Source organism: Anabrus simplex, chromosome 4 (assembly GCF_040414725.1).
Source record: "Anabrus simplex isolate iqAnaSimp1 chromosome 4, ASM4041472v1, whole genome shotgun sequence".
NCBI lineage: Eukaryota > Metazoa > Arthropoda > Insecta > Orthoptera > Tettigoniidae > Anabrus > Anabrus simplex.
The window spans coordinates 382,230,661-382,302,749 of NC_090268.1; the positions used below are offsets into that span (position 1 = coordinate 382,230,661).

The 72,089-nt window shown below is 40.0% G+C and overlaps 1 protein-coding gene across 1 annotated transcript; it reads right to left on the reverse strand.

Annotated features, from left to right (window-relative positions):
• Positions 1-30,652: 30,652 nt before the first annotated feature.
• LOC137500588 (uncharacterized) lies at positions 30,653-31,437 on the reverse strand. The gene is made up of 2 exons (XM_068227517.1): positions 31,302-31,437; positions 30,653-31,050 (listed from the first exon to the last, which is right to left on the reverse strand). The coding sequence occupies exons 1-2, from the start codon at positions 31,435-31,437 to the stop codon at positions 30,653-30,655; spliced, it is 534 nt and encodes a 177-aa protein (XP_068083618.1).
• Positions 31,438-72,089: the final 40,652 nt, after the last annotated feature.

The window sequence follows — 72,089 nt, forward strand, 5'->3', positions numbered from 1 at the left end:
TCCAGTACAAATTAAAGGAGCATATGAGAACTTTCCAACCTGTGAAAGAAAGGCGCCATTCTTCTAAAAGTTTTTACTCACTTCGAATTACCTCGGTGTGAATATGTCTTCGTGCGACATAATGCAACAAGAAAACCAATTTAACCTATGATGGTCCCTACAAAGTCAGTGCTCATGTTGTGAGACACTTCGTTGTAGAAATTCCATCAGGACAACAAACGAAATCAATCGACAGACTAAATCCATAATTTATTTTGAAAGACATCTCAACACCATCATCAATTAACATTAATCCCCAGACATCAAAAGCCACAAAATTTGGTAGACGAGTCAACTTCCCTCGCCGTTTTCTTAACTTTGTGCATAGGGAGGGAGTGTTTGAGGCCTTGACACAAAAGACTCCAGTGAGGATAAATCTTATAAAACAGTGACTCATCTTACATATTTTAATCTCTTTGTCTTTATTATTGTTCTTTGTTTTCTCTCGGTTGCCGTTAAATTAGATAATGATATAAAAAGTAGGCGTAAGTGTTCCTTATCTCATAATAAAATAATTACAATTGACGTCTAAAATAACAGTCAAGAGGCTCAGAAATATATCATGATGTAAAATGCTATGTAAATAATTGCGAGTATGGTTACTGAACATAGTATTGCGGCGATAGCGATGTCGTCAAGTCATGTTCCCACAGCCGTGTAATAAATCAGAGATTGTGTCTCCAGCATCGATCATAAGTCCATGGACGGAGATGTTAGACATTTCGATTTGTAATAGTTTAGGCTGGCAGGCAAATCGACTTATTTTCGGCGTGAACCTCTTCAGTACGAACTAACTTAATTTCATATATTGTTGTTCGATTTCTTCCACAAATAACTCCTTCTCCTATTTTTCTGCCACAGCAGGTTCGTTCCGCGCGAATTCTCCTCCTCGCTAGCCATCCTGCAGGCAAGGTTACAAATGAAAGCTCCATTATTATTTATTATTATTATTATTATTATTATTATTATTATTATTATTATTATTAACGAATACTTCGCAAATGGGAAATATCCCGGTGGCAATTGTCACGTACAGTAGTGTAATAATAATGTAAAATTAACATATTTAGCCCAACAACAAACAAACAAACAAACAAACAAACAAATTAACAAGATTACAACAAGCAAATCCATGGAAAGGGAAAATTACAAGAAATATCTCTAGTTTAACAGTATAAATCTGACATCATTCACACACAACTTAAGTGTTTCCAGTGCTTAACACTACGGCTTAGACTACTATAGGTTGAGCATACAACATTATACAGTCGGTGTTAAAAGTTGTGATTTCTACCTGTGTACAGAGAAAACTGGTGGATTCGAATCCCACGTCTGTCATCCTCGAAATGGTTTCTGCGTGGTTAACCTGTTCAACTGCAGAAAATGATTTGGGAGTGTAGCTTCACAATTTCACGAGGGGTGATTATTTCTGGATCATAAAAAAGAAAAAACTGATGGGAAATAATGAGGGTTAGTGTTAGCACTACTGAAATGAAACGAGTTGGCCGCAAATATTCTGGCCTTTAAATCATGTCTTTGTGTTTTATCTTTCATTCCTAGGACGGAAATCAACAGAGAAGCCTTTTCGATATTGCCACTGTACTGTACTTTACTCATGTTAGTGAAAATATACTCCTGTTCTCTCCCTACAAGTGTTGTAAGAATCTTTAGCACTGCTGTGAGACAAGGCGACTATGCCGTGTGGGCGAGTGCAGCTTACCGGATTGAGAAGAAGAATAATAGGACAAGAGATTCCCACACGGCGTGAGAAATACAGAGGGTCATTCTCACGTCTCTCGTCACCATCGAGCACGAGCCAGGCGATATTCGTCCTAAACAACAGAGCACTCCGTTGACTATCCGCAGGCAAACAGAGAGGTGTCAATACATAGTGTCTACAGCTTGGTTACATATGTCACGTCTAAAATGTGACAATTCAACTTAGTGAACAATAGATGTTTTACTGTCTCTATTCCTTCAGAAAGATGCTTGCGACATCGCGTTAAACAGCTCTACGTACTTAGTGTCTGTCATGACTCTCCTGCAGAAGAATAGGATGGGATTCACAGATTAAAAGTGATTTACATAGAACTGAATGATTTAATGTTATGCGTTTTTGGTTTACGTCCCACTAACTAATTTTTTGGCGGTTTTGTCCCACAGGAGTTCTTTTACGTGCCAGTAAATCTACCAACAAGAGGCTGACGTGTTTGAGCACCTTCAAATACCACCGGTCAGAGCAAGGATCGAACCTGCCAATTTGGGGTCAGAAGGCCAATGCCTCAACCATCTGAGCCACTCCGTCCGGCATCTAGAACTGGGCTGCGGGGTGTTCAGTCATGTGTATCCTATTTTACTGAATCTCAGAGAAGGACTTTAACTGAGTGATTTTGACACAGCGCTTTCTTCAGTACAACGCAGAAGGTTTTAAAATCAGTTCTCAGAGTATGGAATCGAAAGCAGTTCATAAACTACTCTGCTAATCTCCACATTCGTGGTAGTGAGAGGGCTTTGTTAAGGACGAATATTTTACGTGACTAAAATAATACTAGCAAAGTTGAATTCGTTGCATTATTTTCACCTCAATATTTCATTTAAAAGAGTAAGGTTTCATAATTCCCTGTTAATAAGGACTAGCTGTAGTACCCGGCGTTGCCCGGATAGTTTTTGAATGTTTACTTTTAATATTTGTATTACCAGTTAGTTGAGTGTGAAGTGAATGCTTATAGAATTCTTTTTGAGATGTTGATTTTACGACTTATCATGTTATCATGTTACATTATTTTCGATTATTTTATATCTAACTCCCTTCCTAACCACTCACTACAAAAGGGGCCTTAATTTGGACTTTAAAAGTCCAGAGTGCCACTATTCACCTCAGCGACCCTAAAAACTGTGGATTCGACACTAATTACGATTATTTTTATATATCACCCCCCTTGCCCCCCACCCTAAAGGGGGCTGAACTTGAAATTAAGAATTTCCCGGGATGTCACTGTTCATCTAAGCGACCCTGAAAAGTATGGATTCGACTCTATTTTCGTTTATTTTTATATATGACCCCCCTTGCCCCCCGCCCCTAATGGTTCCTGGGGTGTCTTATCCCCACGTGGTTTGTCTCCTGATACTAAAAATCCGGAGTGTCGCTATTCACTTTGGCGACCCCGAAAACTACGTATTCGACACAATTTTCGATTACATGTATATATCACTTCCCCTCGCCCCAACGCCAAAGGGTCTGAACTTGGACTTTAAAAAATTGGAGTGTCACTATTCATCTCAGCAACCCCAAAAAGTATGTATTCCACACTACTTTGATGATTTTCATATCTCAAGCCTGGGGTGTCTTATTCCCACGTGGTTTGTCTCCCGATATTAAAATTCCGGAGTGTTACTATTCACCTCGACGACCCCGAAAACTGTATATTTGACACTAAATACTATTATTTTTATATCTCACCCCCCTTGCTCCCGCCCCAAAGGGGGATGAACTTGGACTTTAAAAAATCCCGGGGTGTCACTATTCATCTAACCGACCCCAAAAGGATGCATTCGACACTACTTTAGATGATTTTTATATCGCACCCCTTCGCCTCCCGCCCCTATGGGTTCCAGGGGTGCCCTACCCCCACGTGGTTTGTCTCCTGATAGTAAAAATCCGGAGTGTCAGTATTCATCTCAGCGACCCCGAAGAGTACTTGACATTCTTTTCGATTATTTTTATACATCACTCCCCCCTTGTCCCCCACCCTAAAGGGGGCTGAACTTGGAATTTAAAAATTCCCGGGTTGTCACTATTCACCTAAGCGACCACGAAAAGTATGGACTCGACACTATTTTCGATTATGTGTATATATCACTCCCCCCCTCGCCCCCACCACAAAGGGGGCTGAACTTGGACTTTTAAAAATTCGGAGTAGAACTATTCATCTCAGCGACCCCGAAAAGTATGGATTCGACACTATTTTCGTATTTTTATATATGACCCCCCTCACCCACCGCCCCTAAGGGTTCCTGGGGTGTCTTAACCCCACGTGGTTTGTCTCCTGATACCAAAAATTCGGAGCGTCGCTATTCACTTCGGCGACCCCGAAAACTATGTATTTGACACTATTTTCGATTATTTGTATATATCACTCCCCCCTCGCCCCCACCCTAAAAGGGGGCTGAACTTGGACTTTTAAAAAATTGGAATGTCACTATTCATCTCAGCGACCCCGAAAAGTGTGGATTCGACACTATTTTCGTTTATTTTTATTTATGACCCCCTCGCCCCCCGCCCATAAGGGTTCCTGGCGTGTCTTACCCCCACGTGGTTTGTCTCCTGATACTGAAAATCCAGATTGTCGCTATTCACTTTGGCGACCCGGAAAACTATGTATTCGACACTATTTCCGATTATTTATATATATTGCTCCCCCCCTCGCCCCACCCCAAAGGGGCTGAATTTGGACTTTAAAAAATTGGAGTGTCACTATTCATCTCAGCGACCCCGAAAAGTATGGATTCGACACTATTTTCATTTATTTTTTTGTATGACCCCCCTCGCCCCCCGCCGCTAAGGGTTCCTGGTGTGTCTTACCCCCACGTGGTTTGTCTCCTGATACTGAAAATCCTGAGTGCCGCTATTCACTTTGGCGGCCCCGAAAACTATGTATTCGACATTATTTTCGATTATTTATATATATCACTCCCCCCTCGCCCCCACCCCAAAGGGGCTGAACTTGGACTTTAAAAAAATTGGAGTGTCACTATTCATCTCAGCGACCCCGAAAAGTATGGTTTCGACACTACTTTCATTTATTTTTATATAGACCCCCTCGCCCCCCCCCCGCCGCTAAGGTTTCCTGGGGTGTCTTACCCCCACGTGGTTTGTCTCCTGATACCAAAAATCCGGAGTGTCGCTATTCACTTTGGCGACCCCGAAAACTATGTATTTGACACTATTTTCGATTATTTGAATATATCACTCCCCCCTCGCCCCCACCCCAAAGGGGGCTGAACTTGGAACTTTTAAAAATATCGGAGTGTAACTATTCATCTCAGCGACCCCGAAAAGTATGGATTCGGCACTATTTTCGTTTATTTTTATTCATGACCCCCCTCGCCCCCCGCCCCTAAGGGTTCCTGGCGTGTCTTACCCCCACGTGGTTTGTCTCCTGATACTGAAAATCCGGAGTATCGCTATTCACTTTGGCGACCCCGAAAACTATGTATTCGACATTATTTTCGATTATTTGTATATATCACTCCCTCCTCGCCCCCACCACAAAGGGGGGCTGAACTTGGACTTTAAAAAAATTGGAGTGTCACTATTCATCTCAGCGACCCCGAAAAGTATGGATTCGATACTATTTTCATTTATTTTTATATATGACCCCCCTCGCCCCCCCCGCCCCCAGGGGTGTTTGGGATGTCTTACCCCTACGCGGTTTGTCTCCTGATACCAAGTCATAAGTGTATCAAATTTGGTTGAAATCGCTCCAATGGTTTGGGAGGAGATGTGGTACAAATCCACCCACCCAACCACCCATATACATACAATGACTTTTATATATATATAGATTATTCAGTTTTCATTCGAGAAAAGTTAAGCATGACTTCCACAAAAATATAACGGACCGAGCGATTGGCCATTCGGTTAGGGTCGCGTAGCTGTGAGTTTGCATTCGGCAGATAATGGACTGTCTCTAGCCCTGCAGATGGTTTTTGTGGTTTCCCAATTTTGACAACAGGCATATTCTGGAGCTGTACCTTAATTAAAGCTACGAACGCTTCCTTCCTACAACTAGCCCTTTCCTATCCCGTCGTCGCCATAAGACCTATCTATGTCGGTGCGACGTAAGGCAACATTAAATATTTTTAAGGGGCAACAGAATGAAAACGGATGACCTACCAAAAGTTATTGTAGAAAGTTCCGTACCTACAAAGTAATCAATAACCAGAATTGTTAAGACACTCATCCCACTAGGTGATGAAAATATCAATTCTATTCTTAAGAAAACTGACGGACTGTAAACGGAACCACTCTTTAACTAGCCACACACAACGTCGCCCGCTGAAAACCTATGTCCAGGAATGTCTTTCTTCAGCTGAAATTAGAGTTGCTCAAGGGCATTATTTTCACCTACAAATCTAAGTTTTTGTCTTATGTTCCACCCACCCAGATAGGTCTTAAGGAGACGATGGAATATAACAGGGCTAGGAGTTTGAAGGAAGCGACAGTGGCCTTAATTAAGGTACAGCCCCAGCATTTGTCTCGTGTGAAAATCCCAAATCATGGTACACCCTCTTCAATTTTAAGAATGAAAGTGAGCTAAACCGCACAGCCAACTTGTTCGGGAATCTACAAATATACGATGGATGCCGTAAAAACACCAGAAAAAGCTTTGCTTAGCTCCTTTTTAAACCTATCGTGTAGTTAGTAGCAGTGCACGGACCCAATGGGTACTGCTTTAAACGAAACAATGACCATTAGTCGGTAATTGAATGAGGTGTAGGCCATACTAGAATTTTACAAATCACCCTGTTAAGAACTTGATACGGGAATAAAGAGAGTTAGTAATATTTTGTTTCTTACAGTGCCAGGTCAGTGCGACGAATCCTCTCGTCCATTATTCTTTGTTTTCTACACCGAGGTCACCATCTCACCGTCAGATATTTCCTCAATTGTAATCACGTAGGCAGAGTAGACTTCAAACAACCCCCAACTCGACGTAAAAATCCCTGACGTCACCGAGGATCAAACCTGCGACCTGGGGATGAGAGGCAAGCACACTACTGCTAGACTGCGGGAATGAACTCATGTCTTCGTCCCGAGATGGTGTAGCTCTTTTCCGAGAAAACCCCAGTGGAGGTGAACTGCATATACAAACCATTTTAGTCACGTAACGGCTCACCTACCACCCGTAAATCTCTGGTAGTACAGTGAATCGAACCCAGGACCGTTACGCTACGGAGGCCAGCAGTAAAGAGCTGCCTCATTGGATCAGTAGTCTAGTATCCGAGTCATGGTCTTAAGTGTATCTTTGGGAAGCGGTAAAAAATATTGGCTCACTATGTAATTATTGTCGTAGGCGTGTCAAGATCTCTGGTGGCGTACTCTGTGTCACCCAAAAAAGTTAAAGTAACTCAGCCATAATTAACCGTTCAGCAGACATTTCTGTAGCTAGATAGCATCACATTCGTAATGTGGAAAATGACCAGGTAGAATCACTTCAGTAGGTCAGCATATGGGTAGATGATATAATGGGAATAATAATAATAATAATAATAATAATAATAATAATAATAATAATAATAATAATAATCCCTTTCTCAATATAGAAACACAGAGAACCTTCAGAGAGCAAGTCATTTCAAGTCAGTACTAAAATATAACGAATTCACTTTGAGCGTAGTCTTCAAAGAGATTTATATGAAAATGTCTCTTTAAGAACGCAACTTCCAATGGGGTTCATGTATTATTAAGTGACACGGACGATAGGCTTTTAAATCTTGTACTGATCATGGTAGATATTCTGAGCTGTTACAGCGACATCTGAAGATCATTTTGACGTGATATTAACATTCGAATTTAATTTAATGACACATATTTGAAGTACAGTAATATACATTCGCCTGTGGGTGGGGGTGGTAGAATAACATCCACGTATTCTCTACCGAACGCATGAAGCGGCTCAAAGGGACTCTTAATTTGGGAGCATATGTTGGCGAACTCGGGGTACATAGCTTGAGTCCTGGCATTCCTTCCACCTGCTTGTGCCAGGCTCCTCACTTTCATCTATCATATTAGATCTACCTTGGTCAACTCTTGTTGTTTCCGATCCCTATGGTATAAGTTTGCAAGGTGTAGAGGGAGTCTATAATTTTCACGCCCTTCGTGGCCCTTGTCTTCAGTTTTTGGCCGGTATCTTCCTATCTTCGAAGTGTCAGACCCTTTCCATTTCTCCCTCTGATTGGTGTTAATGGACAATGATTCCCCGTTTGTACATTCTCCTAAAAGAATAATCATTACCACCACCACTCCACAACTATACGGTAACATACAGAAGGCCGCTAATTTATATTCTCACCTAGCACTGCTGTAAGTTTCAACGTTTGGTCTAGGTTCATTCTCTGGTTTTAATTGTCATTTTGTGGCTTTGTTGATATTGCATGATCAGAGAGTAATGTGACACAGTATTATCAGCCATCAGCTGCTGTGTGCTGTCCAGCGTTGCCAACTGTGATTTTCAGATTTCGGCTAATTATCTACAAAAATCTGCTATTTTGCGGATAAATCGGATAGAGAGAGAGCTTTATACAGAATCTAAATTACTTCACAGCCCTAAATAAATTAACGCATTCATCAATTATCACTAGTCAACAGCATTTTGCATCTGGGATGTGATACATCAAATAGTATGTATGTTGGTGTGTAGAATCCGAATATACCTTTCAAAATGTTCTAGCACGTACCATTTTTGAGTTTTTAAAGGTTTTTTATTTTTCGTATTCAGTATTTCCCTTTTTGCTGTTCTTCTGTTTTGATGTTTAATTGTTTGTTTTTCATTTGCAGAGGAGAGCTAGAAGATCTAAAAATCGTCAGTAAATGGTTGGTGTGGTAATCAAGTGGTGTGAAAGAGATTCTCAGTGAGTGTTTCCAGTGAAAGATAGTGCACAACTTTTGTGCTTAAAACTTACACTAAGAAAAAAATAGCAACTAGTAAATCTCGTTGCTGTCTAAACTACCCTGACAATTTGGTTATGTGTGTGGGAAATTCGCTGCAAAAGCTCAAAGGAAACCAATCACTGATTTGGTAAAGAAGGCATATAAATTGTATTGTGATTGTCCTGTTGGTGATCAAGATTAAAATTTTGCACCTCATATTGCCTGCATAACCTGTACAACAACCTTAACCGAGTGGTTGAAAGGAAAATGCGAGCCATGCCATTCGCTGTTCCGATGGTGTGGTGTGAGCCTAAAGACCATTATTCAGACTGTTACTTCTGTCCTGCAAATATTTCGGGACATTCAAGCAAAACTAGACATAAAATAAAGTATCCAAATATATTGAACCCTTTAGGTCCTTATTGAGGGATACCTACCTTCCTTACCTATCAGCAAAGTTCATGAGATCTGTCTCTTGGGTCGTTTCGGGTTCTTCGTCACTTGCTGAGGTAAAGGTAGGGTTCATTAATTCTAATCTATCTACTGGAATGAAAGGTCTATTGAAAAGATTCCTATTTATTCAGGGAAATGAAGTAATTTACTATGTCAACGATGTCATAGTCAATTGTGTCCACTGGACACCACAATCATTTTTACATAAATGTCAGAACACTGGTGTGAGACTTTAACGTAACTGCCTGATGGGCAATCTTACTAGAAACCATTATCTCAATTATTAATCATTTAAGAAAGGAAAGTCTGGAAATCCTTAAATTCGGCTTCCATGTGAGACCACATGTACCATCATAGTGATTCGTTATGGTCCAGCCCTCGTAACACGAACTCTGGACTCTGAGTATAATTAAGGCCGTCCAATCGGTGTGTGCCACACAGTGGTTCTACGGCATGGACCCTTAATTGAATCGATGTGACCTGCGTCTATGTCATGGACCGACATCTAATCTTCTAAGTTACTTTAAAGTCATTGTGGATGATGACCGCAAGGAAATGATGCTACAATGGCATATGGCCCTAATCTAAGTCACTGAGGTTGATGACCCCCTGACCATCCAAGTTTCTAGGCTGAAGGCTAAACACAATTAAGTTACATCGGTTGATGACCAAAGTTCCACTTTACTATCCCCAGCACATTCACTGCTCAATCAATCAAAGTTCAATAATTACAACAACAACAATGCTCACAAACTTTGTGGCAGAAAAATCCATTTCCTTCGGATATGTCCCCTTTATCTTTACTTTATTTTTTAATATTCCCCAGACAACAAATTAAAATTTCCAGAATGCACCTCCAAGTTATTCGCTTGATTAAAGTTATTTCAAAATGCGGTTTCACTGAATTTAATAATTTAATAAATTTAAATGATTTATCGAAATGTTAAAGAACAGTAAATTTTATCTCCGCGGACTCTGGTTTCTTCACAACTTTCTAGGCAGCTGTGATGTGAATTCAATATTGCGATGTTTATCTGGCTGGAAAAGAATTTGTTACATCATTCATGTCCAGCTATGTATATCTCGTATCGTGATATCACACTTTAAAATCTAATCTAATCCTAACCGTTATTAACACTTGGATATCCTAATAATCTACGTACAAACCAAACAACTCGCCATATAATTACGATGTCATATCTCGTCATCACCATTATGAAATTTTGCACACCCCTCACAGACAAATCGATCATCACGACCATCGCTCTATATTTTGGACAACCCTGAAATTGGGTCACTCTGTTCCTTATACTCAAAGTTCATGGTTTCAAATGTTCATTCCGTCCCCAATTACAGTATTTCACAATACTTAGATCATTACCGGCTATGAATTTTCAACTAAATCCAGCATTTTAACGTTTTCCTGGCCGAGAATACAGTCTCAATACCAAGCCTGTCCCGTTAGATAGCTGAGGTGTCTCACCCCCCTCGCTCGCTTGGCAGTTACAGGAACCACCTGGTTTATTCACAGATGACTGACTTCTCAAAATGCTCCCTTTAAACTCTGCCGACATAATTAAACAAATACGATATTCTAACCAACAAAATGCACAGATATGCTTCAAGATGCCCACACTAATTATACGCGTCGCCAATTATACCGCTATGGATTTCTATGAATTTTCTTTCCATTCCCAACATTATAAAATATTCCTCGGGCTATCATATCCCGGCTTCAATGACAGGACTCTAACCTGATTCGCACATCTCATCTCAACTCATATACAACACTCCTCGGGCTTCAGTGTCCCGGCTTCAATGACAGGTCCAACCTGATTCACAAACTAACCTCTGTTTCCCAGCTCCACAATTATCATCGACCAAGAACTGGAATAAAATCCCCACTAGAAATCCCAACATCTAATATCGCACAATGCATTACTCATGAATAACTTCGCATAAATGATATCGTATTTAATAACTTGATTTTTACGAGAAATGACTGAAACATTCTACTAGATCTTTTATTTGTCAGTCAGACACAGTTTAAAATGGGCATTAAATAAAAAACGTTTCTCTCCGTGACCAATTCATCCCCTAGGTTCTCACCCGACAGCGCGCTTCCTCTCGATTGAAAATGAGTAACCATGGATTATTATTATTAACGTCAAATTGCAGTCAGAAGAATTTTACGTCGAATGAACATCTTACTTTGACATCACAAAATATAGGCAGTACACTCACACGGATGACGATCTACATTGGACGTGATATCACTTCGGAACCCTATTCAATAACTTTTTACAACATTATATGGCACTCGCAAGACTTCAAAATTTTATCCAAGTGGAAAATAAAACAAATGACTCTTTTAGTCGTACTCTCACACTTACAAAACTTAGTAGGGCGACCACTGCGTCGTTTATCCCCATTCAAATACACTTTTAGAAATCACGATACGAGATATAAGAGGTAGTAAGATGGGAAGTCACCTACCTCATGTCGTCACGCCAGTATTCATCTTAGGGCTCACCTGTGACCCTGGCATTTTATTTAGCCATCTTTACATTCATGGCTGTACATCTCATTATGTTTCTTCAGGTTTCCTGGAATAAAGCAAAAAAAAAAAAAAGAAATACCCTTCACTTGTTTGCGGAGCGCACACGATGGATTGTAATTATTCCCGCACACGAATTACTTAATCACATTAGAATATTTCAGTACTTTGACCGTCCTATCTGGTACAGTTATTTCACTCAAGAAAACTATCTCCTCGTTGAGTCAAGACTTAGCCGCAATGGCTAAAATCTGCAGTCGAACTCAGTCTACTTTCGTTGGTTTGATTTCGCAGAGCAGCTCAACAATTTTTCGTCCGCTGTGTATCACAAATGCCGGAGAAGGAAGCTTCGTCATGGCGTCCCTTCATATTTATAGCAGTTACCCCCTCTCTTCAGGTCTCTCCCTTTGCCGCCAAGAAAAATTTCTATAAATTTTCTGACTTACCTAAACTGTAATTTCAAGAGTTTTGAAAGTGACTACATGCTTGCTACATTTCTGATGGTAGTGTTCATGGACATTTAAAAATTTTACGGGTTCGATTTGTGAGATGATTGACCCCCTTTGATAGGCACTATATTTTTTTGACTTGGCGTGGTCACGCCGTGTACACGCGCTTTGAAATAGTTCATAAAAATTACTTGAGATTCTTCCGCCGTCGACACGTGTGGTTGACGTCACGTACCCCAGAGCGTGGGACCGAAGGTAATCACCCCCTCGTCACGTGTCAACTCCATGCTATCAAGAATCCAACTTTAAGTTTAATTGTCATATTATGCATAATGTTCTTAGGGCACAAAGGTCATGGGTTCATATTTCCCCCAAGACACGAATTCCTTTCGCACAGTGACAAGGAATTTCCTTTAAATACTCCAGATGGCGAAATTTCTAATTTTGACGTCTGATGAAACATGACCTTTGAATGTAAAGTCCTTTCCTCTCTCTTATGCAGTTGGTCATCTTCTGGTGTACGGATACTGGTTGATGCCTTCAGCTTCCTGGTAGTTCTTGGTTGCTTGGAGAGTTCGGGGTTGCGGGGTAGATCTCCAGTGAATTGTAGTCGACTTATTGTATGTTAGGTGGTTTGTCCTTCCAACTTCTCGACGAACTTGCATTCACATCATAATGCGAAGTTTCTGGGTTCAAATCCCTGTCCTCATTACTATCGTTGTCACTGACTTTCTTCATTTTTGCAGGTGGTTTACCGTTCTTCTTCTTCATCATTCTCCTCATCTCCTTCTTCATTTTAGCAGCTGGCTGACCCTTCTTCTTCATCATCATCCTCATCTTCATTTTAGCAGCTGGCTTACTCTTCTTCTTCATCATTATCCCCGTCTTCTTCGTTTTAGCAGCTGGTTTACACATCTTCTTCATCATCATCCTCATCTTCATTTTAGCAGCCGGCTTACCCTTCTTCGCATTTGCTTGAGCCTTTCTTGACGGACTATAATCGTCATTACTGGCATCCCTGTCTGAACGTTCATCAATTCTACTTATCTTAGGCCTCTTCTTCTTATTGGCACCAAATCGTTTAGGTTTTGCTTTTTCCTCTTCAGACCCATGCCATAGATCAGAATGTCTGGATTTGTAATTATTCCATCTTCTATCGGCTTCATTTCCACGATGGCGTCTACGTCTTTGGTAAGAATTTTCCCGACATCGACCCTGGTTCCTCCTACACGGATCACGGCGCCTATTCCACTTTCCGTACAGGTAGCTAGGCTGTTCCACGTTCTTACTATCCTGGTTTAGTATGGTTTCAAACCGTTGCTCATTATTCTCTTGTATGACTGCCTGCGAGACATCCCTATCCGGTCTACTCTCTTCGATATGGTTTGCGCCATTCACTTGGTTTTCCACATGCTTAGTTACTTGTGGCGCTGATTTAGGAGACTCCATGTTAGTAAAATATTCAAGTAGACGGGCGAATATAACCTCCACTGTTTCTAACTTCTTGTTCGAGTCTTTCGCATCCGCCTTTATATTTTCACTTGGTTCCTTCAAGTCTGCCTGTACCTCCTCAATACTCCTAGGCGTTTCTTCCTGAGTCGTACCAACATTTCTTATATCCTCTTCTACCTCTGTCTTCAGATTGGCCCTAGGCTCAGCTTGATCTGACATCAACTGCTTATGTAGATCTCTACTTCCGTTGACGTGCCTATCGAGGTCTCCTCTACTTATGTCCCGATTTTCACTAAGAACACGATGTAGCTCGCGAGTTTCTATAAACTGCTGATTTATTTCGTGTTTAAAGTCACCAATGTCCTTCCTAATATCAACGCTGGCTTCCTTACAACTATCCTGAGTGTCCTGCACTTTAATGTCAACATTTTGAACAACTTCCTTCATACCTTTTAATTCTACATCTGCACTATCTAATTTATTGTCCATTGTTCCTACGACTTCCTTCATACCTTTCAATTCTGCCTCTGTACTATCCAACTTCATACTCATACATTTAATATTCTCACTTAAGTCCTTCCTATCGGCATCCATTCTCTCCATAAAGTCCTTCTTATTATTTTCCATCCTCTCCATTAAGTCCTTGATCATTTGGGCCACCTGCCCTTGGGCCAATTCTCCCTCCTGCATAAACATACTGTATTTAACAGAAAACGATAGGTCATCGGTGAGCCCGAGACTTCAACGGCGTATAACAAGACTACAACGATAAACATCACAACATCCTCCTATCTGCACATCACACTGTTAATGCAATATTCTCTAAAATTTTACTTAATGAAATGTGAAATTCAATGTTCACTCGATCAAAGTGATCAGCCAAAACACTCAAACCAGTATTAAAAAATTTGGGAAATTACACTAACACACTTAAATTATACCTTTCATTCAGGAGATAAATTATTCTCATAGTGGTATCTCCTAGCCTTACTCATCGGGCGTTTATCTATTTCTTCGAGTTCACTATCAACTCTGGAGCACGATTTTATCATCCATAATGTGGCATAGCCTCAACATTATTTCTCATTTCCTCTAGTACACGATTTTTCCAAAATATCCTTATCGTTATCGTGACTTAGGTTCCCTCATCGTTATCGTGACTTATGCCCCATCGTTGGTGCGACATTTTAATGGTCGACCAACGTATAACAATCCTACAATTGGTCATCGTTTCACTGATGTCACCCAATTTAACTTGTAGTTCTTCTCTCGATGTACTTAGGCCCTGTCTTAAGTGACTGAAGCCACCACGTTGGGCAACATTTTAATGAACCCTTTAGGTCCTTATTGAGGGATACCTACCTTCCTTACCTATCAGCAAAGTTCATGAGATCTGTCTCTTGGGTCGTTTCGGGTTCTTCGTCACTTGCTGAGGTAAAGGTAGGGTTCATTAATTCTAATCTATCTACTGGAATGAAAGGTCTATTGAAAAGATTCCTATTTATTCAGGGAAATGAAGTAATTTACTATGTCAACGATGTCATAGTCAATTGTGTCCACTGGACACCACAATCATTTTTACATAAATGTCAGAACACTGGTGTGAGACTTTAACGTAACTGCCTGATGGGCAATCTTACTAGAAACCATTATCTCAATTATTAATCATTTAAGAAAGGAAAGTCTGGAAATCCTTAAATTCGGCTTCCATGTGAGACCACATGTACCATCATAGTGATTCGTTATGGTCCAGCCCTCGTAACACGAACTCTGGACTCTGAGTATAATTAAGGCCGTCCAATCGGTGTGTGCCACACAGTGGTTCTACGGCATGGACCCTTAATTGAATCGATGTGACCTGCGTCTATGTCATGGACCGACATCTAATCTTCTAAGTTACTTTAAAGTCATTGTGGATGATGACCGCAAGGAAATGATGCTACAATGGCATATGGCCCTAATCTAAGTCACTGAGGTTGATGACCCCCTGACCATCCAAGTTTCTAGGCTGAAGGCTAAACACAATTAAGTTACATCGGTTGATGACCAAAGTTCCACTTTACTATCCCCAGCACATTCACTGCTCAATCAATCAAAGTTCAATAATTACAACAACAACAATGCTCACAAACTTTGTGGCAGAAAAATCCATTTCCTTCGGATATGTCCCCTTTATCTTTACTTTATTTTTTAATATTCCCCAGACAACAAATTAAAATTTCCAGAATGCACCTCCAAGTTATTCGCTTGATTAAAGTTATTTCAAAATGCGGTTTCACTGAATTTAATAATTTAATAAATTTAAATGATTTATCGAAATGTTAAAGAACAGTAAATTTTATCTCCGCGGACTCTGGTTTCTTCACAACTTTCTAGGCAGCTGTGATGTGAATTCAATATTGCGATGTTTATCTGGCTGGAAAAGAATTTGTTACATCATTCATGTCCAGCTATGTATATCTCGTATCGTGATATCACACTTTAAAATCTAATCTAATCCTAACCGTTATTAACACTTGGATATCCTAATAATCTACGTACAAACCAAACAACTCGCCATATAATTACGATGTCATATCTCGTCATCACCATTATGAAATTTTGCACACCCCTCACAGACAAATCGATCATCACGACCATCGCTCTATATTTTGGACAACCCTGAAATTGGGTTACTCTGTTCCTTATACTCAAAGTTCATGGTTTCAAATGTTCATTCCGTTCCCAATTACAGTATTTCACAATACTTAGATCATTACCGGCTATGAATTTTCAACTAAATCCAGCATTTTAACGTTTTCCTGGCCGAGAATACAGTCTCAATACCAAGCCTGTCCCGTTAGATAGCTGAGGTGTCTCACCCCCCTCGCTCGCTTGGCAGTTACAGGAACCACCTGGTTTATTCACAGATGACTGACTTCTCAAAATGCTCCCTTTAAACTCTGCCGACATAATTAAACAAATACGATATTCTAACCAACAAAATGCACAGATATGCTTCAAGATGTCCACACTAATTATACGCGTCGCCAATTATACCGCTATGGATTTCTATGAATTTTCTTTCCATTCCCAACATTATAAAATATTCCTCGGGCTATCATATCCCGGCTTCAATGACAGGACTCTAACCTGATTCGCACATCTCATCTCAACTCATATACAACACTCCTCGGGCTTCAGTGTCCCGGCTTCAATGACAGGTCCAACCTGATTCACAAACTAACCTCTGTTTCCCAGCTCCACAATTATCATCGACCAAGAACTGGAATAAAATCCCCACTAGAAATCCCAACATCTAATATCGCACAATGCATTACTCATGAATAACTTCGCATAAATGATATCGTATTTAATAACTTGATTTTTACGAGAAATGACTGAAACATTCTACTAGATCTTTTATTTGTCAGTCAGACACAGTTTAAAATGGGCATTAAATAAAAAACGTTTCTCTCCGTGACCAATTCATCCCCTAGGTTCTCACCCGACAGCGCGCTTCCTCTCGATTGAAAATGAGTAACCATGGATTATTATTATTAACGTCAAATTGCAGTCAGAAGAATTTTACGTCGAATGAACATCTTACTTTGACATCACAAAATATAGGCAGTACACTCACACGGATGACGATCTACATTGGACATGATATCACTTCGGAACCCTATTCAATAACTTTTTACAACATTATATGGCACTCGCAAGACTTCAAAATTTTATCCAAGTGGAAAATAAAACAAATGACTCTTTTAGTCGTACTCTCACACTTACAAAACTTAGTAGGGCGACCACTGCGTCGTATATCCCCATTCAAATACACTTTTAGAAATCACGATACGAGATATAAGAGGTAGTAAGATGGGAAGTCACCTACCTCATGTCGTCACGCCAGTATTCATCTTAGGGCTCACCTGTGACCCTGGCATTTTATTTAGCCATCTTTACATTCATGGCTGTACATCTCATTATGTTTCTTCAGGTTTCCTGGAATAAAGCAAAAAAAAAAAAAAAGAAATACCCTTCACTTGTTTGCGGAGCGCACACGATGGATTGTAATTATTCCCGCACACGAATTACTTAATCACATTAGAATATTTCAGTACTTTGACCGTCCTATCTGGTACAGTTATTTCACTCAAGAAAACTATCTCCTCGTTGAGTCAAGACTTAGCCGCAATGGCTAAAATCTGCAGTCGAACTCAGTCTACTTTCGTTGGTTTGATTTCGCAGAGCAGCTCAACAATTTTTCGTCCGCTGTGTATCACAAATGCCGGAGAAGGAAGCTTCGTCATGGCGTCCCTTCATATTTATAGCAGTTACCCCCTCTCTTCAGGTCTCTCCCTTTGCCGCCAAGAAAAATTTCTATAAATTTTCTGACTTACCTAAACTGTAATTTCAAGAGTTTTGAAAGTGACTACATGCTTGCTACATTTCTGATGGTAGTGTTCATGGACATTTAAAAATTTTACGGGTTCGATTTGTGAGATGATTGACCCCCTTTGATAGGCACTATATTTTTTTGACTTGGCGTGGTCACGCCGTGTACACGCGCTTTGAAATAGTTCATAAAAATTACTTGAGATTCTTCCGCCGTCGACACGTGTGGTTGACGTCACGTACCCCAGAGCGTGGGACCGAAGGTAATCACCCCCTCGTCACGTGTCAACTCCATGCTATCAAGAATCCAACTTTAAGTTTAATTGTCATATTATGCATAATGTTCTTAGGGCACAAAGGTCATGGGTTCAATATATTCAGTGCATTTGCCTGTGCCCCATGATGAGGGGTTGCCTGTTCCTCTCTGTAACTTGAGAGCTACGGAACCATGTCAAGTTAATCAGAAAGTATTGAACATATAGAACAATACTGCCCTCAATATCATGACATGATACTTCGCCTTAGATCTTTAATCAAGAGGAACTGAACGATTTGGGTCGCGATCTAAAACTTTAGAAACAGCAAGGTGAACTCTTTGGGTCGAGACTGCAACAACTGAACTTTTTAGCTCCAAGGACAAAAATTTCCTGTTTCAGATCAAGAGGTGCTTCCTTCGCTCAATATTTCGATATGCAAAATTCAATGTGTGTATGTAGAGATGTCAGTGGTCTGATGATGCAGCTAGGTGTACAACATAATTCACAAGACTATTAATTGACTCCAGTAAAACAAGCTTGAATGCAGTACTACTGCATAATGGCAATGCATTTCCATCGGTAATTTACGCTTACGCAGTAGACATGAAAGAAACTTATGAAACCATGGATTTGCTGCTAGAGACAATTTAAAAGTTATTGCACTCCCTACAGGTTTACAGGCTGGATTCACGAAATACTGCTGCTTTTTTGGTGCCCTTGGGACAGCCGCGACACCAAGAACCACTATACAGTCAAGGAATGGCCTATACGGAAGTCATAATTATGTTCCTGGGAACGTAAATATGAACAATACCCCATTGGTTGAGCCCGATGAAATCATTTTGCCTCCCCTTCATATCAAGTTGGACCTCATCAAGAACTTTGTAAACGCTCTGGATAAAGAAGGTGAGGCCTTCAATCACTTAAAAGAAAAGTTTCCCAAATTAAGTGAGGCAAGCTGAAAGAGGGTATATTTGTTGGACCACAAATAAGAAAAATGCTGATACCAAACTCACAGATATCCAATTAGCTACTTAGTCCTCTTTTAAAGCACTTGTGAAGGGCTTTTTGGGTAACAGAAAAGACAAAAACTCTGTTACCATTGTGAATATCTGTTGGACAACTATAAGAACATGGTGTGTAGAATGTCGCTTAAAATTAACTTTTAACATTCTCACCTTGATTTCTTCCCGGAAAATTTGGGAGCCGTAAGCGATGAGAATGGTGAACGGTTTGACCAAGACATTCTTAACATGGTACACCGTTACCAAGGCCATTGGAACCCTTCGATGATGGGTGACTAAGGCTGGTGTCTTGTTAGGGAGAGTGATGCAACGGCAGACAAAAGGAGAGCTCCATCGTAGCATTTTTTAAAAACCAAAAACTATTAAAGGTGAAAATAACTTTTGAACTAATTTGGACCTTTTATTGGCATCATGCCGAAATGCACATAAAAATAGTATTGATTTCAAACGTTCTGAATGTGGTTTTTTTTGTTTGACTTAATTCTGTCAATTTCCACTATTACCATTTTTTTCTGCTGTATATCTAGGAAATGTGACGTCATAGAGAAAACTGATTTTACCAGTGTCTTCAGCAGCCCATATTAGGTAAATCCACTCATTTGAAAACCAGATGCAAAAAAAAGTTTAAATTTGTTAACTAGTGTCATTAATGTACGAAATATTCAAACTGTATATGGAAATTTTGGATCTTTACTGCATTTCGATAGCTTTAAAAGTACTCCTGCTCGCAGGTATGCGACCCTAACCGCACGGCCAACTCACTTAGTGAATCAATTACAGCACTGGGCACTGAGGTGATGCCATACCCACCAAGTAAGTAGTTGCGCGGTTCGGGTCACGTAGCTATCGGCTCGCATTTGGGAAATTGTGGGTTCGAACCCCACTGTCGGTAGCCCCCAATATAGTTCCTATTTTCACACCAGGTAAATGCTGGAGCTAAACCTTAGTTAAGGCCACGGTCACTTCCTTCCCACTCCTAGCCCTTTCCTCTCCCATCATTGCCAAAGAACCTATCTGTGTCGGTACGACGCAAAACAAATTGTATAAACTGAGGTCAGCACCTATTTGCCGGAACTAGCACCGCGGAACTTCCATCTATTTCCTAGAATTAAAAACTTAAGGAGCTTCGTTATCGTCATTTCCACTGAGATCACGAATTAATACAATTTGCGGTATATCTTACTCAACATACTATCCACGGAGCTCTTCAGGGAATGTTGTCAACAGTGGCTAAACGCTTGCAACGTTGTATTGCGTCGAGGAAGAACACTTTGAAAATCTGTAAGCGAACATGAATAAAGGTTACCTGTATTTTGCAACAGTAAAGTAATTCCGATTGTATTTTTATACGGCCTCGTATGTTGAAAAATGCAGTTATTTGAATCACAAAGGTGTAGCTCTACCCTTATATTGGATGATAAAGTATGCGGCGAAACAAATAGCTGTGAAATTACACAAAAGTTTTGTACGTCAAACAGCGCTAGAGACCTGCCACTCTAACGACAATGATTACAGAAAAGATGGAGCTACAGCCCACACCACGAGAGGATCACGTACACTTTAGCAACAGCACTGTGGAGGTCGGTTTATTTCCCGTACCCTCCTCGTTTTCTAGATCTCACGACTGAGGGTAGCTACATTTGGGACCTACTGACACACTCAGTTTTCTGATCAGCTGACCATCCTAGGAATGTTCTTGAATTACGATAAAAGATACAGTCATTTTTTAACCAGTGCTCATCAACTTGATCGATAACTATAGGACTGTTATGAACAATGCATGACACATGACGGTGCACAATTTGAACACATGCTGTTCCGACACAGTTAGATACGTGTTTCCGTTGTTAAATTGCTTGAGACACTGGTGGAAATATAATTTCGAGCGCCTAGAATATATTTGTTTAGAGGAATACAATTTCGACTAAGCAACTTCGTAAGTAAGATATTTATTTGATTAAAGTTTCCAGGTCATAGGTTCCAGTATGCACGATAAGACATGTGACGTCGTAGTACATTAAAACAAATGTAGTTGCCACGATTTAAATGCAGTCATGCAAATGTACGGTAAATGACGCGGTAATACGGAACGTCATTCGAAATGTGAAACGTCGTATCCAATGGCGATTAGTAAATAGGCTTGTTGACCTGGAATTTGGTGAAGATTTGTGTCTTCTGTCTGAGGCACATAAGGACATGCAAGAAAAGCTCAAGGATTTGGTAGAGGCAGGGAAATGGTGGGACTGAAGATCAACTCGAAGAATACCAAGGCCCTAAGGATTAACACTAACAAATTAGACCCATTTGTCTTTAATGGCGAATCTATCGAGGATGTGGACAGCTTCACTTACTTGGGCAGTGTAGATGCCAAAGATGGGGCAGCTGCACAAGAAGTCTCGCAGCGCATTACAAAAAGCAAATGGTGACTTTGTTCGACTGTATCTGGTGTGGAAGAACAACAGAATATTTATGAGGACCAAAATACGCACTCCCGAAGTAATATCAAGTCTGTACTAACATATGGGTCCGAGACTTGGAAAGTGACTGGAGTAATTATATCTAAGTTGCAGACCTTTGTTAACCGCTGTTTGCGAAGGATTCGTAACATCTGCTGGCGGGAAGTAATCTCCAACCATGAACACTGGAATAGGACGGGAGAGAATGAGATTTATAGTTATGAATTTCATTGGTTCCGTATTGAAGTGGGATTACAACAAAATTAAATTCTTTTCAAGGTCCACCTATTCAATACAATGACGTTTTATTGTGATTTAATCACATGTCAAATAGTCAAATGGTACCAGTTTCGGCATCTATGTGCCATCATCAGCCTTGGGTACAAATTAAAACAAGATATACATTCCTAAAACATCTAAAACACATTTTAACACATTATAAAATAACATACAATTAATGTGGTGATACATGAAATACGATAAAATTATGATACAATTGGTATGATATAAAATTCTTAAAATTCCGGCTGTTCGTTACATAATTCAGTCTGTGTGCATCCGGGTGAATTTTTACAGTTGTATGCTGTCTATGTGAATGACATTTGTTCCTTTAGATATTAGGTGGTTCCAGGGAAGTTTACTTTGATCATGTAAGATCGCGATGTATTTAGAGATGACTTCCCACTTCAATTTGAACCTTGAGCAGCATGTGAACGTGTTGTTACACTTGTTACACTTCGTCCGGCTCCGTCTGTGTAACAACACGTTCACATGCTGCTCAAGGTTCAAATTGAAGTGGGAAGTCATCTCTAAATACATCGCGATCTTACATGATCAAAGTAAACTTCCCTGGAACCACCTAATATCTAAAGGAACAAATGTCATTCACATAGACAGCATACAACTGTAAAAATTCACCCGGATGCACACAGACTGAATTATGTAACGAACAGCCGGAATTTTAAGAATTTTATATCATACCAATTGTATCATAATTTTATCGTATTTCATGTATCACCACATTAATTGTATGTTATTTTATAATGTGTTAAAATGTGTTTTAGATGTTTTAGGAATGTATATCTTGTTTTAATTTGTACCCAAGGCTGATGATGGCACATAGATGCCGAAACTGGTACCATTTGACTATTTGACATGTGATTAAATCACAATAAAACGTCATTGTATTGAATAGGTGGACCTTGAAAAGAATTTAATTTTGTTGTAGAGAATGAGATGTCTACACAGATAAATGGAAATTGATCGGGCATACACCGAGGAAGGGGAACGAAGCAACTGAGAGATAGGCAGTGGACTGCAACCCGCAGGGTGAAAGGAAAAGAGGCAGACCCTAGCAAATGTGGCGAAGATCTGTTCACATGGAAGCTATGGCAGTAGGCAAGACCTGGAGTGAGGTGAAGAGGCTGGCTGTCGAAAGGACCAGGGCGAGTTGCTTTTGCCCTGTGTTACACGAGGAGCAACAGGAAATAATTCAAGTAAGTCATGCAAATGTGCACTAATTGCGTCGTGCAGGTTCTGTGTGTCATTTTATGACATGGAGTTCTACTCCTGTTGCATTTGGTCAGTCCAATCAACAACGGTTAATGCTGGTTCGATGACGGTTGATTTGCAGTCCCATAATATCCATTACTGTTCAATGGGCCAAACATTTCGCAGGCTAAGACAACTGTTCAACACACTGTAGAGCAGGTTGGGTGATAACAGTGGAGTGGGAATGGCAGCCCAGCGGGTCAGTCGCTAGTCTGACAAACAAATCTGCTGTCAACGTTCATGAGATAACGATAAAAGGGCTCCTGTTCTCAAAGGAAACCGCTGGACAGACCGAACTCCCGATGCAGGCCCAGAAAGTCGACTCCGCACACAGCTGGGTTCCAAATGCTCATTTGGTTACCAACTTAGCAATTTACGGCCATTATTGAAACCAATACAGAAACGGCTCTGATCTAAGAACACAACGGACATCCACTCTGCCCTCCAATGATCTCTAGCTTGAAATCACTGAAGTCGTAGATGGCATTGATTCGGAGTTAGTGGTATGAACGCCATAAGACGTCTGGCTCGCAGCTGACCCTCAATTAATCGATTTGTTACAGTTCTCTGCATCACTCTGGTGCCAACTGTGGCTCTGATGGTTGGTTCAGATGCACTACGATACATTACAGACATGCGACTAATACGGTTGTCTTCCCCCTCCTTAGTGGTCCGTCTGCCGCCGGACCTATGTCTTCTCGAGTCAGAGCCAATTTAAGGTATATAATTTCTTTTTACAAGAGAAACTGCCACTTAGGATTACGCTAAAACTTCATTTCTCTTCCTTTGTGTGGAATTTATTCTGTATCCAATGCTCCTTCATGCGTTCGCTGGTCTTTTCCTTGTTCTTCTGTCCAGACTCTTCCAGCCTTCATAGTCTTTCCCTCGGCTTAAAACGCTTGCGAATATTTCACTGTGTTTCAAAATTTATTTCTGTCCAACAACTAGACCTCTGAGGTATTTCACCTGTCCACATCTTTCAGCGTTACTTTAATCCCATAATGGTCTTTTCCCAAGAAGTAATCAAATATCTGTTTTGAAAGTCTATGTTTGTTCATTTTATACAAATGTACGAAAAACAACAGCCTCCTCCTATCCATGGTACCTATTTAAAACCGAAAACCCACAGTCTGTTTATAGTGATTCCACCAGCTCAGGAATGGAATGAATGAAGCCCCCATCTAGTGACGGGGATAGAAATTGCGCCGGCTGCCGAAGCCTCTCACACGCCTCTGGGGCAACAATTAATGACTGACAGCTGAAATGAAATGGTATGATATTGGAGACTGTTGCTGGAATGAAATTAACAGGGAAAACCGGAGTACTTGGAGAAAAACCTGTCCTGCCTGCACTTTGACCAGCACAAATATGTCATGGAGTAACAGGGCTTTGAACCACGGAACCCAGCGATGATAGGCCGGTGTGCTGCTGCCTGAGCCACGGAGGCTAACTCTTTATTTAAATATATCTTATTTTTTATTGCTTGATACCAAGCAATATGTTTTCCACATTCAGTGGATTGCCGTAAGACAAAGCTTTCTGAACACTATAATTTCATAATTAAAACTAATTTACATTGTATTTAGTTCAATATTGCATCCATGTTGAAACATCGGACCCCATGGTATCTCCGCAGTTAAATAATATAGGAAGTGGTCACCGCCTGGTTGGGTAGGTCACGTGCTGTTGTCTACAGTCGGAGCGGAAAGCAACTGCTGACTCTGCGAAAGTAAACTCTTACTCAAGATGCTTGATGAGTGGTTCCAGGTTAATTCGAGTGCAATGAATAGGTTGTCAACGCCCAGATTTGGATAAGGTACATGGTTATTTATACTGTATTCAATGTATACATAACATAAAGGGATCCGTTAAGACCAATGATAAATTTTAAGCAATAAATTCGCTTAATTAGCACTTATCTCAGGACTAACAATACAGATCAATTGCCTCAGAAGGCAGGCAGACAAAATGGATCTTCAAGTGTCGTTGGAGAAAACAGAGTTCTTCACCATCATCAGAGAAGCTAGCAGAGAGATACTACTAAACCTGGGAAAGTCAAGAGAACTGAGAAATATATCTCGGCGAATGGATTAAACCCAACTCATCAGAAAGAGCATCATTATCCACGAGTCAATAAGTCGTACCTGGCCTAACGACTGACAAAGAACAGTTATAACAAAAATGCCTGTCACGCAACTTGAAACTGAAGCACTACTCGTCAGTCATACGACCAGAACTCTGTATGCCATGGAGTGTCTTTCATTGAACCGAAGAGGTCTGATGGAGAAACTGGAAGTCACAGAGAGGAGAATTCTCAGGAGGAGGAAGATCTTAGGTCCGGTAAAGGAAGATGGATCCCCTTTGGGTGGGGAGGGCAGATGAAGAATTCAAATACGGTATCCCCTGCCTGTCGTAAAAGGCGACTAAATGAGGCCCCCGGGGCTCTCAGCTTTGGAGTGTGCTTTGGTGAGCACGGCGCCCTTAGCTGAATCCTGGTATTGCTTCCACTTACTTGTACCAGGCTCCTCACTTTCATCAATCCTCTCCGACATCCCTTTGTTCACTCTTGTTCTTTTCCTACCCCGATGGTATTAGAGCATTCGTAGCCTACACAGTCCATCTTCACGCCCTTCGTGGCCCTTGCCTTTCTTCGTACGTTACTTCACATTACGAAGAGACGGATCCCTCCTTTTTTCTTTTTTTTCTCTCTGTCTACCCTCTGTAGGTGGGGGACGCAGACGAAGAATACACCCACGGTATCCCCTGCCTGTCATAAGAGGCAACTAAAACTGGTGACCAAGGGATGATTGTATTAGAGCCATGAAACTACTTGTGATTAGTACCATCACGCGGGGAACACCATGGGCTGCCTTTACTTGCGAGGAGTACAACTATGTCAGGTACACAATAGATTTGTGATTAGTAATAACAGAAGGTGAGTCTGTATGGGTTTTCCAGTACCCGTGATTAGTACCATTGTGAGGAACACGACGGGTCTGGGCGTTGCCTGTGGTTAGTACCCACTATATAAGGAACACCACGGGAATACCGGCGCCCGTGATTAGTACACCTAGGTGAGGAACATCATGGGTTTGCGTTGCCTATGAGTGACGCCATTATGTGAGAAACACCATAGGTCTTTCTGTGTGACGTACAATACTTGTGAATAGTACCATAATGTGTGGAACTCCGTGAGCCTACGCTACTTTTCATTATTACAGCAACATGACAAATACCATGGTTCCACTTTACTAGCGATAAGTACCATTAGGAGGGGCCGTCGACCTGCATTTTGGACCCTCCTTGACAACAAGCATTCTTGTTTCAGGATTGTGCTTTAGGAGCAGTGCCTTGGTGAGTAATACAATTGTTATGATAGTTTTTGGGTCGGATCCACTGATTGTTTTAAATTCATAGGCCTATCCATCAATTCATTCCCGATTCTTCATCAGCACGTATTTTATTCTGATCACTGGATGATTTTGAACTTTTAAATTGTTATTATATTTCGTTTCATTTCGTACCATTACGGGCCTCGATGTTAGGTCCCTTTAAACAACAAGCATCATCATCATCATCATCATCAAAGGAAGATGAAGAATTCCATAGACGGCATAATTTCGAGTTCTACGAACATACAGAGAGGATCTTTGATTGTGATAGGAAAAGAAGAGAAACTTTCTAAGGCAATAGTAAGACTGACTCCCAGAAGACTGACCAATCTCCTGTTCATCTTCTGGCAGAACAAGAACATTCGTACCACTTACTTACCCCGTGGCGCTAGAGTCCATGGAGGACCGTGGCCTGCTTCCCCACAGTCTTCCAGTATTTCATGTTATGCGCACGCCTTTCCTGAGATCTGATACCAAAACTCCTGAGATCCTCCCCAACGTCGTCCAGCCAGCGCTTTTTCGGTCGCCCTGGACTTCTTTTTTCAGCAGGTCGCCCATGGAACATCTAACACACCATCCATGACTCAGGCATTCGCTCGACATGTCCAGGCCATCGGATCCGGGAGCTCTTCACTTCTGCGACGATGGTAGTGTCTCCATATAGGTTTCCTTGTTAGTGCGGAGGCGCCACTGTCGACGTTCTCAAACTGACTCATAGATCTTTCGGAGTACCTTCCTCTCCCACCCGTTTAATAACTCCTCACTCCTCCTGGTCATCACCTACGTCTCACACCCGTATGCGACAACAGGTCGATGGTTTTCTTACAGCTGCGTGATAATTTCCTTGATTGCAGCAGGTGGGAGAGACTGAAATAGCTTCGGTTCCTAGAGCGCAGTCCCTCGTTTATTTTCTCTAGACAGTCATTTCCCTCGGTGAAAATCGATTCTTACCACTTGACAGACAGAAACTGAAAGGGACATTAAAGAACTGGGAATATAGGATCTTAAACATACACGGTCTGTACGATATACCCTGAAAGAAGTCCATGGATTACAGCAGGGCCTCTCAAACGCCCAAAATCTAACGCGTGCTAATCGAGGCGCAAGAGCTCGGTGCACTGTGCATCGCTCCCGCTCGGCACAGCTCGGACCACGCTTCGTCTCTGGGCTACTCGGCGAAGCTCGGCTCAACTCGGCTCGGATTTGGAGCGCTATGCAGCAAGTGAGGAAGAGTGAGACAGAGGGAGCGAGCGAGACAGGCGTGGGGAAAGAGAGAGACCGCGCTATTGCTCCAAATCGAGGAGGGGGGAGTCTGCACTCTGGTCAACCAAGCGAAGTCGTCTTTTGCACCGTGCACAGTGCATGCACCAAGCGCATGTACCATGAGAGGCCCTGGTTTACAGAAAAAAATCGGAAGGAAGGTACTCCCTGGACGAATGAAAGGAAGGTGTTACACCGGAAGAAAATATCTCAATATTGGGCGAACAGTTGAACAACTGTGGTCCAAGGTAAGCTCATTCAAACCAAGAAGAAGAAAGTAAGAAATATCTGCCACTGGTGAAAATGATTAAAAGACTGAAGACGAATACATTTTAAATTGTATTACTCGTAGGGAGTATAACAACATGACGGCTTTCTGAGGTTACACTCCTTATCCATATGAAATAGCCTGCACCCCATTTTACATAGTCCCACACAAAGGTAATTTAATGCATGTCTGTCACTGTTTGACGAGCCCACGGGTAAATACTTTGACAGACCAGTGTGGTATCAATGCTGTCAGATGTTCTCTCATTGTGTTCGTGACCGAGTGCCTAGTGATGTGCGTGCAGCAATGATCTCGTGTCAAGAGGATGAACTGAACGTAATTAACAGGGGTTATGATGGTCTGTAATTGATTGCACGAGTCGGAAATAGGAGAGGATTGAACAGAAGCGGGTATTAAAGAGAAACAGAGTGGAATACGTAACTACTCAGTGAAGTGTGGAGCGGAAAGTCATAAAAGTCTATGTACCAAAACCGATAATATGAAATAAAAGAGACGAAGACCAAAATTTATATGTTATAATACATATATCTAAAAAATAAGAAACCAATGCATGCATAACACTTAGACATACAAAGTAAGTAAACAAAGCCATTAGCGAACAAAATAATTTTTAGAAGATGAAAATGAAATGCATTAATTTTCGGACAAAGCTGAAGTGAAGTAGAATTGTTCTGAGATAGAGGCTTTCGTTTTGGAGATAGTGCGTTCACAAACCAACGGTAAATGGAAACTGTGCTTGTTTCTCATCGGAACTGTAAAATTCCACAACAATTCGGCCGATCGTGTAAAACACTCAATTATTTAACTTAAGCTACGAAAAACGTAAAATTAGCAATGTTCTCAATTGTGCCGGAAGTTGAAGGGATAAAAGGCCAGGAAAGGTTGCATGTTATGTGTCTTGGATAGGTCTATCAAACTAAAATAGCAAATTTCGAAGAGCACTTCCGGCCTAAATGCAGTTCTTGAAAAACAATCTTAAATCGCTTGTTTCTTTGCCCGTTTTCTTTATGATGCAGATCCTCTCAAATGAACTCATTTATGTAATTATTTCTGTATACGTCCCTTGATTCAATACCCTCAGGCAATTTTGTATTTTCTGAAAATATATCCACACCGAATGTAGTTGTAAAGGCTTAAGTGAAACTCTGCATTGACTCACATTAGCGCTCGTAGTGGTAATCTAATCGACCGGATAACGATGATTAGAGATATGATTGCAATTTTTGGGAATAAATAATGAATATTACCATACTTTATTATATTTAATTTAACTAAAATTTGTAGTTCATATCCCTTGGATGTTTTAAACATTTAGTTGCTTTCCTGAAGTTCTAAAGTTAAGAGCTGCTTGGTCGAGGCGGTAAAGGCATGCTCGGTGTACCCAGAAGGACCTGGGTTCGATTCCCCGTCAGGAAATCGAACAAATTAAGAAAGGATATTTCCACTTCCAGAGGTGCACATGGCCCTAAATTTCATTCAGCCTACACCGAAAATGAGTAACAGGTTAATTCCTGGGGGCAACGGCGGCCTGGCATTGCGCTAACAACTCTACCCCCACCAAGTCCCGGGGTTACGGTTAGTGAAAGCCTTTACCTTCCACCCCTCTAAGGGCCTTCATGGCATGTACGGAGATAGCTGGTTTGTTTTTTCTAATATTAAGGTAATATATGCAATAATGCATTGAGCAAGCGGTGTGGTCGCGCCTGTTAACACGCCACGGTTATGGAGCTACGTTCTACATCCGGTTCAAACCCAACAGTCGGTTGTCGTGAGAATGTTTTTCTGTGGTTTCCAGCTTTCACTTCTGAAGAGAAATATCGGGACAGTTTCTATTTTTTTGGCTACAGTCGATTCAATCCTCCTCCTTACCCAATTTCGTTCATAGGCAGATTTACAATCACGTGTTTGATTACCCGTATCTTCCACAATTTTCATCTAATCTAAATGAAACTCGAAACACTAATTTAAAATGACCAATTAAGGGCCACTGTGGTAAAATTCTCGTCAGTTATTGAAGTATTGATTTTTCATACTCCAATGTCTTTCGGTACAAATTTTGAGTAAGTATGCCATTAAATTTCAAATTTCAAATATGTATGAATAATCAACAAAAGTATAGAGACTGCCAAGTGCAGTAACTCTTTAATAAAATTTTTTGTTTATTTACTGTAATTTTTTTTGCACTTGATGATAATTCTTGTTACTTTTAGAAAAATTAAGGGATAAAACTTTTCTTAGTCGACATATTAAAATTCTACTCCATTTCAAGCTTTGTGTATACCTGGGTGACTTATGGATAAATTTTATCAAGTTACATCAAGTAGTTCTTGAGAGAATTGTACCTAAAAATGAAAAATGAGAAATGTTTTCATAATCCATAATTCCAAGAATACACCTTTCCTAAAACTGCCCATAACCATACTACTCTTCTTCATTAGCATCCTATACAGCTTTCTTGTAACCTCTGCTTCTCTGCCTAGCTGCCTGATGAATGGTCTGCATTGATGCCTCTGCCTTTGCATTTCGTTGTTCATCAACGGATCTCAGTATCTGTTCTGTGAAGACTCCAAGTCTAAATCCCTGCCTCCTCAGAAAGTGAAGTCTAGCCAAACTCCCATCATTAAATATTGCTGCAGCATCAAAAGCAGCAATCTTCACCACCAAGTTGGAAACAAACACTGTCTTAGGACACCTCCCCCATATGAGAGCGTTGAAGCTTTCATTTGGGTTTTGAGTTTTGCCGTGTAAACATCTTTTCAACAACTCTGGTGCAGCTAGAACCATAAATGTTGATTTTATAGCCAGCAAAAGGTCTTCAGGAAGATTGTTTTTGTGTAAGTCTTTTTTTTTGTGCTAGGGGCTTTTACGTCGCACCGACACAGATAGGTCTTATGGTGACGATGGGATAGGAAAGGCCTAGGAGTTTGAAGGAAGCGGCCGTGGCCTTAATTAAGGTATAGCCCCAGCATTTGCCTGGTGTAAAAATGGGAAACCACGGAAAACCATCTTCAGGGCTGCCGATAGTGGGATTCGAACCTACTATCTCCCGGATGCAAGCTCACAGCCGCGCGCCTCTAAGCGCACGGTCAACTCGCCCGGTGTGTGTAAGTATCAGCAGATTCCATGGCTTTCAAAAACTTGCACCACTTAACAGAACAGAGGAAATGCTGAGGTGTAGTGTCAGTCGACATGTAATAAAACCATGTAGCCCAAACAATTCTTCTCATCTTCTCCAGTAATTTTCATTATTTCTAATGGCACTGCGCTAATAAACTCCTTGATCAGCCTATTTTTTCCTCCATGTGACTTACCATCTCCCAACAACTTGACTTTATTTTCTGCGACAAGTCTCCTCAACCGTCCACTCATCCTTTTCTGGACATGACCATTGCACTTCTAAACTACGATCATTTCCATACAGTTGGCTTTCAGCTACAGTCTTGAAAGCACTTGAGTCACCATTCCCCAAGAACTTTACATATCTTAAATCATATTTCTGCAGGGAGCGATGGAAAATCAGCTTCTTACCTGCAGCTTCCACCCCACCACCTGAACCTGAGTACTTCCTGCTGCACACACTTTTATGAGCATCTTGCCAATCATTTTACTTTTCACTGCCCATGTCCTTCGTGTGCAATGCACGTACAGAGCAACGTTTTGACATAACTTGTAAATCTAGCACATTCTCAGTGTTAACACTAATGATAGATGACACTCCATGCAATAATGTACGACCTCCCTTCATCCAGGAGCTGTGAAAAGGAACAGCCAAGTCTTTACGTTTTTTTTATTATTCTCTAGGACATCTTCCTGAACAGCTACTTTCATGCTCTCTTCACTAACCTCTTCCACTGCATTCAAAAGTGACCTGTTCATAGCAGTGATTCTTGCTGTTGGAGCAGGCATGTTCATAATACCACATAACAAGTTCCCACCTTCTCTACCAAAACCAACACACATTAAGCCATCAGCAAACCAAATTTTTGCTTCATATATTCTGTTATTGGCCTTGGATGTTTTGAATGGTATATCACTGTTGCAATTTTCCACAAAGTAACATACTAAACCTTCTCTCTTCTCATCATCCATCAAAGTCACCTTTCCACCACATGCAGAACAACTACAAGCTTTCTGTTGTTACATCTGTTAACAATTCAATATCAATTATTCTAAACATACTCCTTCCTCCATAATGTTCTTCTTTTGGCAGAATGATTGATCCGGTTTTCTGCTTTGAATAAATTAAAGATGAATCCAGGTTCATACAATATTTCAGGTCTCTCCCTAACTTCACCATGCCCTCTTACTTTGTGTTATTTATATGTGATTGTTTATACTTCTTATAAACTTTACCCATTCTAGGAAACGTGTAAATATTTATAGGGATCACTAAACTGTTGAATTACACCATGGGATCACTAAACCACTGAATTACACCCATTATAAAACTCGCATACAAACACAATTAGTGAGTGAAGTCCTTTGCCATCCACAGCCTTCTATATCATGATGGATTTGTTCTACAACTGCCTGGTCAAAAAAACAAATCTGGCCTTCTATAAATTGTTGCCAGAAGTTTAACTGACAGAACTATGTAAGCAGACATCTTGTACTGCCACAGAGGCTGAGTAGTGAGCGTATAATACTGCAGTGCACAATTCTTTAATGCTTTTATGCCATTTGTAGTTGGAATATCCATGGCTTTTGGATTATATTCTCCTGGATATATACCTTCAAGAAAACCAATAAAAATAAACTGTGATTTGTTCATTTTTTCTGCCTACCGGTACGTCTCCGCTCTTCATTAACTCCTCAGCGAATTTAGAGTCAGGAAGGGCATCTAGCCGTAAAACACATAATTTCATTTCACCTCATCCCGGACGCCGTATCCGTCAAAATGGAAAATGCATTAGGTTACTTTTTTACTGAGCGAGTTGGCTATACGGTTAGAGTCCTGTAGCTGTGAGGTTGCGTTCAAGAGATAGTGGATTAAAAATCCACTGTCGGAAAACCCGAATGCATTTTCTATGACTTCCCATTTACAAATCAGGCAAATACTAAGACTGAATCTTAATTAAGGCTCCAGTAATTTTATTCCTAGTCCTTGCCATTTCTTTCCCATCACCCAAAGACTTCACTGAGACTGCGAATTATTTTCTAAAAACAGGTATTTGTCAATATCATGAAATGAATTCATCATACCGAGATCTATAGCTGCAGTCGCTTAAGTGCGGCCAGTATCCAGTATTCGGAAGATAGTGGGTTCAAACCCCACTGTCGGCAGCCCTGAAGATGGTTTTCCGTGGTTTCCCATTTTTACAGCAGGCAAATGCTGGGGCTGTACCTTAATTAAGGCCACGGACTCTTCGTTCCCATTCCCAGGCCTTTCCTGTCCCATCGTCGCCATAAAACCCATCTGTGTCGGTGCGACGTAGAGCAACTAGCAGAGAGAATTCATCAGAGAGATATGGTAGAATTGACTCAGGTGGAGGAGTTTTTTTAAAAGCACTTGGCAAATCAAAGCGGTTTATGGAAAATTAGAAAATTCGTTACTGTTTGGGCTAAATGTCAAGGTAATATCTCCCCATGCTCTTCCCGTCCATTATTTCCCTTAAGACTGGTCACGCCTCCCAGCCACATTTGAATATTTAGTCCATCAGAACAATATTCGTTGTGTTCTGTTTCCTACGCTTACGTGTAAACGAAAATGAACCTTTCCTTACCTTGCCGCACTCTAAGAATGTATGCTTGCATGACTTACTCACGTACTCCTACAGTATAATGTACTTACGGTTAAGTTTCTTTTACACGTCAGCATACGAAAATGAACACAACCGAAATTGTTCTGATGGACTGCGTATGTGGCTAGGAGGCGTGACCAGACTTATGGAAAATAATGGATAGGAAGAGCATAGGGATGTATGACTTTTTTCCTGAGAGAAAACTAATTATCCTTCACTCTAAAATGGTTTCCTCTTGCTGCTATAACAAATATGTACAATTAGATTTAATTAAATTGGATATCTGTAGTATGAAGGTTTCAAACACATCGGCATTTATGAGATCGCTCCTAAATGAATTTTGTGTATGGTAACATACAGTGTGATGATAATTAAAACATTCAGTAATAACAAGAGCAATTGTAATAATAAACTCGCTTTATATCCTCTTTCGTAGTTTCATTTTATAAGTTTTCACCAACGACATGACACCTGAGATCGCCAACATGTTACCTGAGATCGCCAACATGTTCTAGAAAAAATTAACAAACAATTCGAAACTTGAGTTCAAATGTTCAGGGACAAAAATGCTGTTCACTGCATTGTGTTATTGTAATTTCCATAGAGTGTTTCTAATTGTTTTCCTTAAAGGGTGGTATTCAATTGAATCACATTAACTCAGAAGAAATTTTCACAACTTTTATCCAGACCCTAGCTCTTGGAGCAGAAACTCTCCACTTAACAATAATGTTGTCACATATTGAATAATAATAATAATAATAATAATAATAATAATAATAATAATAATAATAATAATAAAACCCACTACATGGAAAATCTACATCAAGATAGTAAAGAAATCTCCGCTAGAAATGGAAAATGGCACAGTTTCACAGGTGTGCTCCTTCAGATACCTTGGAGAAATCGTACTACCATCGGGACTAGAGAGAATGGCCAACGTAGAAAGAGCCACCCAAATGAATGACGAGTACAGACTATCGTGCAATTACGACAAGAAAAGGATCAAATCATGTAATGCAAAATTACGACACAACAAGGCAGTTGTTTAATAATATATTAATGGCTTAACGTTCCACTAACTACTTTTACGGTTTCCGGAGACGCCGAGGCGCCGGAATTTAGTCCGCAGGAATTCTATTACGTGCCAGTAAATCTACCGCACGAAACTGACGTATTTAAGCACGTTTAAGTACCACCGGACTGAGCCAGGATAGAAACTGCCAAGTTCGGGTCATAAGGCCAACGCCTCAACCGTCTGAGCCACTCATCCCGGCAGACAGTTGTTTTGCCGGTAGCTTTATACGCTTCAGAAACCCGAATTCTTTCGAAGTTACTATAAAACTATAGAAATTGAGAAGCATGGAAGGAAAATTCTCCGGAACATTTATGGCCCCACGGGAGAAAATGGAATGTGGATTAAGGGCAGAACAGCGGACCTATACTCATTAACTGACAGGTTCATTGGTGCCGTACGCAAAGTCATCTGAAATTCTATGGCCATGTCTAATGAATGGACAGATCAGACTCGCCAAAAAATTATTAATCAACTGAATGGAGGTCAAAATAAAATGGCCAGAAGAAACTAAGGCGGACCCCCAAGAAATGAATATCATGGACGACATTATAGAAGATCGTGGAGCCTTTAATACAATATCAGCCAAGCACAAAATAGTGGATAAACCTAAAAATAAAACTGGTAGGTGGTGGTCCACAGATCGCAAGATGAAACAACAGTGCATTCATGAAGAGAATTTGGGAGTATGAAAAGGCGAAAACCATCAAACGAATAGAAGTAATAATAATAATAATAATAATAATAATAATAATAATAATAATAATAATAATAATAGTACCGGGGGTACACCTTCCCCGGCGAGTTCCGCTGCGCGCCCTCTCTAAGGTCATCCATGTAAACAAATTTGAACTTGTGAACTACAAGAAACTTTGGTCTTCAACTGTTAGATGTCTCTGCCATCGGTTAATTTGCTCCTTCTAGCGGGCTAAACACAAATTATTTCATAAATGTTTATTTTTGAAGTCCATAAACCTGGTTCTGAGGATTTTTTTATGTCCCGAAGTTGTTGACACTTCAGCTGGTTCCTCCTCGATTGTCATTAACATGAAAGCCTTGGAAAAATTTTCTCTAGCCAATTTAAATCGGGGGTTTGTATAGGAATCCACCCTAGCAGGAACGTGTTCTGGAAGCTTCGCTTTAAAGTGATACTTCGTATAAAAGCAGGGCGCTTTAGGGCCGTATTGTCGGAATTGTTCCAGTGATTGTGATTGTGGCGTTTCCGTAGGGAGACAATTTCGCGACCTGCTTGAGAAATGTGCAGCAACTCAAGGTAATGAATGAATTTTCTTAAACATGTGATATCTCCTGCAGATACTTTGAGGGGAATGTTTCAAACCTCTTATGTAATGTAACTTTGTAAATCTGGTGGTTTAAATGTATAATTTTCGGCAAGTCTGAGGACTTTTCAAGTTTTCAAAAACTCTCAAATTTCGTCAATAATTTTGGCACTAATGTTTCTCATTTACTCACCCCGGTATGGTACGGTATAGGGCTAGCCTCTGTATCATTGTGCCATAAGCCCATTTAGGGTTTTAAAAATTTCTTGAAAGAGTGCAAGAGTATAGCCTCCTTGACTTTTCTTATGGCCAGTCATGCGCAGTCTTTTTCTTTTCCCACTAAGGCCACATAGTATGGGCTATTATGCTCCTGTATACTATTTTTATAGTGTAAAATTTTCCTTGTGTTGGTTCCATTTGGGAACAGTGAAATCTGTAACTGTTGAGCAATAGATAAGTCTACATCGGGGCAAAGGTGTATAAATATTTTAATGTAAGGACAACCGATAGGTTGTTAGGCGAATTGGAATGCGTCATAAGAAACTAATCCCTCTGAGGCGAGACTATGGTATACTTGGTATGTTGTGTAAACGATCGGAGGAAAACATGCTCTTGTAACATGTTATTTACGTCAAGAACAATAGTGATCTTTTCTATGTAAATAAACAAATTGTTAATTACCTCAAGTTTTGTACCTTTGACGAGTTCATCAATTTTGTTTTTATGCATTCAGATTTTCTATTTCTCAATTTTGAAACACGACAAATGAAAGGAAGAAATGACATTTTGAAAAATTATGTTAAAAGTTGCTCTTGTACAGCTATTCAACTCACGCTTCTTATTTCTCTGTGAAACGCGGATTCCCCGGAACAATAATAATAATTATTATTATTATACAAATGTCTATGCTGCGTAAAATAAATAGCAAACTATATAATGGTGTGCCGTATAGTGTATTTGAGAGCATACTACTAGTACCGCTTTGCTATCACAATCGAATATGCCGCCTAATGAACTGACCGAATCCCGTTCCAACAATCAGTCAAGAAGTAATCCACTGATGTACGATTATTTCCCAAGGGAACGTTATTGACCGGGCGAGTTGGCCGTGCGCGTAGAGGCGCGCGGCTGTGAGCTTGCATCCGGGAGATCGTGGTTTCGAGCCCCACTGTCGGCAGCCCTGAAGACGGTATTCCGTAGTTTCCCATTTTCACACAAGGCAAATGCTGGGGCTGTACCTTAATTAAGGCCACGGCCGTTTCCTTCCAACTCCCAGGCCTTTCCTGTCCCATCGTCGCCATGAGACCTATCTGTGTCGGTGCGACGTAAAGCAACTAGCAAAAAAATATTATTGAAAATACTAAAAAGAGATTAGGTTATGACCGCTAAAATCGTTCAAATGGAGTTTTGAAACCTTACAGTGAAACTTCTGATGGTTCCTAAATTGTATTCGTTTATTCTTATTCGTGTTTACATGCTTGAGTTAATGTTATTTCTTCAAGGTAAGATGCTCTCCGATACAATCCCGGTCCGTCTTTGAGGATGATTATTATAATTATAATTATTTTGGAATCCTAATCTTAACTGAAACAATTTAGTGTTATGATAGACTTCCATGCGCTGACGCTGACCAGGTCAAGGGACTTGGTTACTATTGCTGGATTTATTCTGTTGTTATATGTGAATTGTGTTTATTGTCTATTCTGGTAACACAAATTTTGATATGTGGTTGTAGTAATTTTTTATTTGTGGATTCACTTCCATGTGGTTGTTCTGTTCAAGGCAGGGGTTCTATTCCCGCTGCAATAGATTCAGTGTAGATGTAAGTTTTTGGGAGAGTTTTTGTTATACGTATCACGTAGGGCCCTTCGCCACAGATTGTGTTTTATTTAGTGTGACTATGAATATAAAACTGCTGATTATGTATGAGTGGATTTAGGTTTTTTTTTTTTTGTAGAAATCAGATAGTCTCACCTAGTAGCCGTATCCGATGGACTCGTCAGTCCGCGTTCGTTTCATGATAGGTTTTGTGGATAATAGATGATGATTTAATAACGACGACTAATGAATCAATGTACAGTGAACAAATGTAATTTTATGCTTTCTTAATGAAATGTCACTAAAATTAATTGATAAACATAGCACAGGTCAACTATATTTTGGAAATAATATTAAATAAATGACGAAACCCAATAAGTTAAAATAAATTACTTAATTAAATTGACGTCGGCAAAATCTTGTTGTAAAGAAGTCGTACATATGAATTTATCGAATGATGGAATAATATTTCAACCACTCAATATGCATTCCTTTGGTGTTGGAGTTTACGAAGGAATATCGTTTCATGTCAGCAATTTAATGAGTGGAATTTTACACTGACTGACAGAGCAAATGCAACACTAAGAAGGAGTGGTTCGAAAGGGATGAAAGTTGGGGAAAAAACAGAGACGGCACGGATGAATAATTGATGTTAATTTCAAACCGATATGCAGGTTACACAATGCGCACGGCATCGACTCAGTAGGATGTAGGACCACCGCGAGCGGCGATGCACGCAGAAACACGTCGAGGTACAGAGTCAATAAGAGTGCGGATGGTGTCCTGAGGGATGGTTCTCCATTCTCTGTCAACCATTTGCCACAGTTGGTCGTCCGTACGAGGCTGGGGCAGAGTTTGCAAACGGCGTCCAATGAGATCCCACACGTGTTCGATTGGTGAGAGATCCGGAGAGTACGCTGGCCACGGAAGCATCTGTACACCTCGTAGAGCCTGTTGGGAGATGCGAGCAGTGTATGGGCGGGCATTATCCTGCTGAAACAGAGCATTGGGCAGCCCCTGAAGGTACGGGAGTGCCACCGGCCGCAGCACATGCTGCACGTAGCGGTGGGCATTTAACGTGCCTTGAATACGCACTAGAGGTGACGTGGAATCATACGCAATAGCGCCCCAAACCATGATTCCGCGTTGTCTAGCGGTAGGGCGCTCCACAGTTACTGCCGGATTTGACCTTTCTCCACGCCGACGCCACACTCGTCTGCGGTGACTATCACTGACAGAACAGAAGCGTGACTCATCGGAGAACACGACGTTCCGCCATTCCCTCATCAAAGTCGCTCTAGTCCGGCACCATGCCAGGCGTGCACGTCTATGCTGTGGAGTCAATGGTAGTCTTCTGAGCGGACGCCGGGAGTGCAGGCCTCCTTCAACCAATCGACGGGAAATTGTTTTGGTCGATATTGGAACAGCCAGGGTGTCTTGCACATGCTGAAGAATGGCGGTTGACGTGGCGTGCGGGGCTGCCACCGCTTGGCGGCGGATGCGCCGATCCTCGCGTGCTGACGTCACTCGGGCTGCGCCTGGACCCCTCGCACGTGCCACATGTCCCTGCGCCAACCATCTTCGCCACAGGCGCTGCACCGTGGACACATCCCTATGGGTATCGGCTGCGATTTGACGAAGCGACCAACCTGCCCTTCTCAGCCCGATCACCATACCCCTCGTAAAGTCGTCTGTCTGCTGGAAATGGCTCCGTTGACGGCGGGCTGGCATTCTTAGCTATACACGTGTCCTGTGGCACACGACAACACGTTCTACAATGACTGTTGGCTGAGAAATCACGGTACGAAGTGGGCCATTCGCCAACGCCGTGTCCCATTTATCGTTCGCTACGTGCGCAGCACAGCGGCGCATTTGACATCATGAGCATACCTCAGTGACGTCAGTCTACCCTGCAATTGGCATAAAGTTCTGACCACTCCTTCTTGGTGTTGCATTTGCTCTGTCAGTCAGTGTATTAAATTTAAAATAGACCGACATTAAACTTAACAAATGAAGCATTGTTCATAATGGAAAATAATATTAAATGGATCAAATCGATTTGTAACACTGATCTATTATTACGGGTTTCGGTTATCCTAGTGAGAGTGAGTGATAATTTTATTTTTGAAGTGTTATCACTTTTTATATCCGTTAACGTTTTCCAAAAGTTTCCTTTTTCAATAAATTTGTTTGCAAAAAATGTTCTCATTCATAACTTTTTATTTTTTCTCTTTTACCGTTCCTGCTCAGTAATTTAATATGAGTTTATTTTAATCGAAGATATCACCGGGGATCACCAGTGTACTACCGTGGGATTACAGCCGGTACCCTATATCATAGGCCGGAAGGGTAGAGCATAATAGAGCATAATATTATGATTTGAGATTAATTCCTTGTACTGACATTTTGAGGCTGTGCTTTCTGCTTACGATAAAATAGACTCCTGATCTTTAAATATTTTAGCTGTAATTTCATTGGTTGTTGGTTATGGGCAATTATTACTTATTTATTTATGTTTATATTTTATTCTGTAGGATTCGTTAACTTGTTTTTCAGAAGTTACTTCTTATGTTGTGTGTTAGAGCTCCTGCTGGACAAAATTTTGGCACCTCGCTCTTAATTTTCAGAATAATTATAAACTCCTTCTACCCACACCTGTGTGGTCGCGGGGGTGAATTGTGTCACAGATGAGCGGATGTAGGCTCAGTCCAGTTTTACGGTCGGATTCCCTTCCAGACACCAAACCTATTTGGAGGCATGTAATCAGTATTGCGTGTTTTTTGTGATTATTGGTAGCGCGGTGTGTTGTCTTAATATGAGGAGGAGGATGTTGGGACAGAAACGAACACAGTCCGAGAGCCAGAATAATAAAGCAGAAGTATTAAAATCCCGGACTCGGCCGGAAATGGAACCAATAACCATCTGAACTGAAGAGCAGTACGCTGACCATTCAGCCAGAGAGCAATTATGATAAAAAAAGTTATACATATTATAATAAAACTAATGGTAATAACCATATAGGTAATTTAAAATGAGGTCATCAACAGTGCAGAGTCCTCCACAAAAGCCGTTCATGTTTACTTGGCTATTCAACGGCATTCACTCAACCAGGCAACCGTAACTCCAACACACAGCTTCCCTGGAGTGAGACAGAGAATGGGACACGGCTTCTCTCCACTGTCAATTACCAGTTACCTGTGACCGTGCAGTCCGCTCGGACAATATTGGACATCGCTGCCCAGAATGGAGTCTGATGAAACCGCGAAATGTCTGCTAAAGGACATTAACCTTTTTCGACATGGTTCTAATTTGTGGCTTGTGGAGGGAGTTATTGTCCTCTCAGGTTCGCAAGCCACTGCCTGCTGCAAAAACATAGACGTCCCTTTGCACTGAACGTAGCCGCTGAAATATCCTTTCGTTCCTTCGAGCACAGATGATACACCTCATCTTCGCCTCAATAGCTGAACCATCTCCTCTGCGTCGATTTGTTTCACAGCCGTTGAATAGGGAGATTGAAATGTCTGAAGGTCTGTGTGTATCGTCAAGCCTAACTCGAATTAATTTTCTCTGGTTTTATATCAAAGCGTGTTTTACGATGACACTTCAATTAAAGTCAAGAGTACAGTATTTGATCTCAATCTCAGCCTACAATACTATGGACTGACCGAAGAGTACTTTCGAATGATACTGCCTAGTTATTTTGTCTTAAAATCTGCTCGGTAATAATAATAATAATAATAATAATAATAATAATAATAATAATAATAATAATAAATGTATGCCTATGTGGTTAGTGGAATTAGCTGCCACCCGCGCAAGACCGGGTTCGATTCCCGGCTCTGCCATGAAATTTCACAATTAATACAAGAGCTGTAACGGGTCCAGTCAGATTCGGGAGGTCAACTGAGTAAAGGGAGGTTCGATTACCTCCTCAGCCATCTCGAAGTGATTTTCCTTGGTTTCCCAGTTCTCCTCCAAGAAAATGCCAGGATGGTACCTAATTTACGGCCGTGGCCTTGTCTATTCGTTCCGATTATCTCACCCCCCACACACCGCCACCACAAGGCCCCTATTCAGCGTATCAGGTTAGGCCACCTCGGCGAGGTGATGGTCCTCCTCTCTAGTTGTATCCATTCGACCCGAAATCTTACGCTCCAGGACACTGCCCTTGAGGCGATAGAAATGAGATTCTTCGCTGAGTCCGAGGGAAAAACTAACTCTGGAGAGTAAACCGATTAAGAAAGAAATAATAATATTAATAATAATAATAATAATAATAATAATAATAATAAAGTCGAGCTGAGAAGCTCAGATAGTAGAGTGTTAGTCTTCTGATCTCAAGTTGGCGGGTTCGATCCTGGATCAGACCGGTAGTATTCGAGCTTGCTCAAATAGGAAGGGGAGTTAGGAACTGGAATAATTTACTAAGGGAAATGTTCAACAAATTTCCAATTTCTTTCAAATCATTCAAGAAAAGGCTAGGAAAGCAACAGATTGGGAATCTGCCTCCTGGGCGACTGCCTAAATTCAGATCAGTAGTGATTGATTGATTGATTGATTGATTGATTGATTGATTGATTGATTGATTGATTGATTATCTCAGTAGATTTACACGTACATAAAACAGCTCCTGTGGCCAAAATTCTGGTTCCTCGGTGATTTCGAAAACCGTAAAAGCAATTAGTGTTTCTTTAAGACCAATAACGTTATTATTTGTCGCATAACGATAACTTATTTTATTCTTCTACTTCTCACACCTTTGCGGTCGCGGGTTCGAACTGTGTCACACATGAACATCTATCCCAGTTTTACGGCTGGATGCCATTCCAGACGGAAACCCATTTGGAGGGATGCAATCACTAATGCTTGTTTTTGTGATTGATTAATAGTGTGGTGTGTTGTATGTGTGTGTAAGGAGGATCACCGACACAAACACCCAGTCAGTGAGCCAGAACAATTAAGTAGAAGTGATTAAAATACCCGACTTCTCCGGGGATACGTCGAGTTGCCGAAATATTGTTCCGCAGGACTTATTTTAAGTCAGTCTACCGACACGATGCTGATATATTTGATTAGAACATGAAAAGATAAAATAAGACATATCTGATCTATTTCTCAATTTCCACATCTATTCAATAACCAGGTGAATCAGCTGCCGCCTACCTATAATGTTTTATGCAAACTGCAGTTATACACACTGCTGTGCAAAACTTATGAACGAGATAGATGAAGCAACATAACATATCAGCTCGGTGGAAATGAACACGTGCTTAGAAATCTGGCGTGAGGTCAGCGCAACTATAGTTCCCAATGGGTCTGGCTCCACAAAACGAGGCAGTTGAAGGATCGGGACAAGACAGTGTGAGTCAATCAGCGAGCAGTTGCGGTGCCCTGTGGTGGTGTTATTCATTACAACATGGTCCTGAGGCAACATTTCGATGACTTCACACGGTGAAGAATCATCAGCAAAGTGGTAGATGGACGAAGTGTGATGAGTGAATTCCACGTGTTTGGTAATGCTCACTGCATAGTTTTGCGTGCATGGAGAGGATTCCGAACCACAGACACTGCTGTTCAAAGAGGAGGAGGGGGTCGACAACGGTCAGCTACAGCAGCAGATAACCGCTACATTGTGCAACAGGAAGGAAGAGATTCATATCAAACAGCGGGTGCAAATACAACCACGTTTAACAGGACTGCAATTCACCCAATCTCGAGCTCCAAGTTGACATGGCTTCTACATGGGAATGGTCTGTTTGTCCGACGACCACTACGTTGTGCTCCGTTGATAACCGCAAATTGGCGGCACCGTTTGCGATGGTGCCTAGAACATCAGGTCTTCATCTACGAAGAGTGGGGTCGCGTGTTCTTCTCAGATGAGAGCAGATTCAGCCTGAGTGGTGATTCTAGACGTAACCTCATCTGACGAGAGGTTCAAACACGTCATTCACGCAGGAACGTTGCTGAACATGGTCATTTTGTTGGTCCAAGTGTCACGATGAGGGGAGACAATGTGGCATAGGCGTACCGATCTCCAAATCTTTGAACGGTGTACACTCACCAGTCAACGTTATTGTGACTGTATACTCCTCATGTGCTTCTTTTCAGGGGTGCATTCGGCCATGACTTCATTTTCATGGATGACAATGCACGACCGCATCGAAGAGCGCAGGTGGAGGAGCTTTTGGAACGAGATGATATTCGCCGAATGGACTGGCCTGCCCGTTTCCCCGACATAAATTCCACCGAGAACGTGTGGGACACGTTGGCCAGATGTATTGCAGCACGTCGACATCCAGCAACGACCATCCAGAAGTTGTCAATCGTACTGGTGCAGGAATGGAACAACTACCACAAGGACTCCTTACCAATCTTGTGGCTAGTATGGGAACACATTGATGATAATTAATTGTTGTCCGTGGTGATCACACACCCTTTTAAGAGCAACGTCCCTTCTTTTGTTATGTCCAGGGGACCATCATGAGTCGCAGTCACTAACGTGTAATTTATTACCTCGGTATAAAAGTGCCATTTCTGTTCGTTTCCTATCGTACCATACGTATGGTTCAAGTTTCATCGAGCGATGATAGTTGACAGTGACACAACATGCGAAAGTTACTTTTTCCCTTAAGTTTTCACAGCAGTGTACGTCCCAAAAACATCTGTCCTTCCGCAGCGCAGAGTAAACACGGTAGAACGGATATCATTGTATTTAACGTTTACGCAAAAATAGGAAGCTATATATATATATTATATATATTATTAAACAAGAGAAACTACGCGTACACTCTCTAAATGATCTGATATTCAACGAACGTCTGTGAAACACGAAGTGGACATTGCGACCGTGTTAAAACTATCACTTGAGCTTTCATCTACACGCACTGCGCCGTGGATGATACGAGCAAGCCGAACGCTGTAGTGCGCTAGTTTTACATGTAATAGGTTAGAGTCCGGTGCAGTAATACATTCCAGTTTTCATATGTTTTGATTTTTCAGTCTCACGTACATAAAATATCGTCCATTACGCACAATTTCGAAGAATGAAATTGTATGTGGCCCTAGAAAGGGCAAACATATCATTAGTGTTGCATAAAGACATGATAGGTCGTGGGGGGGGGTAAACTGCACTAGCAGGTGCTCGAAATGATGACCTGCATGTTTTATGCACATGTGGGAACGCCGCGGAATGGGTGTTCTAGTGCGCCGGAGCATAGTCGGTGTTATTGATGTGCAGGTTTCGGCGATGAGTTGTCGAAGGCGCTCAGGATGTTGTAGCTGTTTGCTTCAAATGCCCCAACAGGAAGAAGTCCAATGACGTTAAATTCGGTGATATGTCGGGTTAAGACACAGGTTCTCCTCTTTTTACCAATTTTTCTGGAAGGATCTTATTCAGATGGTTACACCTTCCAAGGTGTTGGAGGTCAACCCTGTTGAAAGCACATCATTTAATTACCAATCTCCTCCACCAGAATTGTGAGTTCGTGCGTATAATGTTTTAGTAGCACGTGTCTCTTAAATGGCCTTCAAGAAGCCGTTCCAACAAGGGAATCACCCAAGATTCCACACCATACATTCACTACCCATTGCACTATACAGGCTGCCTGTCAAACGCATTGGGGAATATCTTTATTGTGCAAACTTGATTCGTACGGCAACATGATTTTTGATAGGAATTCTGCATATAATTTTTCATATTTCGTAACAACCACTGGTAAAAAACTATTTCGTGCTTGTGAAGTTTTCAGTTTATCTGCAGTGGTAGAGCCGATTCCCTTGTTATGCGCATTCAGTATTTATACTACGGATAACTGGCTGATGTTCACACTCGTGCTCGTACGAGGGTTATTGAGAGCTGTGTCCATAATAACCTCCTCATTGTCATCTCGCGCTACGGTCTTCTCTCGGACAGGTGGTATTGTCTGAAGTTACCCTGCTGTTCGTAAACGTCTTTCAACACTGCGGAAAGAATTTGCAGACGAATGTCGCTTATCCAAATATATTTTTTTGATACGTACATAGTGATTTCAACAAGTTATCTCTTGGCCCGTAGTTAGGAAGATTTTCCGTGGAATAACCTGCATGGTGAATGACTGAAGTGACTTTGTTTCGACCGTATAACAGTGCAGTGTGCGTTTTGGACTGAACGGTCACTTGGCACGACATCCTATAATGGTTATATAGTAGACTAATATACGATAAATAATTGAAAGTGTCTCATATTTCGAACGTCTATAATCACATGGCGGGAAAGATAATAGTTTTCAGACTCGTTTTCAGAATGTTCATACAGTGCATTAGTACTATACGGTATGCTAGTAGGGTAATATCTAACTAACTACTATCTCACACGTTAATTTGGCTGCAAAGCATAATATTGGCAAGGGCACACGATTCACCTTGTATTAGAGAATAGAAGTAGTCTGCAGTAGAGGAGGAATATCAGTACGTCTGGCAACACTGGAGCGAGTATAGTGTCGGATATACCGTACCATGACGGTGCGATCAGGTTGTTCCAACGGTCATCAAGTGATTTAATACATGTTCTTACTGTTGTCGTTCTCAACGGACTTTAGGATGCTGGAATTTTATTCCACATAAATTAGTTAAGGTGCCAAAAGACAACGATCGAGATATATTTCATTAGTACACCCTCAAATTCCAGTGATCTCAGCGAGACTGAATATTCTCCAATGGGCTAACGATTAACCCACTCAGGAATTGACACAAAAAGCATAACTCTAATGACTCGCACGAGAAACGTATTTTTTCAGAATTACTGAAGCATTGCGTTGTATGGTGCCGAGATTTGGACAGTATGGAAGAGAGAAGATTGGAAGCACTGGAGATGTGTGTATATGGAGGAGAACAGAACAAGCAAAATGGTAAAACTGGGTAAGGCAGGGCCTCTCAGGGTGCATGCGCGTGGTGCATGCACTGTGCACGGTGCAAAAGACGACTTGGCTTGGTTGACCAGAGTGCAGACCCCCCACTCCTCGATTTGGAGCAATAGCGCTTACTCTCTCTTTCCTCACGCCTCTCTCGCTCGCTCCGCCTGTCTCCCTCTGCCCCACTTGCGCCGTAGCGCTCCAAATCCGGGCTGAGTTGAGCCGAGTATAGCCGAGTAGAGCCGAGCTTAGCCGAGTAGCCAAGAGACGAAGCGTTGATCCGAGCTATACCGAGCGGCACCGATGCACAGTGCACGGAGCTCTTGCGCCTCGCTCTGCACGCGTGAGATTTTGGGCGTTTGAGAGGCCCTGGGGTAAGGAATGAAGAAGTATTACGACGAGTTGTGAAGAACGAACAATTTTGAAAATCATTACAAGGAGAAAAATGAACTGGATTGAACATTGCTTGAGGAGAGGTTGTTTACTTAAAAAAAAGGAATAGGAGGAATGGTGAAAACAAAAGAAGAAGAGGAAGGGAAATATATCAAATGCTGAACAACATCAAAGGAAATAAATATTCCTACATGAAACCTTGGCTATCGAGAGGCAAAAGTGGAAGAGGTTTATCACATGACAAGACCTCCCATAAGGCAGAATGCCTGGGGCCTGTTCCACGAACGAACTTTGCAACTTTTCACATTGCACTTTTCAGTTCAGATTTAGTTCCACCATCACTTTTCAGATTTAGCTTGCAAAGTGAAAAGCGAAAAGTTAGGAATCTTTTCACTTTTCAAGCCTGTTATGTTCCTCCATTGGTAAAGGAATGCAAAGTGCAAAGAAATGAAGTGAAAAGTTTTCATAAACCTTACAAAGAGACGATTCCCTTTATTTTCATCTGTTAATTAACAAGTATGTACACTAGTTTCTCGGCGTAGAAGTTGGTTTAGTGACATAAACACGTTATGACGAGAGCTTTTATTAGCATCAAGTGTGGACACTGATGAAAAATCCAATACGAGAACATACGAGGCGTCTAGTATCAAAACCGGCCAAGTCACTCAAGACATATTTTTCAATATGGACGAAAAACCTGTAGAGACAAAGCAATGATGGTCAGAAAAGATTCTTTTTCACAGTTATATCCTTAATGGTTTAATATTTAAGTTCCGCTGTTTTGAGAAATCTAACTCATAATTAACCCATCTTTTTTTTAAATTTAAATTTTGACTTGGCCGTTTTTGTTACAATTTTGTACAATTTCACAAGGTATGAAAGTAAATCTTTCAGTTCACCACTCTGAACAATATCCACGTTACAGCACACAATAATGACAAAATACGAGCACACCGGAAATAGGATTGCTTTGGCGCCAATGACGGTAAGAAGCCCGCGAATACGTAAATCAGTGTTGCAAACGAACAAAAAACAAAATATTATGACTTCAAAGAATATACATTACAAGGAACGATTTTGCCTACTGATATTATCACATTGTTGCTTAATGTAACAACACAAGGTTCCAGACAATAATGCTGCATTATAAAGATTTTCGCTTGTTCCTTGACTTGGCCGGTTTTGAATTCACTGGCGCATGACTTGGCCGATTCTGTTGCACGACCGAGAATTCAGTGCTCTATAACATGAAGACATGGACGATTTTAAAGCATATTCTTGTTTCACCTGATAGTGCTATACTTCTACTTCAAATTGATAACCTTAACTCATTTTCGTAAATTTTGTGACTTGGCCGGTTTTGATACTAGATGCCTCATACAAAGACAGGATTAATTTTCATAACCTCACTTCGGCGTACTTTTGCGAGTGATATCGTATTACCTCAACACAGGCTGACTATATTCTTGAAATGATTGGTCATTTATTGAAACATGTAACGGGCCGATGACCTCGATGTTAGGCCCCTTTAAACTACAATCATCATCATCATCATCATCAAGCATGAAACATGTAACAAAAAGAAGTAAATTCCTTTCCGTAAAAGAACAAATTCTTATATGCTTACATTGGTTAGTAAATGGTGCCCAGCTGCACGGTGTAGCAGCAACGCATGGGACATCAAAATCGATTATTTGCAGAACTGTTACCAAAGTCGTAGATATTACAGTAAATGTAATATTTCCTAACAGTACGTTGGCCTGACAATCCACATAATATAGCGACGGGATTTCTAATGAAGGGTAAATTTCCTTCTGGGTGTGGATGTGTTGACGGTACTCTCGTTGACACTGATGTGTGTCATTATTTGAGAGGTTATTTTTAAAGTTGTCAAAAAGGATGTCACGTTTCTCCTTGACAACTTCCATCACAGCCAGCTTCTTGTAATAACCTTTCTTTTCCATGATAAAATACTTTAACGGTACCACAATTATACCGTCAAGTTCGCCGCGAAAAGTAAAGCATTAAAAATCATAGAATATTAGGCCTATACAGTTTGCTCATGGAATAAACTCGATTGGATCACTCATTCGCAAAGACTTTTCACTTTGCGAAAAAATTGAAAAGTACAACCTAGATTATGGTGGAACAGAAAGACTTTGCACTTTGCAAGAATTGACAAGTGAAAAATGCAAAGTTGTAAAGTTGTAAAATTCGTTCGTGGAACAGGTCCCTGAATGAAAATGAATTAAAGAATAGTACAAGAACCAATCTGTCACGGTACCACTCAGTAGGGTCATGGGTATTATTTGTGGTGATCATTGTTTAAATGGGAAAGTACAACAAGGGTAGCATTCCCCTTTTATACGAATCCTAGGAAAAATTTGATTTTGCGTCTACCCTTCGAAGAACGGACAAAGGGAAGGGAAAATCCATGGAAGGTCTGTAAGTAAATGACTCCCCGGGCCTCATAAACCTAATCCCGTCGGGTTCGGAAGGAAATATTATTATTATTATTATTATTATTATTATTATTATTATTATTATTATTATTATTATTATTATTAACAAATATATCACAATTGGGAAATAAATATCCCGGTGGCTATGGACATACAGTAGTGTGATAATAAAATAAATTTAAAACATAATTACCCAACAACCACCTCCACAACAACAACAATAACAACAACAACAACAACAACAAAAGTAGAACAAGCAACTACAAGGAAGGAAAATACGACAAGAAATGCTACTAGTGTAACTTTCAAAATCCAGCATCATTTTATACAAATTCACACACAACTTATTATTTTCAGTGCTTAACACTACAGCTTACTATATTATAGGTCGAGCTTATTATTAGCTTAGCATTACAAATGATAATAAAGTTAAATAAAAACACAGATAACTATCCAACAACAACAACAACAAGAACAACAACAACAACTGCTAAAACATGAGCACAACAAGTAATTCCAACGAAAAGAATATTACAATAAATACTATTAGTTTAACATTCTAAATCAAGCAGAAAATCACAAATTCAGTGTCCGTCATTTACAACTTTTAGCTTTCACTTTACACTATCATTAATGATCTTAAATGATTTGATAATTGACGGGAATCTATGGAATGGGACAAGAAAGATGAAAGTAGCCCGACGCAAGTAGGTGCAAACAATGTCAGAATCTCCTTAGATTCCCTCATTCTTCTGGCATTTCTTACGAGAGTAAGGAAACACTGTGGATAAATTCCACCCCTCCCACATACAGGGAAGGAGAGAGGCAGCGGAAGTTGTTCTTTTGTGCTGTCTACTAACGAACAGTGCCGGGCGAAGTGTTCACAAATCGTAACAACTTTAATAAGTGTTGCAAGATGGGAGCTTATCATTTCAGAAAGATTTACCTTCCCCAAGGTGCCTTTCTTATATTTAAGATAAGGAAATTAAACCACGACGAAAGTCATAAGAAAATAAAGTTTTGCTTTTCATATAAGACGTCTTACAGTATGAAACACGATTAACTTGACAAGCAAAATTAACTTCTTTATATATCTCATGAGAAAGGAAAATTTCTCTAATACTTCACCAGTACGGTCAGGATAAGTAACACTGTCTTGAAGTACAAGCGAGGTCTAACCAGGATTATAGGTAAATGAGAACGTTTGTGTGTGTAACAGAAATTATACCCTTACTGGGATTTTGTGAGGAAAATATTAAAGCTAGCAATAAGCTATTTTTTTCCTTCACAAAGGATTGAGATACACACTCCCAGTGTCATCGATGTTTCAAGAAGAGGGTCTGGTGTTTGATAGTCATGTGTACTTTGTTAGAGTACCGCAGCAATATGTCATCCAGAGAAATTGCGATTTCTCTGGAACATGGAGGGTAAACGTCGAAATGGACACGAAGGCAGGATAAATCGCACAAGTTCAGAATGCACCCACACAGCAACTGTATGGTGGTGTTCAGTAAGCTTCTGGTGTCTGTAGAGGTGTGTATATTAGCAACAGGGTTTGGGCTTGGGAAGAAATCTGCCATTCTGTACATCTACACATATATAAAATGAGATTTTTGTGTGTACATTGCTCAGAATTTAAAAAGAATGTTATTTCTGTCTTGGTCGTGCCCTCAGTAACAAGGAATTGCACTTTTTAATTTTCCGTAATTTCTGTCTGTCTATCTGCCAGTCTGGCTAATCTGTATGTATGAGCATCACGAGAAAACGGCCGAAAACAATTTATAAAGTAGGGGAATATGTCACTACAATCTAGGCCATGAATAACTTAACACAAGCTAAGTGAAATGGTAGTTTAGGGGAAGGCCTAAAGTGTAGTTCTCAAATATTTATGTTATTAGTGATCCTATCGATAAATAGCTTACCGCATAACTGAAGTTACATACAAATAAATTTCCTATCATTTATGTCTGATACATTTTATTCTACCTTCTATAATACAGAGATATTAATGAATTTGGAATTTCATTAATAGTTCACATCAACGCCGAGACATGAGAAAATGGGTAAAGAGTATTTCGTCGTTGCCGGGACAAAACCTCCTATGTGATAATATTTTTCGAGATATACTGACCCGCAGCGCATACATTATGAAGAGCGAGAATGCCTTGACAGTATTCACACAATATTGCACCTTAGATGACACAACCTTATGGCTACGCTAAAATATTTCACATAGGACGATTTAATGAAAATAGGTATATTAGGCCGGGGAATACGGAACTACAGTCTAGGCTATAAATAATTTTATTCACCCTGGTTGAAATGGTAGTTTAGGGAAAGGCGCTTAAAATTCATGTTTTAATTACCTGTGTTATTGGTCCTATCGAAAAGTACTACATCATGGAAGTTATAGATAATAAAGTTTCCGATCATTTACATCTTATTCAGTTTTACCGTACCGACTATGATGAGGGTGGTGGTGGTGGTGGTGGTGGCGTTTATTGTTTTAAAGGTAAGTACAACTACGCAACCATCCTCTATACAACACTAATCAGAGATAAAAAATGGAAGGCGTCCGACATTTCGAAAAAAGAAGGTATCGGCCTAAGAAGGGCTACGAAGGGCCTGATAATGTACGACTCCCTAGGAATATGCACGTAGTACTGTCAGAGTCAGAAAACAACAAGGGTTGACGACGGGAGGTAGGATAAGATAGATAATAACAAGGAGTCTGGCCCCCACCCTCCCTAGTTCAGAGACCTAGGGGCCACATTTAGTCGCCTCTTACGACAGGCTGGGGATATCATGGGTGTTATTCTACCAGCCCCACCCACAGGGGGACGACTGCTGTATAATGAGATAATTCATGAATTTAGATGAATTTAGACTTCTTTCGCTTAGTTCATACAAAGGCCGAGCATTGCTGGCATGGAAATAATGTTCAGTGTGTTAACTGCCGATGGATTTTGTCATGACTGTCTTAAGGTGTAAACACGCATGATCATCGGTCCATATCGACAAGTAAAATTGTGAAAATGATTGAAAAAGTGAGAAAAAATCTTAAGGGAACGATCACTAGAATAGTAAGACAAGAAGGAGTCCTGAAATAAAAGATGACTGACTCACTGTACATTTTTGTTATTATCCACTCTCTATTTATCCTATAATTTTTCATCAGTAGTAACCTTAATTAATAATTGTATTATTGTAATTCCTTATCTGACTTACATATTTCAATAACAGTAATTGATTGCAATGATATTTTAGATTAATACTGTAAAAATAAAACAAAATGTATGTGGTTAAGTGTAAGAGAGGGCCAAGAGCCCTATCTTCGCCACTTAATAAAGTCACAAATAAATAAATAAATAAATAAATAAATAAATAAATAAATAAATAAATAAATAAATAAATAAATAAATATCACAGATTCGGAAGAAAACTAAATGAGAAGGCCTACGATATAGAAAGCTCCTAAAACAGACCAACAATAGTAATACAGTGTCCATTGTTTGTTGTGATGTGTACTGTCTCATCTACTGGGCGAGTGGGCCGTGCGGTCAGAGGCACGCGGCTGTGAACTTGCATCCTGGAGATAGTGGGTTGGAATCCAACTGTTGGCAGCCCTGAAGATGGTGTTCCGTGGTTTCCTATTTTCACACCAGGCAAATACTGGGGCTGTACCTTAATTAAGGCCACGTCCGCTTCCTTCCAACTCCTAGCCCTTTCCTATCCAATCGTCGCCATAAGACCTATCTATGTCGGTGTGACGCAGAAGCAACTAGAAAAAATATTGTCTCTTCTGTTGTCACTCACCTCCGATGGATGGGTTTGCTGCTGCGTACGGAGTACAAAAGCCTGACTGAATATTGCGGGAAGTAAATGGGGACTTAGGTAACACTCTTACTTAGCATGCCAATCCTCTTGTTCATACGTTTTCTAATATTACTTATACGTAACACACTGGTTCATCATAGTATTCCAGCCTCTTCTCTGAGGCGCTGATTGTAATGAGCAGTGTGCACACTTAACTGAATGATGGCAGAGTAGTTTTCACGTCTGTCTAGAATGGACAGTTAGATCGGCAGCGTAGTACTGCACTCATCAGATGAGCCTGATTGGCTAATTTTATTAATTATATATAATAAGGAGGAAGTAGTATTCAGATATGCCAAGATAGTTACAGTAGTGGGATTTTCAAGTAGCCAGTGCATGAGAACAAAGGAGCAGCAGAAGCCCACGCTTCCTTTCTTTCTAGAATAAATCCTTATCGCACCAAGAGACATGTACCATCTGGTGTTGCATCATCTTTGAAATTACGCAGCAGTCATGGAAAAATACTGGGAATGAGAGAGACAGAAAATCACAGTCATAACTACCTGAATTCCCTTGGTTTGGGAATAGACCCTTCCATACAGTTGAATAACGTAAAGTGTGCTCCAATCAGATCACTAAATTCAAATATTTTCAAATGTAGCCCGACAAAAATTCTATGTGGCATCAGCAGTCCAGGCTAATAAATTAATGAAGATTATGCCACAGCGAGATGTCAATATTTACTGAAATAATTTTGGACCAAGTTAATGGTTTATTGGAAATAAATAGGAATAATTACGCACTCAGATTTTAGCTAGCAACAAGAGTGGAGAGCCCCTGCCACTATGAAGTTGGTTCGGTAGCGTAGGGTGAGATATAGTCCAGCTAACGCCAACGATAATATGAGAAAATTAACGAACAATTCTACGATCACGATGCATTACTGTGTTAACAAGCAACTATGAAAATTTTGTGTGGAAAGCATTGCATCTTTTGAGCAAATTTATTTCGGAGCTACTTTAACGCCGCACCGTGGGGATTTTGGTGTGTCAAAGTTAGTGTCCTTCCGCCATGAAGCGAGCCAGCCACCCTCAAGCAGCAGTTTTCAGCCCTCAGTCAACATCCGGAGTGTCGTCGCGACTAGACGTGTTTTTTTGCCATTGCTCCATCTTTGTCCAGATTTGCAGTAAGCTAAGTGTGTTCAAGTTATTTAAGTGAAAACAAGTTTTATCAGTACAAGTTATTTCCGAATATGTTTATTATCATATTATTGAACTGATTAACATATTAATATATTTTATAATGGTTGATCTACGTATAATTGAAGTGAAACTTGAAATTGCGCAGTAGTTGCGTCACTTACAACACAACTTCAATGTGCTAGCCTGCAGAAGAAGTTTGACATTCTAATAAGCACGTAAACTGTAGTTGAGCCGAGAACATTTCTGCTTGCTACTGGGAGCAGTCATTCAGTGTTAAGAATGCTTTGCGGAGAGGAACATACTTTCTCTTTTCATCGGTATTTAGGTCAAGGGTGGAAGCGAGGCCCCACAAATCTGTCTTTATAAGGGCGCAGGCGGAACCGAGCTTGCGAGAGATTTTTCACTGCACGTCAAATAACTTGAACGAGTGTCCAGAACGGGAAGATTATGCTCACTATCTCCTGCGGTTGAGCACTGTGTAGGTTATATATATTATAAGTGGTTAGTGTTTTAATAAGTTGTTTGCATCAGTGTTATTTCAAAATAAGCCGTGTGCAAGTGTGAATATCAGTGATGATTAGCACGTACATAATTTTGGATACTGCAAGAATGAAGATATATATTTCTGTCATGGGTCTGTAAACCACCATAGCCGCTTCGAATGACAGTGGCGAAGGGGTGCCGACAATGTGAGTACCAAACTCATATTACATGTAGAATCTAAAACTTTCCTTTAATAATCATCTAGATGTAAAAATGTGCGAGTGATTTGTGCAAAAATGTCCCGAGAACACAGCCAAGTATTTAGGGTAAATTTGTTTCATGACTTGTGTCGTTATTGTTATTATTATTATTATTATTATTATTATTATTATTATTATTATTATTATTATTATTAGCATGTGTATAATAGATATGAAGCACAATCTCATCCTCTTATGTTATCTCAAGTACATTTATTTCGTAGTAATTGAAGTGATCGTTATTTGTAGATTATTATTATTATTATATTATTATTATTATTATTATTATTATTATTATTATTATTATTATTATTATTATTATTAGTAATTCCTATATACACTGACTGACAGAGCAAATGCAACACCAAGAAGGAGTGGTCAGAACTTTATGCCAATTGCAGGGTAGACTGACGTCACTGAGGTATGCTCATGATGTGAAATGCGCCGCTGTGCTGCGCACGTAGCGAACGATAAATGGGACACGGCGTTGGCGAATGGCCCACTTCGTACCGTGATTTCTCAGCCGACAGTCATTGTAGAACGTGTTGTCGTGTGCCACAGGACACGTGTATAGCTAAGAATGCCAGGCCGCCGTCAATGGAGGCATTTCCAGCAGACAGACGACTTTACGAGGGGTATGGTGATCGGGCTGAGAAGGGCAGGTTGGTCGCTTCGTCAAATCGCAGCCGATACCCATAGGGATGTGTCCACGGTGCAGCGCCTGTGGCGAAGATGGTTGGCGCAGGGACATGTGGCACGTGCGAGGGGTCCAGGCGCAGCCCGAGTGACGTCAGCACGCGAGGATCGGCGCATCCGCCGCCAAGCGGTGGCAGCCCCGCACGCCACGTCAACCGCCATTCTTCAGCATGTGCAAGACACCCTGGCTGTTCCAATATCGACCAGAACAATTTCCCGTCGATTGGTTGAAGGAGGCCTGCACTCCCGGCGTCCGCTCAGAAGACTACCATTGACTCCACAGCATAGACGTGCACGCCTGGCATGGTGCCGGGCTAGAGCGACTTGGATGAGGGAATGGCGGAACGTCGTGTTCTCCGATGAGTCACGCTTCTGTTCTGTCAGTGATAGTCACCGCAGACGAGTGTGGCGTCGGCGTGGAGAAAGGTCAAATCCGGCAGTAACTGTGGAGCGCCCTACCGCTAGACAACGCGGCATCATGGTTTGGGGCGCTATTGCGTATGATTCTACGTCACTTCTAGTGCGTATTCAAGGCACGTTAAATGCCCACCGCTACGTGCAGCATGTGCTGCGGCCGGTGGCATTCCCGTACCTTCAGGGGCTGCCCAATGCTCTGTTTCAGCAGGATAATGCCCGCCCACACACTGCTCGCATCTCCCAACAGGCTCTACGAGGTGTACAGATGCTTCCGTGGCCAGCGTACTCTCCGGATCTCTCACCAATCGAACACGTGTGGGATCTCATTGGACGCTGTTTGCAAACTCTGCCCCAGCCTCGTACGGACGACCAACTGTGGCAAATGGTTAACAGAGAATGGAGAACCATCCCTCAGGACACCATCCGCACTCTTATTGACTCTGTACCTCGACGTGTTTCTGCGTGCATCGCCGCTCGCGGTGGTCCTACATCCTACTGAGACGATGCCGTGCGCATTGTGTAACCTGCATATCGGTTTGAAATAAACATCAATTATTCGTCCGTGCCGTCTCTGTTTTTTCCCCAACTTTCATCTCTTTCGAGCTACTCCTCCTTGGTGTTGCATTTGCTCTGTCAGTCAGTGTATATATATATATTATTGCTAAATGGAGATTGGATACCGAGGTTTAAGAATGATGAATATAATTAATATTGAAACTATATTTATGAAAGTCATTGTCAAAATTTCTGGTTGGCTGACAGTGACGATTATTCTTTTATATATATTTTGTTGGTAGCAAGTATTGTGGCAAACCGTTGGGTTATCAATAGTAATATTTAACTCTTGTTTGAATAGTTAAAATGCTGTTAAGCAAAAAGACGCGATGTTGGGTGACGGCAATACGTTTGAGATGTCGTAGGGTCCATATATAAGAAAATAAATGTGATATTACGACGTAATTCATAGAAGAAAAATGAGAGATATAGTGAACATATTCCGTTGGTTGACTGGGAATGAAAGTATCCAGCGTGACAGCTGAGATAAAATGAATATCGGTAGATTGAAGCCGAAAGGATTTACTATTGGAAAACATAGTGGGAAAATAAGCCAGTCAAAGATATTATATGTATATTTAAAGGGACCAAATGACGTTCGCATTAGTTAACTGTGGCGCAACATCGCTCATTGTGATAGAATTTATTATATGTATTTGATCGCCACTTAAATGTTATGTTGGCAACAGTGAACACCCAATTAAGTTGATATGAATGCTTGCTATGGTTCACTAGTAGGGACTACTTTTGGTGAACGCCGCGAATGATGATGATGATGATTATTATTATTATTATTATTATTATTATTATTATTATTATTATTATTATTATTATTATTATTATTATTATTATTGGGAATTATATTTATTTGCTACGATTATTACTAACGTTGTCTGGTGCATTTTATACTGTCATGGTATCATATGCCGTGTGAACCACAAGAATAATTACTCAGGGTTGTGGTAAATGGTTATTTCAGCGAAATAAAATTACTTGGACGCTGGAATATACCAAATATTTGGTGTGAGGCTAATGGCATGAGGACTCTTCTGTGTATATTCTGTACTAGCGAATGTACCCGTGCTTCGCTACGGTATTCTACATTGTATTCGAATATCGAAGTAAATAGTGTACATGCAGTAAATAAGATTGTTTTAAAATTGCATATCTCTTAGCGTTGTCCGAGAAAGAGCATGGGAGGTCCCCGTACGTTGTTTCCAATGTAAAGGGTTTGTTACGGATTTGTGATATAACGGCAGGCTCACTTGCCTACTGGCATTCACAATCGAGTTGGGAAGTTTACATTATAATTGCAGGCCCCATTGCCTACTACGCGAACAGAATCGATTTGGGGAGTTTTCGTTAAAATGGCAGCCCCCCTTTCCTACTTCCATACAGATTACAGTTGAGGAGTTTCTATTATAATGGCAGGCAATTGCCCTACTATCACTCGAAATTGAGTTCTGCAGTTATCATTATAATGCCAGGCCCATTTTCCTACTGCCAGCCAGCTTACTGCCAGTCAAACCAAGTTGGTGAGTTTCCATCAAAATAGCAGCCCACTATGCCTAATGCCAGTCACATTTTAGATGAGGACATTTCTTTATAATGGCGGGCACCCTTGCCTACTGCCAAACACAATCGGGTAGGGTAGTTTTAAACAAAACTGCATGCTCACTTGCCTTCTGCAAGTCAAATCGAGAAGGGAACTATTCATTACAATTATAGGCCTTCCTTACTAATGACAGTTACACGGGAGTTGGAGAAGGAACCCTTTCCTACTGCCAGTCAAAGTCGGTGTGGGGAGTACTGATTACAATAGCAGACCCACCCTTTCTCGATCGCTAAAAATCGACATCAGTGAATATATATAGATCGACATACGAAAGTATATGCGTGTTTACAATATTGAAGACCTTCATTTACAGATTAACTGCTACTAAACGTACGTCTTATCGACAAAGGATTGTACCATAAGACACGCAGGATTTAGTGGACTAAATGGCTGGTCCTATGATATGTCATCTATTCTTGGGTCAGATTGAGTTAGAAACGTGGACCAGGGTAAAGGTTTTGTAAGATTATCTCACATTACATTACTTTTCGGATACATACATAGCATTTGGCTCACATATGGCTACTGGGTGGGCCAATTTTCGTGAAGAGTTTAATGATTCTGTATTTCATATAAGTAATTGAAAGTATGAATTATGCATGTGAAAATTCCAAATTGACTTAACATCGATTAAAGAGAAAAATAAAACGTAAAAGGGATACAGATACCGCAAAAAGTCATAAGACCACGGTTGTAGATCATTCCAAATTGAACGGAGATTGTGCAATCCGTTATGTGATAGGAATTTCCGAAGGTGTGCACCATCATTAAAATTGCCTGCATATTTCGATATTCTTCGGGGATAAAAAGTGAAAAATGTAATGATCTAGGATGTTTTCCGTTCGTTACAGGCTAAAACGTATAATTTTGTCAAATTTCAATTATCTTCTTTTTCTTCTGGCAGATTATGGCGCAATTTTGATTTTGGGCCAGGCGGGTAAAAATTAGTACTTTCAGGAAACTAAAGCAAAAATTATGGAGATAGTCATTATTACCCCTTAAACGGAAAGCTGTACGAAAATTTCGCCAAAATAGTCAGTGTAGAGGCACACAGTCGTTACGATTTGATTTATATAGATAAGGAATCTGCTCCATGTAAACACCTTTTGGGCTATGTCCGCTGGACTTAACCTGCAAAACTGACCATTCATGATATCACCCTTAGTAATCCTCCTGACGAAAGAATGCACATGAAAAAAAGGTTTAGAGGTGGAATTACATCACGTTTGGTCGATTTCCAGTCAGGTTGGTCTTGTTCTGTATATGTTGTGGAAGAGTAAAATCACCATTTCGGTTCCCTATAAACCGTCAGTCCATTCCGGAACATGAAATGTTATTTACGTTTAAAACCTACCTTTGGACAGGTGGATGCTAAATATAAATTTTGGTTCGAATGTCTTCAGTAGTTTTCAAATTGTAAGGAGTACGCTTTACACGCACCCGCTCGGGAGTTAAGTCCGATGGGACTTGTACAGAAAAACGGTCCGTTAATGATATCTCCCTTATTAATCTTCGTATCGAAATGATGCACATGAGAAAAAAGGTTTAGAAATTATTATCTACCAAGGTAGGTAGATTTCCATTAAGTTTGGTTGTGTATATTTTGTGGAAGTGCAAAATCACTGTTTCGGTTTCGTATAAACCCCCAGTCAATTCAGGGATTTAGAAACAATATTTGCCCTAAAACCTATCAAGGACAGGTGTATTCTAAATATGAGTCTTGGTGGAAATACATCCAGTGGTTTGTAGCACTCGCGTACATACGGCGTAATTAAGGAAGAAATAATACAGTTAAGAAAGTTGAAAGTAATAGAAAATGGATTATAACTGAGGACAGCCGGATAACGAAAAATATGTAAATGCCAAGTGAATGTATTGGAAAATCAAATGCCCCTCAATAAATTATGCCAGTGTGAGTAATGGATATAATAAAGCGGTAACAGAGGAGAAATTAAGGTCAGTGATTCTTAGGTAAACAAATAATAAGAAGATGACTAATGGTGTTATTACTTAATCTATTCGAGGGCGGTTATAATATCCAACGATATTCCACCAATATCCCGCAGATAGGCCGATTGACGCCTCTCTTGCCTTCTACCCAAGGAACAACCACGAATTTAAAAGCATGATGAGGAAAATGGCAATACGTTACTTCCCTGCTGGCATGCAGTCAGAGACGTTGCCATGGTAACCTGTCGGTTCGTTGTCGGTCTGTCGGTCACTCAATGCAGAGCATGATACCAGCGGAAAATTGTAAATTTCTCCGTCATGTGAAGAGTAAGGTAAATTATGAACATAACGAAAGTTGTTTATAATGAAGAGACGTTTCACGTACGGTAAACGAAGTTTACAGAAAATCAATAGTGTAAGAGAAAATGGAGGAAAACCATTCTGGTTTTCCTATAAACCACCCGTCTATTCAAAGATTTTAAAATAAAATGCATATAGAAACCTTCCCCGAGATGAGTCTACTCTAAATATGAAGTTTGGTTGAGATCTATCCAGCCGTTTCGAAGTGATGGTGGAAAAACCATTTAGGTTTTCCTATAAACCCCCCGTCTATTCAAATATTTTAAAATGATATGCATATGGAAGCCTTCCCCGGGATGAGTATACTCTAAATATGAAGTTTGGTTGAGATCTATCCAGCCGTTTCGATGTGATAGTGGAAAAACCATTCTGGTTTTCATATAAACCCCCGGTCTATTCAAAGGTTTTAAAATAATATGCATATAGAAACCTTCCACGAGATGAGTATACTCTAGATATGAAGTTTAGTTGAGATCTATCCAGCCGTTTCAACGTGATGGTGGAAAAACCATTCTGGTTTTCCTATCAACCCCCCGAGTATTGAAAGATTTTAAAATGATATGCATATCGAAACCATCCCCGGGATGAGTTCACTCTAAATATGAAGTTTGGTTGAGATCTATCCAGCCGTTTCGACGTGATGGTGGAACAGACAAACAAACAGACAGACAAACAGACAAAGAGACAAACAGACAGACAAACAGACACGAAACGTAAAAACCACCGATTCGGTCTTGAGTTGACCTAAAACGGATAAATATCTGAAAAATTGGCAAAACAAAAGAAATTACAGACAGCGGACCCCCTACAATTTTATTTATATAGATATACTAGCGAATGTACCCGTGCTTCGCTACGGTATTCTACATTGTATTTGAATATCGACGTAAATAGTGTACATGCAGTAAATAAGATTGTTTTAAAATTGCATGCCTCTTAGCGTTATCCGAGAAAGAGCATGGGGAGGTCCCCGTACGTTGTTTCCAATGTAAAAAGTTTGTTATGTATTTGTGACTAGCGAATGTACCCGTGCTTCGCTACGGTATTCTACATTGTATTCGGTTATCGAAGTAAATAGTGTACATGCAGTAAATAAGATTGTTTTAAAATTGCATGTCTCTTAGCGTTATCCGAGAAAGAGCATGGGGTGTTCCCCGTACGTTGTTTCCAATGTAAAGTGTTTGTTACGGATTTGTGATATAGCGGCAGACTCACTTGCCTACTGCCATTCACAATCGAGTTGGGATGATTACGTAATAATTGCAGGCCCCATTGCCTACTACGCGGACAGAATCGATTTGGGGAGTTTTCGTTAATATGGCAGCCCCTTTCCTACTTCCAGACAGATTTCAGGTGAGGAGTTTTTATTATAATGGCAGGCAATTACCCTATTATCACTCGAAATTGAGTTCTGCAGTTATCATTATAATGCCAGGCCCATTTTCCTACTGCCAGCCAGCTTACTGCCAGTCACACCAAGTTGGTGAGTTTCCATCAAAATAGCAGGCCACTATGCCTAATGCCAGTCACATTTTAGATGAGGACATTTCTTTATAATGATTGGCACCCTTGCCTACTGCCAAACACAATCGGGTAGGGGAGTTTTAAACAAAACTGCATGCTCACTTGCCTTCTGCAAGTCAAATCGAGAAGGGAACTATTCATTATAATTGTAGGCTTTCCTTACTAATGACAGTTACACAGGAGTTGGAGAAGGAACCCTTTCCTACTGCCAGTCAAAGTCGGTGTGGGGAGTACTTATTACAATAGCAGACCCACCCTTTCTCGATCGCTAAAAATCGACATCAGTGAATATATATAGATCGACATACGAAAGTATATGCGTATTTACAATATTGAAGACCTTCATTTACAGATTAACTGCTACTAAACGTACGTCATATCGACAAAGGATTATACCATAAGACACGCCGGATTTAGTGGCCTAAATGGCTGGTCCTATGATATGTCATCTATTCTTGGGTCAGATTGAGTTAGAAACGTGGAACAGGGTAAAGGTTTTGTAAGATTATCTCACATTACATTACTTTTCGGATACATACATAGCATTTGGCTCACATATGGCTACTGGGTGGGCCAATTTTCGTGAAGAGTTTGATGATTCTGTATTTCATATAAGTAATTGAAAGTATGAATTATGCATGTGAAAATTCCAAATTGACTTAACATCGATTAAAGAGAAAAATCAAACCTAAAAGGGATACAGATACGGCAAAAAGTCATAAGACCACGGTTGTAGATCATTCCAAATTGAACGGAGATTGTGCAATCCGTTATAGGATAGGAATTTCCGAAGGTCTGCACCATCATTAAAATTGCCTGCGTATTTCGATATTATTCGGGGATTCAAAGTGAAAAATTTAATGATCTAGGAAGTTTTCCGTTCGTTACAGGCTTAAACGTATAATTTTGTCAAATTTCAATTATCTTCTTTTTCTTCTGGCAGATTATGGCGCAATTTGGATTTTGGGCGAGGCGGGTAAAAATTAGTACTTTCAGGAAACTAAACCAAAAATTATGGAGATGGTCATTATTACCCCTTAAACGGAAAGCTGTACGAAAATTTCGCCAAAATAGTCAGTGTAGAGGCACACAGTCGTTACGATTTGATTGATATAGATAAGGAATCTGCTCCATGTAAAACACCTTTTGGGCTATGTCCGCTGGACTTAACCTGCAAAAGTGACCATTCATGATATCTCCCTTAGTAATCCTCCTGACGAAAGAATGCACATGAAAAAAAGGTTTAGAGGTGGAATTCCATCACGTTTGGTCGATTTCCAGTCAGGTTGGTCTTGTTCTCTATATGTTGTGGAAGAGTAAAATCACCATTTCGGTTCCCTATAAACCGCCAGTCCATTCCGGAACATGAAATGTTATTTACGTTTAAAACCTACCTTTGGACAGGTGGATGCTAAATATAAATTTTGGTTCGAATGTCTTCAGTAGTTTTCAAATTGTAAGGAGTACGCTTTACACGCACCCGCTCGGGAGTTAAGTCCGATGGGACGTGTACAGAAAAACGGTCCGTTAATGATATCTCCCTTATTAATCCTCGTATCGAAATGATGCACATGAGAAAAAAGGTTTAGAAATTATTATCTACCAAGGTAGGTACATTTCCATTAAGTTTGGTTGTGTATATTTTGTGGAAGTGCAAAATCACTGTTTCGGTTTCGTATAAACCCCCAGTCAGTTCAGGGATTTAGAAACAATATTTGCCCAAAACCTATCAAGGACAGGTGTATTCTAAATATGAGTCTTGGTGGAAATACGTCCAGTAGTTTGTAGCACTCGCGTACATACGGCGTAATTAAGGAAGAAATAATACAGTTAAGAAAGTTGAAAGTAATAGAAAATGGATTATAACTGCGGACAGCCGGATAACGACAAATATGTAAATGCCAAGTGAATGTATTGGAAAATCAAATGCCCCTCAATAAATTATGCTAGTGTGAGTAATGGATATAATAAAGCGGTAACAGAGGAGAAATTTAGGTCAGTGATTCTTAGGTAAACAAATAATAAGAAGATGACTAATGGTGTTATTACTTAATCTATTCGAGGGCGGTTATAATATCCAACGATATTCCGCCAATATCCCGCAGATAGGCCGATTGACGCCTCTCTTGCCTTCTACCCAAGGAACAACCACGAATTTAAAAGCATGATGAGGAAAATGGCAATACGTTACTTCCCTGCTGGCATGCAGTCAGAGACGTTGCCATGGTAACCTGTAGTTTCGTTGTCGGTCTGTCGGTCACTCAATGCAGAGCATGATACCAGCGGAAAATTGTAAATTTCTCCGTCATGTGAAGAGTAAGGTAAATTATGAACATAACGAAAGTTGTTTATAATGAAGAGACGTTTCACGTACGGTAAACGAAGTTTACAGAAAATCAATAGTATAAGAGAAAATTGAGGAAACCCATTCTGGTTTTCCTATAAACCACCCGTCTATTCGACGATTGTAGAATAATATGTATATAGAAACCTTCCCCGAGATGAGTATTCTCTAAATATGAAGTTTGGTTGAGATCTATCCAGCCGTTTCGAAGTGATGGTGGAAAAACCATTCAGGTTTTCCTATAAACCCCCGTCTATTGAAAGATTTTAAAATGATATGCATATCGAAACCTTCCCCGGGATGAGTATACTCTAAATATGAAGTTTGGTTGAGATCTATCCAGCCGTTTCGATGTGATGGTGGAAAAACCATTCTGGTTTTCCTATAAACCCCCGGTCTATTCAAAGATTTTAAAATAATATGCATATCGAAACCTTCCCCGAGATGAGTATACTCTAGATATGAAGTTTAGTTGAGATCTATCCAGCCGTTTCAACGTGATGGTGGAAAAACCATTCTGGTTTTCCTATAAACCCCCCGAGTATTGAAAGATTTTAAAATGATATGCATATCGAAACCATCCCCGGGATGAGTTTACTCTAAATATGAAGTTTGGTTGAGATCTATCCAGCCGTTTCGACGTGATGGTGGAACAGACAAACAAACAGACAGACAAACAGACAAACAGACAAACAAACAGACACGAAACGTAAAAACCACCGATTCGGTCTTGAGTTGACCTAAAACGGATAAATATCTGGAAAATTGGCAAAACAAAAGAAATTACAGACAGCGGACCCCCTACAATTTTATTTATATAGATATAACGGCAGGCTCACTTGTCTACTGCCATTCACAATCGAGTTGGGAAGTTTACATTATAATTGCAGGCCCCATTGCCTACTACGCGGAGAGAATCGATTTGGGGAGTATCGTTAAAATGGCAGCCCCCTTTCCTACTTCCAGACAGATTACAGTTGAGGAGTTTTTATTATAATGGCAGGCAATTACCCTACAATCACTCGAAGTTGAGTTGTGCAGTTATCATTATAATGCCAGGTCCATTTTCCTACTTCCAGCTACCTTACTGCCAGTCACACCAAGTTGGTGAGTTTCCATCAAAATAGCGGGCCACTATGCCTAATGAAAGTCACATTTTAGATGAGGACATTTCGTTATAATGGCGGGCTCCCTTGCCTACTGCCAAACACAATCGGGTAGGGGAGTTATAAACAAAACTGCATGCTCACTTGCCTTCTGCAAGTCAAATCGAGAAGGGAACTATTCATTACAATTGTAGGCCTTCCTTACACAGGAGTTGGAGAAGGAACCCTTTCCTACTGCCAGTCAAAGTCGGTGTGGGGAGTACTGATTACAATATCAGACCCACCCTTTCTCGATAGCTAAAAATCGACATCAGTGAATATATATAGATCGACATACGAAAGTATATGCGTGTTTACAATATTGAAGACCTTCATTTACAGATTAACTGCTACTAAACGTACGTCATATCGACAAAGGATTATACCATAAGACACGCCGGATTTAGTGGCCTAAATGGCTGGTCATATGATATGTCATCTATTCTTGGGTCAGATTGAGTTAGAAACGTGGAACAGGGTAAAGGTTTGGTAAGATTATCTCACATTACATTACCTTTCGGATAATTATGTGACAGCTACATACATAGCATTTGGCTCACATATGCCTACTGGGTGGGCCGATTTTCGTGAAGAGTATGATGATTCTGTATTTCATATATGTAACTGAAAGTATGAATTATGCATGTGAAAATTCCAAATTGACTTAACATCGATTAATAGAGAAAAATCAAACGTAAATGGGATACAGATACGGCAAAAGTCAAAAGACCAAGGTTGTAGATCATTCCAAATTGAACGGAGATTGTGCAATCCGTTATGTGATAGGAATTTCCGAAGGTCTGCACCATCATTAAAATTGCCTGCATATTTCGATATTCTTCGGGGATAAAAAGTGAAAAATGTAATGATCTGGGATGTATTCCGTTCGTTACAGGCGAAAAGGTATAATTTTGTCAAATTTCAATTATCTTCTTTTTCTTCTGGCAGATTATGCCGCAATCTGGATTTTGGGCGAGGCGGATAAAAATTAGGACTTTCAGGAAACTAAACCAATAATTATGGAGATGATCATTATTACCCCTTATAACGGAATGCTGTACGAAAATTTCGCCAAAATAGTCAGTGTAGAGGCACACAGTCGTTACGATTTGATTTATATAGATAAGGAATCTGCTCCATGTAAAACACCTTTTGGACTATGTCCGCTGGACTTAACCTGCAAAAGTGACCATTTATGAAAAATGCACATGAAGAAAAAGGTTTAGAGGTGGAATTCCATCACGTTTGGTCGATTTCCAGTTAGGTTGGTCTTGTTCTGTATATATTGTGGAAGAGTAAAATCACCATTTCGGTTCCCTATAAACCGCCAGTCCATTCCGGAACATGAAATGTTATTTACGTTTAAAACCTACCTTTGGACAGGAGGATGCTAAATATAAATTTTGGTTCGAATGTCTTCAGTAGTTTTCAAGTTGTAAGGAATACGCTTTACACGCACCCGCTCGTGAGTTAAGTCCGATGGGACTTGTACAGAAAAACGGTCCGTTAATGATATCTCCCTTATTAATCCTGGTATCGAAATGGTGCACATGAGAAAGAAAGTTTATAAATTAATTTCTACCAAGACAGGTAGATTTAAATTAACGTTGGTTGTGTATATTTTGTGGAAGTGCAAAATTACTGTTTCGGTTTCGTATAAACCCCCAGTCAGTTCAGGGATTTAGAAACAATATTTGCCCTAAAACCTATCAAGGACAGGTGTATTCTAAATATGAGTCTTGGTTGAAATACATCCAGTAGTTTGTAGCATTCGCGTACATACGGCGTAATTAAGGAAGAAAATTATACAGTTAAGAAAGTTGAAAGTAATAGAAAATGGATTATAACTGAGGACAGCCGGATAACGACAAATATGTAAATGCCAAGTTAACGTATTGGAAAATCAAATCCCCTCAATAAATTATGCTATTGTGTGTTATGGATATAATAAAGCGGTAACAGAGGAGAAATTTAGATCCAGTGATTCCTAGGTAAACAAATAATAAGAAGATGACTAATGGTGTTATTACCTGATCTATTCGAGGGCGGTTATAACATGCAACGATATTCCGCCAACATCCCGCAGATAGGCCGATTGACGCCTCTCTTGCCTTCTACCCGAGAAACAACCACGAATTTAAAAGCATGATGAGGAAAATGGCAATACGTTACTTCCCTGCTGGCATGCAGTCAGAGACGTTGCCATGGTAACCTGTAGGTTCGTTGTCGTTCTGTCGGTCACTCAATACAGAGCATGATACCAGCGGAAAATTGTAAATTTCTCCGTCATGTGAAGAGTAAGGTAAATTATGAACATAACGAAAGTTGTTTATAATGAAGAGACGTTTCACGTACGGTAAACGAAGTTTACAGAAAATCAATAGTATAAGAGAAAATGGAGGAAAACCATTCTGTTTTTCCTGCAAAACCCCGTCTATTCAAATATTTTAAAATAATATGCATACGGAAACCTTCCCCGGGAGGAGTATACTCTAAATATGAAGTTTAGTTGAGATCTATCCATCCGTTTCGAAGTGATGGTGGAAAAACCACTCAGGTTTTCCTATAAACCCCCCGTCTATTCAAACATTTTAAAATGATATGGATATCGAATCCTTCCGCGGGATGAGTGTACTCTAAATATGAAGTTTGGTTGTGATCTATCCAGCCGTTTCGACGTGATGGTGGAGAAACCATTCTGGTTTTCCTATAAACCCCCCGTGTATTCAAAGATTTTAAAATGATATGCATATCGAAACCTTGCACGGGTTGAGTATACTCTAAATATGTAGTTTGGTTGAGATCTATCCAGCCGTTTCGACGTGATGGTGGAACAGACAAACAAACAGACAGACAAACAGACAAACAGACAAACAAACAGACACGAAACGTAAAAACCACCGATTCGGTGTTGAGTTGACCTAAAACGGATACATATCTGAAAAATTGGCAAAACAAAAGAAATTACAGACAGCGGACCCCCTACAATTTTATTTATATAGATTAATACTAATGTAGGCATTAGGTTATTATTTTGGCTGTGTATCTCGCTTGGTGTATATAGTAGAGTGATTTAGGAGTCATTTTTATTTAAGTGGGAGAGTATATTTTTCTCCGAGTTAATATAAGTTCAAGTAGGGTAAGTACTCGCACTTTCAGTAAAGCAAAGTTTTAGATTCCCATGCAACAACAACAAACCCCCTAGCTCAAGTTACATGTTACTGAAATCTAAGATTCAAATTAATATTTAATGTATTTTGTAATAGAACATGCTATGAATCATGGATTGTTCGTGTGAAGTTCAGTAACACTCTCATATAAAAGTCATTATTATTATTATTATTATTATTATTATTATTATTATTATTATTATTATTATTAATTATGAGAAACTGGTTTTAGGCAACTGATGTTTCCGCCTTTACACAGTAAACAAATTATTTCCTTGAATTATAACCTATTATGGTGAATATTGTTTTACAATTAAAAATTCAGTCAACTCTGTCAGTAAAAGTAAGACTAATTGCCAGTGTTATGATTGGTTGTAACATGAATGTTCTGAGTTATCAACTACGTACACACAGTGGTATTTACAGATGGTGGATAATAGTGGCTACATTTCTTCATTATGATAAAATATGATTACGAATATTTTTTCAGCATTATTATTACTATTATTATTATTATTTTTAATATTGCCAATATAATTCGCAGTTTGGTTAAAAGACATAATTAGCTATAATATAAATTATTTACGACGGTCAGCTATGAGATTAATTAATTAATTTAATTGCAATTTTATTAATAAATATTAACATTTATATTATTTTTGCAACTTTTAATATGTTTGGTTGTCAATTTTATTGAATTTGGTGAATCATTATTAGTATTTTGAACATTAATTTATGGATAGTCGTCATGACTTTATTCAATATTATTATTATTATTATTATTATTATTATTATTATTATTTTATTAAACTTATATTAAGGCTTTCAAAATGAAAAGTTTACATAAACTTGTGATAATGTAGAAACATTTTATCAGTTCTTTAAGACATTTAATTATGCATTTTATTAATATTATTGTTTTATTAATTCATTATTATGGCAACTGACTTATATATACACATATTATTTTAATATATAATTATCACCTTTTGTTAAGTCTGATAAATGACTAATGGTATTCTGACAATCAATTTGAGTTAGCCACTAATAATTAAGATCAGATTTATTTTATTATTATTATTATTATTATTATATTTATGATCCAACAATTATTTTATATTAACATTATTATTTTGTTGATGTGTACAGTTACACTGGTGTTTACGAATTTGATTAAAAAATCTGGTCATTAATATCTGATATAATAATTTCATAATTAATTAAATTTTTTGAAATTAATTAACGAAGTGGTCATGTGGGTTATTATTAAAAAAAATATTTTTGACAGTCTAATAATGTAATGACATGAGATAAAAATTTATTTTACATTAATTATCATTTTTATAAAATTATCTTCATTTTTCTTGGTTTGATCAATAAAATTATATATACACAATTTAATTGAAATCAGTCTGTGTCATAATTTATATAATGAGTAGTTGATCCTTAAAGCACTATCCCTATGCATTCCTATTCGACAACGGGGCACTGATCGCGCCTGGGATGGAGATCTCACACACCTTCGGTAAGTATTTTTTTTAGGGCAGCCGTGGCAACATTTGACATCCAGTCAATACCGAAGGAGCTCTGCAAGGGTGCAGTACTGTTCATTCAAATAGAGAAAATATGCATTTTTTCATTTGATCGAGTATTTCATATGATGGCATTGATCGCGACATTTCTACTGGCATCATTGGAAAGACCGATGATTAATTCACTTGGGAAAGGCACGAAGACAGTCCTACTGAGAATGTAAAAAGGAAGGTGGGGTTTGAGTGTCTGCCAATGTAATGAAACTCGATTCTGAGTGGCAGTAGGCAAGTGGGCCTACTCCCTAACTTGATTGTGACAGGAGGGAAGAGGGCCTGACATTACACTGAAAATTCCCTAGTCCATTCTTCACATGAGAAAAGACGTATGGTGACTTCCCTGTCGCGTTTCTGTGGTAACGTTAAGAGCTATGCAATTTAGAACAATCTTATTCCAACGTGTACACTACATACTCAACCCAGACTTCTGTATACAGAATAGAATTCCTTAGTGAACCATGGGTACATAAGCTAGTTAGGTAATAATATTATACCACCTCAACTAACTCGACAGACTGAGTGACCGTTGCCTTATCTTAAGATCATGGGTTCGCATTTTCGCACTGTATGTTGTAATAAGGTGTATTCATGTAAAAGATCTGTGATGACAGACTTCGCGTTAACACGATAAACTTAATTAAATCTCAACAATATGTCACCCAGAAAAATTGCAGTTTCTTTGCAACGTGGAGCGTACACTTCGAAATTGACCAAAAGCAGGCTAAATTGTATATGATGATGTTGGATTTAGAATGGTAAACTAGTAGTAATCCTTGTAATATTTTTTCCCCGCGGAATTGATTGCTGTACTCTTGTAGCAGCAGTAGTAGTAGTACTAGTAGTAGTAGTAGTAGTTCGGTATTTATGTTTTAACTTTACTTTAATCTCACTTGTAGTGTTAAGCTAGTAGTAAGCTCAACCCATACTATTGTAAGACGAAGTGTTATGTACTGGAAATACTTAAGTTGTGTGTCAATTTGTATATGATGATGATGGATTTAGAATGTAAAACTATTAATATGTCTTGTAAAATTTTCCTCCCATGGAATTGACTGTTGTACTTTTGTTGTTCTAGTTTTGTTGTTGTTGTTGTTGTTGG

Excerpts from the sequence above, each read along its gene's own strand:
- LOC137500588 (XM_068227517.1), bottom strand. The coding sequence starts at position 31,437 with ATGAGAAGAATTGTTTGGGCTACATGGTTTTATTACATGTCGACTGAC. Across the intron at positions 31,051-31,301 it reads TACTTACACACACCGGGCGA|ACTTACACAAAAACAATCTT; the intron begins GTTGACCGTGCG and ends ACAAAAAAAAAG.